This window comes from Quercus robur, chromosome 2 (assembly GCF_932294415.1).
Source record: "Quercus robur chromosome 2, dhQueRobu3.1, whole genome shotgun sequence".
NCBI lineage: Eukaryota > Viridiplantae > Streptophyta > Magnoliopsida > Fagales > Fagaceae > Quercus > Quercus robur.
In genome coordinates this window covers 49,059,038-49,131,126 of record NC_065535.1, presented here as the reverse complement: position 1 = coordinate 49,131,126, position 72,089 = coordinate 49,059,038, and the positions used below count along the sequence as shown (strand labels likewise).

The 72,089-nt window shown below is 36.4% G+C and overlaps 4 protein-coding genes across 7 annotated transcripts; 2 read left to right on the top strand and 2 right to left on the bottom strand.

Annotated features, from left to right (window-relative positions):
• The first annotated feature begins 11,013 nt into the window (after positions 1 to 11,013).
• LOC126713843 (putative lipid phosphate phosphatase 3, chloroplastic) lies at positions 11,014 to 20,195 on the top strand. 4 transcript variants are annotated; one of them, XM_050413731.1, is made up of 9 exons: positions 11,136 to 11,399; positions 14,080 to 14,172; positions 16,167 to 16,388; positions 16,501 to 16,588; positions 16,681 to 16,790; positions 17,174 to 17,264; positions 17,582 to 17,770; positions 18,009 to 18,068; positions 19,758 to 20,195. In XM_050413731.1, exons 1-9 carry the CDS (start codon positions 11,352 to 11,354, stop codon positions 19,967 to 19,969), a joined length of 1,113 nt encoding a protein of 370 aa, XP_050269688.1. In that variant the 5' UTR covers positions 11,136 to 11,351; the 3' UTR covers positions 19,970 to 20,195. The 4 variants fall into 4 exon arrangements, with proteins under 4 accessions (XP_050269691.1, XP_050269688.1, XP_050269690.1 ...); XM_050413733.1 differs by having other exon boundaries at positions 14,057 to 14,172; XM_050413734.1 differs by lacking the exons at positions 11,136 to 11,399; positions 14,080 to 14,172 and adding an exon at positions 11,014 to 11,129.
• Positions 20,196 to 43,640: 23,445 nt separating this feature from the next.
• Positions 43,641 to 45,122, bottom strand: LOC126699902 (uncharacterized). Its single transcript, XM_050397873.1, has 2 exons — positions 44,318 to 45,122; positions 43,641 to 44,200 (listed from the first exon to the last, which is right to left on the bottom strand). The coding sequence occupies exons 1-2, from the start codon at positions 45,120 to 45,122 to the stop codon at positions 43,641 to 43,643; spliced, it is 1,365 nt and encodes a 454-aa protein (XP_050253830.1).
• A 5,159-nt stretch (positions 45,123 to 50,281) lies between these two features.
• Positions 50,282 to 50,692, top strand: LOC126699890 (uncharacterized). The gene has a single exon (XM_050397862.1). It carries the CDS (start codon positions 50,282 to 50,284, stop codon positions 50,690 to 50,692), a length of 411 nt encoding a protein of 136 aa, XP_050253819.1.
• Positions 50,693 to 55,781: 5,089 nt separating this feature from the next.
• LOC126699881 (zinc finger BED domain-containing protein DAYSLEEPER-like) lies at positions 55,782 to 56,336 on the bottom strand. Its single transcript, XM_050397850.1, has one exon. It carries the CDS (start codon positions 56,334 to 56,336, stop codon positions 55,782 to 55,784), a length of 555 nt encoding a protein of 184 aa, XP_050253807.1.
• Positions 56,337 to 72,089: the final 15,753 nt, after the last annotated feature.

Below are 72,089 nucleotides of genomic sequence, written 5' to 3'. Positions count from 1 at the left end.
GTATCCAACTCCTAACAAGGGTGTTGGAATCATAGACGTGGCAAGGGAGATTTGAGAAGAACTCTCTAATCAGGGCGGTTGGGGGTGGATGATCTACCTCCAACAAAGACAACCAACCTCTACTCTTAAAATTTGCCCTAATGGTAGGATCAACCTCATCTAACACAACAGAACGCTCAGCCCAAATCTTTCTCTTATAGTTCAGTTTCTCATAAACTTCTCTGCTTTTGTCATTCCTAAACAACTCACTCCTAGAAGGAGACTCAGAGGAAGTGGAGGGTGTCCTATGGGCTCTAGTCTTCCTAGGCATAGTGCTAGGATAAGGACAAAGACACAAAGCAGAACAAAAGAAAAAACCAAGGGCAGACTAGAAGTTAGCACAAAAAAAATATAGAACAAAAAATCTATATGATGAATGAACAGTTAAATGTCATAATGCATGCTTTAATGTAGTGAAATTAAGTTCAAAATAAGTTCAAATTCACAAAATTGGCTTGAGCATAGAGTTTCTAACAAAAACTCCAAAAATTTGAAAAATCACTTGTTCAATTTGTAAAAAATTGACCAATTGATCATCACACAAGGTAGAATACATAAAATAGTGATCAATTACATCAATTCAACAAGCCAATTTCATCAATTGAACTCAATTTAAACAAAATCCCCAAATTCGGATAAATACAAACCCTAGAATTTTCAATTTTTCACAAAGCACCAAATTGATCAAATTAAACATCATATATCATGTTTATAACCTTGTAGGAACAAAACCCAATGATCAATTTCAGAAAAAAGTGGCTTGAATCATCAAAAACCCCAAAATTGAAAAGTTTCGAAAAACCTAATGAAATGCATGAAAGCATGAAAATAAATTCAAAAGGAAGGGTATAATGGACTTACCGGCTTATAGAGAGGAAAACCTTGCAAAAAGACCAGAGGAAAACTACAAAAAATTTGATGGTGAGCTTTGTCCAATTCGGAGAGAGAGAAAAGTTTGAAAAACTTTTTGAAAAGTAAGTTTGAACAAGTCAAACTCAGATTTTAAAAAAACCTGTTTCACGATTTTCGATTGATCGAAAATCAATTTCGATTGATTGAAACAAACAGAGGCTTCCTTAAAAATTTTAAAACAATTTTGATTGATCGAAAAACAGATTGGATCAATTGAAACAGACAGAGGCTCACTAAATTTTTTGAGAAAAAAAACACAGTTTTTGAAAAAAACAAAACACATTTTAGAAACACCTCAAAGTAGTGAGATTGATGAACAAAATGTATGAGTATGTGATGAAATGTTTTTCAAAAACAACAGTTTTAAACCCAGTTTTCCCAAAATTAAGATCATCAAACGTTCTCCATAAACTCTTAAGCATCAAATCTGTTTTGCATAAAAACTCAAAGTATTTGCAAACTTGGTTGGCTAGACCAAAGACACACACAATAACATGTACAATGTTTAGCATAGAGTAACTTGTGTAGTGTGTGCAACTAGAAAAAACTTGAGATACATGTGAGGTGATATGTAAATAGAAATCAATCACAAAATCTACAAAATTAATCACATAGGATTTGAAAGAGACTATCACCAAAAGAGTTACATCATATAACTCCCACATCTCCTAGATCATAAGCTTGCAATCATGTAAGTTTCTTGATTTTGCCTCATATTGTACACACAAATTTTAATTATTCAGAAACTTATTAAAATAGCCGGGATAATATACATACCAATTTTAGCAATTATTTGATTTAGCTTTAAGTCCAATAATGTACACACCAATTTTAGCATTTAAACCGAGGCTACACCTTATGATCTTTTTGTGCATGTATTACACTTTCTCGAGCACAAAATCTTACAATATGCACTAAGGTGTTCATGATTGGCTAGTGAACAATGGTGAGATAATTATTTATGCATTTCTCCAAAGGTTCAAGTCCAACAGTCAAAGACATGTGACTTCAAGATCAAGACAAAGTGATCAAAACCATAAACATCTTTTCCACACAACATGCACTACAAAGTTTCAACTAGTAAAGTGCAATAAGTAAGCTCATTAAAGCTAAACAAGGTACAAAAGACATGTTATGTGAAAATAAATTGACCAACCTTGTTTTCAAAAACCAAGAAAATAGTGCAAAACACAATTTGCTTCCTTTTTCTCCTTTTTTTTTTATTTATTTTTTTAATTTTTGGAAAAAAAAAAAAAAAAAAAAAAAAAACAACCTAGAATGAAATGCATAAATGTTATGCAATGCATATCCTAGAAACAAAGAAAACAAAAACCAAAGAACAATGGTCACAAAGAATAACAATGAAACACAAGGACCATGTCAGAAGGACTCAATTAGATTAAGCCTTTTGCATCCAAAACTTTTTAGATGCACCACGAGCATTGGAGTTCTTATTCACATGTGAATGATTTCCAACTCCAGGATTGGAATAAAGGTTTAGAGCCTTTACCAATTCACCAATGAGTACCATAGGATCTTGTGCTTGAGGCACAAGTACTTTTGGTTTGTTTGCTCTCTTAGCAGCTTGCAGCTTGTAACAGTTTGGATGAATGTGTCCAGACTTTCCACAAAAATGACAAACCCATGCAGGCTTATCATGTGACTTGTCCTTAAAAAGGGTAGACTGCTTAGGTTTGAACTCTTTAAGATCAACCATAATCTTCCTAGGAGGTGTAACTTCTAAGAGTTTGACAACCTTACTCACAACCTCACTCATAGGGGGTTCAAAAGAAGATGAAAGAACAAAGATAGTGGAATTAGGTGCAGACACATTGATGCTTTCTACAAAACCTAACCCAGTTTTTTCAGAAGGAGACTTTTGAACACTAAGCATACGATCAAGTTTGGAACTAGCAGACCTATTAGATTGTTCTCTAGCAACAAAAAGCTCATGTTCCGAATTCTTAACTTTATCAAGCAAAAGCATGTTCTCAGTCTTCACATTATTCAAAAGTTCAGTAGCATCAAACAATTTAACAAGCAAATTTTTTTTATCAAGCTCAAGAGATGCAATTTTCTTCAAGCCTAATTCAACATTCATAGCATCCTTTGTAGCAACTTTGCAAAATTTATTATAGGCTTCTTGAAGATCTACATCCTCAGAGAGTTCCCCATCAAAAGGGTTCTCTTCAGCAAATACACTTTCATTTACTAAAGCAGTAGAAGTGAAAGTAATGAAGTTTCCATCCTCGTCACAGCCAGACTCATCATTAAAAACTTCACCATCACTAAGGGTTACAGCCATAGCCTTACCCTTAGACTTCAAGTAAGTAGGACATTCAGATTTCATGTGATCATACCATTGACATCCAAAACACTGAGGACCCATAGAATTATTTGAAGATTGACCTATTTTTTCTCTAGGTTTATCAGTGTTGTTAACCTTAGTGGGATCATTCTTCCTAAAGTTTCTAGGTTCAACAATGTTCTTATCTCTTGCCCTTCTATTGTTGTTTCTAAGAAAATTCCTAAAGTTCTTGGCAAGGTAAGCAATCTCCGTAATAGAGAGCTCATAATCAAATCCACCAACATCAACATCATCAACTAACTTAAGAGCCATTGATTTGGATTTACTAGTCTTAGGTAGGTCCAACTCATAGGATTGAAGAGATCCTACAAGTTTATCAACAAGGATGAAGTCCACATCCTTCTCTTAGTGATGGCAGTCACTTTGGGTTTAAAATCTTCAGTCAAAGATCTAAGAATCTTCCTAACAATTTTAGGTTGATCATAGATTTCACCCAAGTTATATGCAGAATTAGCAATATCATTAAGTTTAGTATAAAATTCTTCAAAAGATTCATCATCAGACTTCCTAATGCTTTCAAATTTAGAAGTTAATTGCTGAAAATTTATTGATTTTAACTACCTTTGTGCCTTCATGCATAGTCTGGAGGATATTCCAAGCAGTATGAGCAACCTCAACATTAGAGATTTTCTTAAATTCCTCCATAGAAACAGCGTTAAAGATAACATTCATAACTTTGCTATTGAACGCAGTTGCTTCTTTTTGAGAAGTTTGCCGCTCACTAACAGGAGTAGTGGGCTTTTCCCATCCGTATTTGACGGAGTTCCAGACTCTCTCATCAATTGATTTCAGGAATGTTTTCATCCTTACTTTCCAATAAGCATAATTATTCCCATCAAAGTGAGGAGGAATAACAAGAGAATGTTTGTGTTCCATGACAACAGGGGTCAAGGATCAGCTCAGAGATCAAAAGATCAACAACAAGAGAGCAACCTGCTCTGATACCACTTGATGGTTTTTAGATCCCTTAAAAACACAATTGGATTAACCTAGTTAATTAGTCAAGTTATTACTTAGTCTAAATTCACAAAACTAGGTTATCACAATCAAACAATCATATCATGCAAAGCAGCGGAAAAATAAATAACACAATGATATGATCACCTAGGAAACCAAACTGGTAAAAACCTAGAAAGGATTTAACCTAGTTATCCTCAAGGTAAACTTGAATCCACTATGAAAGAATCGAAGTTTTACAATAGGACTTAGACCACTAACATCCTATTATTATCCATCAGTAGAAACTTACTGACATGACCACGTGCAAACTCCGAGATCACGGACTCCTTCTTTCTTGGATTCTCCAGCAAGTACAAGTACAAGCACATCCGCTTGTGTTTCTTTAAGCTTCTATGGCAGCAACTGAATGATCATCAAGTTCTTGAACGAATCTCCTCTTGATAATCCTAAGTTTGTGTAAAGCAAAGCTCCTCATAGATCTCACAAGAGATTTACATAAACAGCAATATGAGCAACCACTAAAACGTGACTAGGGTTTGTCTTATATACCTAGGGCAAAAACATAAAACCCTAAACGTTTTAAATGAACTAGGGTTAAGTTGGAATTCTGCAGAAAAACTCATTCTGCCCGAATTTCGATTGATCAAGCCTAAGCTTCGATCGATCGAACCAGGCCGAATTGCTCTAATAAATCTGCATCAGCTTGAATCCAACTTTACATAAAATACACAACTTTGAGCAAGTCTAAACAAGACTAAACAACTTGTTTTGATCATGGTTTGCCAACAATATACATTAGAGTTCTAAATACATTAGTTCCTAAGTCTTTAGAACCTAACAACGTTTACTCCATGATTACTGCTTTTTATCATTAGGTCAAGACACCAATTATTTTATTTATTTATTATTATTTTTTTTATGCAAATAGAGTTTGAACCACAAATCTTTTATTCAACGACAAGAGATTTTATCAAGTTAAGCTAATTGGAACTCAGATGATGGTGTGAGTGATGATGTTGTGCTATTTGTTTGTAAGTTTTTTTGTTTGTTTATATATATATATATATATATATATATATATATATATATATTGAATTTCAACCTATTGAAATCACTCCATAATGATTACTTTTTTATCGTTATGCTAAGACACTAATCAATTTGTGGTGTAGGTGTGGTTAAAATCCTAGATCTTTTATTCGACAATAATAGATAAACCAGTTGACGTAACTGAAACCCATGATATTATATTGTCAACAGAGGTAGGCTATGGCGTGGTTATAATAAATGACTTTAAGGAGACACAATAATTATTAAACATGGACCAGATGGCAACCTAGTTTAGGAACTTGATCACTAGGCTGCTACTGGTTCAACTAATGGGCCATTGGTCAAACTGTAGAATAAGATAAAGTATAAAAATAAGTTTGAAAAATCTCAAAAATAAATATTTAAATTGAAAAAAATAAGCATACTTGAATTATTAATAAAACTAAGTCTGAAGACTTTGAAGTCTAAACATCTAGTCTAGCGATATATAAAATATATTTTATGTCATACAATTCTAAGAACAAAAGTATATCTCAATCTCCAAAGTCACATTTTATGTATATTTTGCATATTACACTACCTGTTCTAATCCAATAAATGAAGATCTGAGCTACTGTAAGTTCTATATATCTTCACTGAAAATTCCAAACTCCAGCATCAATTTCATTTTAAAATTTTTGTATTTCTACTACGTTCTTAAATCAGAAGAAAGTATTATGATGGACCTATACAGGTATTGAATGCAAAACCAATTGGGTGAAAACAATCAGTCTAAGTTGCACGAGTTACAAAAAACTCATTAGATATTATTGGCTTTTACTAGTTCAATGGCATAAGTGGTCCAATTAAACAATTGAGTCGACTTAGGTATTGGTTCACTTGGTTACTAGTTCCACCAGTTAGACCAGTTCAGTTTTAATAACTGTGGAATAAACAATAGTGATGGTGGTAATAATGTGAAAGGTAGTAATAGTCACGCATGAGAATAATAGGTTGATCAAATTTGTGATGACAATGTATGGCGTAAATTGAAATGATATTTACGTGAACGACATTTCACTCTATATTATTCAAACCTTGTGAAGTATTTAAATTATAAATGCAAAACAATTAAAAATTTATTTATTATTATAGTGATGCAATATTTAATAATATTTATTTTAAGATCAATTTATAAAATTTTTATAATATAATTGATAATAATTTTATCATTAATTTTTTTAGGAACTTATTAATATATATATATATTTTTAATAGATACAATTGTATTCAGCCTATGGCTATAATCATCAGACTCATTAGTCTAGATGGCACCTTCCTATTCACTAAGTGTATGGGGGGACCTGGTTAAAGCCTCGGGAGGGTTGGGTTTTATATATATATATATATATATATATAGTTAAAAAAAACCTGTGGGTATATATACATATATATATATATATATATATATATATAATAAAAAAAAATTGCTTACCTTTCTTTGGTTTATTTCTGTTTTCTAAAAATTGAGACATTTTTCAAAAAGTATTTTTTTGGAAAACTATCTCATTTTTCTATGATCAATAACCTCAAAATGATATAAAATTGTTTTCAGTAGTTTCATATTATCTCTAAACTTCCTTTATCTAGTGTGGTGTGAGATAGAATTGGTTTTCGAATAAATTTTTTTTAAAAATAATTAAGTCATATTTTTAATAGGATTTTTGGTTGACCAAAGATTGTTTTTTCTTTAATATTTTTACTAGCCTCATCAAACACGCTCCGCATGTGTGATGAGACTCTTTTTTTTTTTTTTTTTTTTTTTTTTTTTTTTTTTTTTGAGTTTAATGTAATTTTTCAAATTTATCTATTTTTAGTAAATTAACTTACATAGGAAAGGATTTTTAAGAAACTAAAATTTAGGATTTCAAAATGAGTAAACTACTACGTTTAGTATGTGCTAGTTTTTAAGAAAAAATGTATCAAATGAGCATAAAATATCTATACTATTTATAAGAAGATTCTCCTCTTTGAACTAGATTTTTATGTGATTCAAAAATAGCTCTAAACCTTACGTTTAACAGGGAAAAAACTTGAGGACAACCAGGTAAAAATATATCTCTAACTCCACTTAAAATGCTTACAAAATAGGACACTTTCCTGCTAATCCATATCTTCAAAATAAACTTATCCAAATTTTTTTATAAAAATTATGACACTAGACCAAGAAAAAAAGCTTCATCGCACAAGCAAAGCTCGTGTGATGGAGAAAGAGCGTGTGCTAATTTTTAGGAAAATAATTTTTCTAGTATTTTTTTTTTTTTGAATTTGTTGAATTACAATTTTAACCATATATATATATATATATATATATATATATTTTAAGAATAATGATTATCTAATTAGATTATGGGTATTTTTGACATTCTCTGAAATCATAACTAATTTTCTGAATCCTCTTAATATATAAAGAAAATACTATTAAACATAAAAAATAAAAAAAATAAAAAAGCAAAAATGATTTTTTAAAATAAGTTTTTTGGTCGAAATAAAAGAAGTATATCTCTTGTGACTATTATTGACTAGTCTTCTTTTATTTATTTATTTATATTTTAGTTCTTAGGATACTAGTCTAATAGTAATGGGAAAGAATCAGTGATGTTGTGAATTGTTATCCGACTTTAACCGTCATATCGTGTACTTGTTGTGTGGCTATCAATCTTCAAACGTGTCGAATAATCTGTTTAACTCAATAGAAATGTGATGATGACGATATTTTCACAATTAATATATTTTTTTGTTAAAGTTTATTATTAGCTGTTATGGGTGGACAAAACAATAATTTAATTTATGAATCTATATTCTATATATTTGGTCTTCAATAATTCCTCCAAAAATTAAATCATTTATTTGGAGAGCTTGCAATGATAGCCTTTCCACTCGGACAAAGCTTTTTGATAGGAAGATCTCTAACTCTTTCTCATGTGCCCTCTACAATGATGAAGATGAGACAAATAGCCACCTGTCTTTGGAATGCTCTTTTGCACAATCTGTTTGGATGCAAACTCATTTCTGGAATGGTCTTCGGCTACGCAACAAATCAGTTTTATTGATGCAATGGAGGCTGCCTTAAACAATTTGAATTCTTTGGATTTTGACACTCTTTGTATCGCATGATGGATGATTTGGAACTGCAGAAACAAGCTGATATTTGAGAATAAAACTCCTTCATCCAAAGATTTATGGGCTCAGGTTGAACTTTACAGGTTAGAATTTATGGAATTGCAACAAAAGCATAATCGGGTTGCTGAAGTGCATAAAATGAAGTGGCAGCACCCAATTTTTGATTCAATCCATAAATTCAATCTAGCAATTTCCCAATTGAAGAAGAACACCTTTGTGGGTTTTGGTTTTCTTATAAGGAACAATAAAGGTGAAGTTTTAGTGACATCATGTCATTGTTTGTAGAAGAATTTAAACCCCCTCTGTATAGTAGCTACAGTGATGAGACTGGCTCTTTTGTTTTGTCAAAATACCAGTTTTGATAAGTTGATGGTGGAATGCAATTTTGCAGAACTTGTGAACCTCTTGAATTCGGATAAAATCTTATGTTTAGAAGCTGCTTGGATCATTGAAGACATTGGTTTAATTAGAGATAGTTTTTCTTTTATTTCTTTTCATAATATACCTTTATGATGTAATCGTGCTGCATTAGCTTTAGCTAGTGCTGCAAAAGAGAATGAGGAGGTCATGGTTTGGTTAGAAGAATGCCTCTCTTTCCTCTTCCCCATTGTACAAAGTGATTTACTTGAATAAAGTCTACTATCGTTTTCTTTCAAAAAAAAAAAAAAATTAGAATTTAGAAAGTTAGTTACTTTTCAAAAAAAAGAAGAAGTTAGTTATGGTTTCAAAAAATGTCAAAAATATCCCTAAACTAATTAGATAATCATTATTCTTAAAAAATAAAAAAATAGGGTTAAAATTGTAACTCAACAAAATTCAAAAAAAAAAAAAAAAAACTATCAGAAAAACTTTTTTCCTAAAAATTAGCACACTCTCTATTTATATATATCTCACGCATGTTTGATACATTTTTTCCTAAAAATTAGAACACTTAACTCAACAGTCTATTCATTTTCAAATCCTAAATTTTAGTTTTTTAAAATTATCTTCTTGTGTAATCTCACTAACAATAGATGAATTCAAATTAAAAAATTATATTAAACTTAAAAAAAAAAAAAAAAAAAAGGCATCATCGCATGTGCAGAGTGTGTGTGATGAGACTAATATATATTGGTCAAGTTAAGAGAAAATCTAATTAAATTTTAAATTGAAATTCAATTAAAGTCGTATTTTGCACCACGTGTCACATCTAATCTAAGTTTTTAAATTTTTGTGTAAAGTGAGTTAATTCAGTGTAAAAATTGGATTTCAATTAGAGTTTAATTTTGTATTACATGTCCCATCTAATTTAAGTTTTTTAATTTTTATGCCAAATGAGTTAATTTAGTATAGAAAACGAGGAGTCCAATATAAATAAATCATAAAAAACCTAATCATATATTTAACTCTATATATAAAATTAGAGAAAAAGATAGTTTGAATGATTTTATATTTATGAACAATTTTTTTTTTTTTTTTTTTTTTTTTTTTTTTTTATAACTACAAACAATACAAATATATAAGTCATTTATATGATATATCATGACTATATACGGTCCATTACTAACTAGGTAATATATATATATATATAGAGAGAGAGAGAGAGAGAGAGAGAGAGAGAGAGAGAGAGAGAGAGAGAGAGAGAGAGAGAGAGAGAGAGAGAGAGAGAGAGTTCAATTAGAATCAATATTGAATTTTGCTTTTATTAGTTTTCCATACAAATTAAATTATTTAGATTTTTGCTGTTATTTTTTCTCTGAACTAATAAGCATACATTTTATACTATTTTTATTTGTATGTGAAGATATTGAATGTAACAAACTATAATTAAGTTATACGATCTCATGCACCTATCTACATTCAATTTAGGAGATACTATTTAACCAATTTATTATATTATTTTGTGTTATATTTAGTAGAATTTCACAGACAATAATTGTGAATTGATATTTTGTATTCTCAAAATAAAAAACAGTGGGTTAATCCCACATTGAAATTTTTATTATTATTTATTATTTATTTATTTATTTTTTATAAAGAGTTTCAACTTATGACGTCCGCTCTTGATAATAGCTCTTTATCATCAAACCAAGACACCAATCAATTTTTGGTGTAGGTAGAGATTGAACCCCAGATCTCTTATACAACCATCAAAGACTTTACCAGTTGATTTGGATATCTAAGAGTTAAACCCTTTTGGATATACAACACTATTAATTTGTTTAAGACTTTTTCCCCTCTCTCCTTTATAGTAATAGGAATGCAATAATAAAAACAATAGGTTAATTTGAAAACTATTTTTTTCAAAGAATTTGAGTTAAAAAAAAAGGTGGTAAATTGATATATTTCAAAATATTTTGCATTAGACCTATTTGGTTGTCTGGTTCAAACACACATTTCAACACAGATGCCATAAATTAAAACTCTCTAAAAAAAATACATTTTTTCACCAAAACATTCAAACAACATTACTCAAACTCCTCTACCAAATATGTATTGAGGTCGGTCAAATTAGAGGTCGGCCATTTTGGCCGCGGAACACAGGTCAATATCTCTCGCTCTCAGTCAATTGAAAAACAATAATAAACTGGACCTGGGTCCCAGTACAAAGTATTCTCATTAATTCCAGTTCACAGTGTAACTCTGAGCTTTCATTCAGGTAATGAAGCTCTTTGGTTTTCGTTAATTCTTTGTATGTTTGTCTTTATCTTCTTTATATTTTGGCGTCACACAAGTTGTTTATCCTACTTCTCCACTTGTGGAATTTATACGAAGCTTCCTATGATATTTCCACCACCCTGTACATATATATCTGATACCCAGTAGCCAACAAGCTCAATTACCAACTGAGTTATTGTATGGTTTTGGTTTGCTTCACACAATGCCTTGGTGGGATTTGAGATCTCTTTCTCGTTTTTGGGTCGCTCAGGTTAGTGGGGTTTTGTGAAATTGATGTTTGAACTTATTTTAATGAATTTTGTAAATAAGATGCTTTTTGGGCTTTTTATTTATTTTTTATATAGTTGCCATTTTTCTTATTCTAGTAGCAATTGGAGATGGATTCAATAAGATTAATAGAGTGCTAGAATAATATCAAGTTGTTCGTAGCAGTATTTTGGATTTGGGTTTGATATCCTGAATAATATCAAGTTGTTAATAGTATTTTTGGCTTTAGATTTGATATCCTGGATAAGAGTAGCTGTTCATAAATAAAATAGACGATGGTGTCATGGTTGGTGTTTGGGTTTATATATTGGAAGTTGAATTTCTTATGCACTTGATACTTGATAGTTAATTAGGAAATAAATTTTTTCTAGGGCCAAGAGTGAACTTTAATAGAGAAGTTAACTTTTACTTCAATGTGATTTTTTCACAGCACATTCAAATCTATTAACGTGAATGCATTATCTACATTTTACGATTAATTGTCTAATATGCTTGCCGAAATTGATGCTTTACATGATGTTTTTCTCATGATTAAAGGGTATCTCATATTGAACTCAGCGAAGCCTACTCGGACCAATTACTTTGAGTTGGGTAGTTGATTCCCTTTTCATCATTAAGTCTTATCTAGAGCTGTAGATGCGTTCCTTTGTATTAATGGGGATCCCATATCATACTTGGCAAAGTCCTACTTCCAGTTACTTTGGGTTGAGTAGCTGAATCCCTTGTCATCATTAAGTGTTATCTAGAGCCATAGAAGCCTTCCTTTGTATTCAGATGCATTTGATTTATATCTTCATAGTTATTGATGTAGAACAATTTTGGAGTATCTCGTTATGGTTTAGGCTATTTGCTTGTTTGATTAATTTAGTTGATCATGGAGGGTGGTTACTTGTTCATTGTAAATTAATTTTCGTGCAGATACTACTTTCATATGTTGATTATGTTAATGATTCATATGTAAGTTTATTCACTCTGTATTTTTTTTTTGTTAAAAAAATACTAATAAAACTATAGAAACTGATTTTAATTGGATTGGTATGTTATCTTTATAATGATTTTCTAATACGGGGCTTGCAGATGTAAATCAGTTGTATCAATTAACCATGGTGCATATTGTGCCGTAAAACCTTTCAAAAGTAGTTTCTTGCTGTCTATTATTTCCTGCTGAATTTGATATCTGTTTTATGTTTCATCATTGTATGTTGCTGGGTTCATGCCATATTGGGGTTTAATTTCAGAGCTGTACAAATAAGGTGCTTGAAAATCCCTGTAGAAGCAAATATAAATCCTAGGCCTGCTTCATAGGTATATTATAGATCCAAGTATCAACTGTTTGCAGTTTTAAGTTTCTGTATATGAAGTAAATCAGTTTCGAGGTAAGTTGCATGTGCAATCATTGAGTTTTCCCTCTACAACCTCAGCCACTTGTTTGATTCGGTTTTTTGGTTGAGACACAATTATTTGCTAAGGAAGATATATTTGCAACTTTCTGAATTGCCATTTAAAAAATGACTTACGTTACAAGCCCAAAATTTCATTTAAAGTCATATTAAGTTATTTATGTATGGTGTGGTTTAGAGTGCTGAATGTCAGTGGTGGAGCTACGTTGATGGGTCCCAAAATTTTTAAGTTTTCTTAATCAATACTTCTATTAAAGTTTTTTGGGGTTTGGTTGAAAAAAGAAAAAAAAAGGTAGAGCTGGCCCCAATAGGGAAGGGTAGCCCCCAAGGTCCCAACAAATCTTAAGGGATTTAAAAAAAAAAAAAAGTTAGAATGTAAGTTATGCTCTCACAGAAAAAAGAGGTGCAATACTCTCTATTGCCCACTTTTTCATATTGAATTACTGAATGTCTGTGGATTCAAATAGTGAAATAAGTTTTGACTGACAATTTTGTAATGTATATTGAAATATAAATGGTTAAGACTTTCACTAGATGATAATAGATAAATTTTATTCAATTAAATTTCATTGTTGTGCATAACTTTGAAGAAGATGCTAAGTTCTCTTTGGATATGTTTTTTGAACACGTTTATTGCCAAATACATACACATATATATACATACACACACACTCATAAGAATTTAGGAAGATAGATTAGTCACTATTTTGTGTATACAATGTCTTAGTCATGATACTTCGGCTTCATAAACATGCTGATGACACAACCATGGCATGGTTAAAGAAAGAATATCCTTTTTATATTTTATTTAGTTATTCTAGAGTAAAGGGTATTTAAGTAATTATATAATTTTCGGGTATGAGCCATAAGTCATGGATTTTCTATCATTAATGAGTAAGTCTTACGTTGGTAGGGATTTTTTTGGGTACTGTTCACAGCGCTGCACTGTTCACGTAATTTTTTTTATTCTTTTGAACCCTAATTCATCTTCTAAAAAATGGTTTTAAACCCCAAAATCCACAAATCTTCTTAAACCTAAACCCCACCACAACCACACATAAGCAAATTTCTCTGTGGTTCTCTTTGAATTTTTCTTGACTAATATATCAATACCATAATTTGGCCTCCTCAAACAAAAATTCCTGGCTCCGCTCAAATGAATTTAGAATTTAGAATTTAGAGTTTTCTTCCAAAAATGAAATCAAATGAATTTAGAATTCTCATGAAATTTATTCTGAAGGTTGACTTGTTGGGATTATCTAGGATGTGTCAAGAAAGAGGTTGGAGACTTCTACAGTTACCAGTGATTGGGTTTCTCCCATTGAGTGTCCATTGATAAAATACAAGAACAAAGAGGTACTCTTATCTCTTTCATAAATATTTGTTTTTAATAAGCATGGGTGACTCTTGGCTAACAGAACTCTAATCTGCCTTTGCATGGTGGAATTATTCAAGAACTAGTGGAACTTTTAGTTCCCTGATTAAAATATGGTTTAAGTGATATGGGATTCTGGACTAATTCAAGAAGTAGTGGAACTTTTAGTGATATAGGATTCTTTAATCATCTGAATAATTTTAAACTCTTGACACTTCACTACATCTATGAGGCTATGGAATGGCTTCTTCTTCCATCATTGAAGACTTTTCTAGGTATTGTAGTACTGCTGTGTACGCAAAATGTTTATATTGGCCCTGCAGACGTGAGCCATCCAAAAGGAATCATCTTCCTATCCAATGACTACATGATGAAATGTATAACATTATCGTCATCTCTTTCTTGTTAATCATCTTGATTATCTTTCTGGTGCCGCTCATTTGTCTATGCAGAGGGAGTATTAAGTTTCCTACAAATCTTGCATTCAATAATTTTTTTTTTTAGCAGCAGGTGTTAATTCATCATATGGCTCATCATCTTAGACACAGAATTTTGCATCAAAGATTTTTTATTTTTTGCATTTAATGTTTATATAAATGATGATACTTAACCATAGTAACATATGCATTGCTCAATTTTTTTACTATATTTTTAGATACTTAAATTACCTAAAACGTTGATCAGTGTGGTGCATTACATGGAACAAGAATAGGCACATGGTACACCACTTAGCCCACAGTATGGAAAGATGGAAATAGGCTTGTTCATTGCTTCATTAGGAGTTAGAATGTGATAGGGAAGTCATAATTAAAAAATAAAAAATAAAAAAAATAAAAAGTCATATTTTGGCTAAAAACTTCAAAACTTATACAAGATTTTTATACTATTTATTATTAGCCTCTAAAAAGGGCAAATATTGAGATAAATAAAGGGATATTTCCGGAGCAACAAAGGATTTGAACTAAACAAAAGCGTACCATGTTTTGTATAGATGGATCCTAGGATGGTAGTTTGCTAGCAGTGGAAGGTGGAACTATTTTCTTGTATATAGGCCCCGTTTGGTATATCTACTCAAACACATGTTTTCAGTTTTTAAACAACATTACACATATTTTCACACATTTTTTTACTCACATGTATTTCCACACATGTTTTCAAACACAAGTTTTCAGTTTTTAAGTGCATGTACCAGACACCCCCTTAATGATCAAAGGATACTCATTATCTGGATTTTATATTCATGTTAAATTTGGAAAGGGTTTGATCAAATATGAGGCATCAATATGGATCTCTAGTTCATGTAGATAATTGACTAAGGTTCCATTTTATAAGCATGTATTTTCCATCTATCAAATTCTTACCTACCCTACATCTGTTTAACTTATCCTACTGTGTGTATAAAAATTACAATTTTATGATCTTCTAGAATATTTTATTTTATTTATAATCAATTCCTTAAATTTGTGCTGCTAATTTGCAGTATGGCTTTATACTATTTCCAGTAGTCACTCCAGTTTTTTTATAACAGTTGTTTCTTATAGTTTTTCATCTTTAGTGCCATAGAGATATAACCTAGGTGCTTCTTGAGGTGATTTTCTTTTTAATTATGGACATCCATATTTGTATTATGATAATTGATAGCTACAATGTTCTATGCGCAGCCTTTTACAGAAGTCAAATCATATTGTTTTGGACTGCAGACTATTCTGTCTTTCTTTTGAAATACTAATCTTGTATATGTACATGCAGGATACATGTATGATGTGTATGATAAATTTTCCTGGTAACCATTGATGTACAAGAATATGTTATAGAAATATGTCCAACAGCATTTGATTAAGATATTGCCTCTTGTTTGGTGCTGTAGTCATTTTCTTCCTAGAGACCTTACGTATCATCAGTTGTATCCTAGCAAGAGATCTAACAATCTGATATCCAAGAACTCAAAATTCTCATTGTAGTTTGTGTCTAACAGGAAAGAATGAGGGAAGTCCAGCTTGGTGCACATACTGTAAGGTCCCACGGAATTACGGTTGCAAGGACACACATGCATGACTGGCTGATACTCATGCTTCTTTTGCTGATTGAGGCCTTCTTATATGAAATCCATCCATTTTATCGCTTTGTTGGGAAGGATATGATGTCTGACCTCAAATATCCCCTGAAAAGTAACACAGTACCTGTTTGGGCTGTTCCTGTGAGTTTTCCTTTGTGATTATAACCTAGATGAAACCTTAGTAATGTAAATATGTTAGTGGAGTGGTGACACTAATTATGGATTTTTGTGTTCCTGTTTTTTGGATGATTAGATTTATTCAGTTCTGTTGCCCATTGCAATTTTTCTCATTGTTTATTTCCGTAGGAGAGATGTCTATGATCTTCATCATGCCATACTAGGTAATAAGATCTTATATCCCTATATTGGTTTGTCTAGTAAGAATATTCATGTTATGTTTAGCTTGATGATTGGAGATTGCTTCTTAGCGCAGGTCTCTTATTCTCTGTTCTAGTCACAGCGGTTATTACAGATGCTATAAAAGATGCAGTTGGTCGACCTCGGCCTGATTTCTTTTGGCGGTGTTTTCCTGATGGAAAGGATGTATGTCCAGTGATTAAATTCATTATTTCCTAACAGTTTAAGTTTTTGGGATAATCAGTAATTTAACATGGTATCAGAGCAGGAGATTCTGAGTTCGATCCCTGACTTTACTCTATCTCCCATTTAAAATATTAAATTCCCATTTGTTGGGCCCTCACTTATTAAGGGGGAAGTTTAGGCCCACAAGTGAAGGGGAGTGTTAGACTTATGGTTAAGTGATTAAATTCACCATTTCCTAACAGCTTAAGCTTTTGAGATAATCAGTAATTTAACATCCAGAATTGCAGTTTTTGTATATTGCTTTTACGAGTACATAGAGTGTGTGTGCAGTGCATTTATATCTTCTCATTACTAATGGTACTTGATGATTGATTACTTCTCAGGTTTATGATACATTGGGAAATGTTGTATGTCATGGAGACAAGATTGTCATAAAGGAAGGACATAAGAGTTTTCCTAGTGGCCATACTTCATGTAAGCTGCACTGTGCTTCATCTATGCTTCTACATGGCCACTTTTTTTATTTATTTTTATTTTTATTTTTATGAATAAAAGTAAATTTATTGGAAAATGCTTCTACATGGCCACTTGATGACTATACTTGTTGATCAATAAATAAGTAAAAATAAATAAAAAAGAAGGAAAAAGAAAGAAGGAATCTATTATGAAATAAGAGCATTTCAAAAGTAGAAAATACATAATAAAATTAAGTCAAACACATGATAGCAGAGCTATGTTTACCAAATCTTTTCAGATTGTTTGATTTAAGGAAATCTGGATTTACTTTGCAGGGTCTTTTGCTGGTCTAGGCTTTCTATCGCTGTACTTATCTGGAAAAATAAAAGTATTTGACCGTAGAGGCCATGTTGCAAAATTGTGCCTTGTTTTCCTTCCTTTACTTGTTGCATCACTTGTTGGTGTTTCTCGGGTGGATGACTACTGGCACCACTGGCAAGATGTGTTTGCAGGAGGCCTCCTAGGTTTGTGCTACTATAGTTTGTCACTTAAGTGTTTGTTTGGCAATGTCTTTTTCTTTTAGCATTTTACTTATTTGCTTATGTAAAACTTTTTAAAGCACCATTTTTTTAGGTACAACTATACTTTAACCAATTTCCTGCAAATATGCTTTCGGCAAAAAATTACTTCCAAACACATAAACGACTTTGCAATCTATTTGATGCTTGACTTCCTTGACTAATGGAAGAGCATTTTTTGCAGGGCTCACAGTGGCAACATTTTGCTATTTACAGTTCTTCCCTCCCCCATATCATGCTGAAGGTATGCTCCTAAGCTTATCATATGAGGCTATTTTTGGTGTTTGAGATTATTACTTTCTAAAATGGTATTGGAAGGCCCCATTGCTATTTTACTTGATAATTATACTTATTGATTAGCCAACTCCAACTACCGTCCTTATACAATCTATGCTAGATTTGACCCACTGCCCATCCTACCTCCTTTATATTCTTGACAACCCATTTTTGTCTTGGTAAATTGTTTAGCGGCATGTTTCAGAACCTTTTTTAAGATTTATTACCGAGTAATGGAAAAACATGTAATGGAGGGGAAAATTATTGAGCAAATAGAACTTCTTCAATCAATTTTCAAATAAATACATAAAAATAAAAACATTTCTTTAAAATGATTTAAGGTGATGATTCTTCAATAATACGATTGTCGGCATTACATTTACAACGTAATTAGCTTTCTCCCGCCTAATTTGTTCTTCATATTTTCTCTATTGAAACAAAACAAAGTCAATATGTAATCTTGCTTATTTATATTATAAATGAGGGAGAAAAACTGTAATAGTGATGCTATTTTAATGGTCTTTATTTAAGAGCTAATAAAAGCATTGCTTGTCTACATACACGGATGATGATTCATGACACAGATTTTAATAGAAAACAATTGATAGAGTGGGACAAGAATTTCTGCTTATATATATATATATATATATTATATCCCTTCTTCCTTTCCTCACCCCCTAACAGACTCTTGTTTGATTTTAGTTATTATAATATGTTTGTAATATTTCTATGTTTTTTTATCTTTATTTCCTATACAGCAGTATCCTATTTACAAAATTTGTGAAGTCCCTTTCTGATTTCTGTCCACTTAAACCGTCCACATGCAAATTAGAAACGAAAAAAATATGATTTATGTTTTTGTGTATTTCCAGCATATGCAACAAATGATAGAGGTTGAAGGGAAATTTTAATGTGTACATGGACTTGGCCTTGAATCACAGTTTTGAAATTTGGTTTTGATTAGAAAAAATTTCTTTAAGGCAGCACGTGTGCTCTAGCTTTATGGTTGGCATGGTGATTGATTTATCATATAAAACAAACCCATTGAACATGATATCCTCTTGGAGTGCTTCTACTGCTTAATATGAAAAGATGTTGGGGGTTGCCCTTGAGAACTTGGTGTTTCTTTTTTAAGAGAGATTTACCCTTAGATCTTAGTTGGGTATACCACTGAATAATTTTTTCAAAATCTTGTAGTAAGAAAGACGCATTCATGCAATAATCAAGATGACCTATATGACTTTAAGCACCTTGAATTACCTATCCTCTTATCACTAAAATTGAGTAAGAAAAGCTTATAGAAGATTCTGATGAGCCATAAAGTATGTTTTTTTTTTTTTTTTTCTCTGTTGGACAACTGTTTAATAGTTATATAAAGCTGGCATGTCTGGTCCATATTTCATATTATGCCGACATGGCCACTAGGGTGATCTTGAAATTTATTTGCATCATAAGTTTTTAATGTGTATTTCTGCACATTGCACGTGTCTTCTAAATTTACTCAAAAAAACGAGTCTTCTAAATTCATAGCAAATGATTGGTGGTGGTTGAAATAGCCAGTTGAAAGATGGCTTTCAATTGTATTTATATTTGTGGTACGTTTGCTTCTTGATTGTAAGTTTTATAATCATTGAGCTTCTGTACATACTGTTTATAGGTTGGGGGCCTTATGCTTACTTTCGGGAGTTGGAGTCACGTTCAAGTACACAAGCAGTCAATGCTGTGAATGGGTGCAATGTGCAGGTCATGGAGGCTCAGCCTCAGCTTGACAATGCACATGATGAAAGAAGCATCCATGGATGTATGGGGTTAACTCTAGCACGTAATTCAAATACAACATTGGAAGAAATAGAATCTGGGAGAAGATAATTTTGTACATGCCTTGCAAGGCGGTCCAATTTCTTACCGTTTAGTTTATTTACATTAGGCATGTGTATATCAATATGTGCAGAATTTCCCTATGCTGCCCCTTTTTGAAGTAAATTTTGGAGCTTCCTCGAATGCAATTTTGAATCTTAGGTAATGTACATTGTAACGCGAAACTGCAACTTGGAAATGTACATTTCCCTATGCATACTTTTATCTGTTCTTCAAAGCTTGATTTCATGATTCAAGATTTCTAGAGGTTTTGTGATGCTGGGGGATATGTGTTTAGGCTTGGGTTTTGGGTTTTAGCAAGAAGTGAGAGTTGATTAGAGTGGCTTTATAGGTGGACACACCTATGTGTTGGGTTAAAATGAATTGACCCATTGCAATTAATTAATTAATTACTCAAGTTAATTAATTAAGTTCAATTACATGCAATAGCATGGCAGCACAAACAAATTACCAACTAAACTAAATGTAGCGGAAATTAAATTAACATGGTGGTTTGTTTACGAATGGGGAAAATCTCCAAAGCAAAAATTTCATTGGGTGATTTTCGGGTCACCACTCAAGAATTTACTATTATCAATCACAAGCGGTTACAAGTATAAGAAATCTTATCAGACCCTTTTGCCTGTCCCAAAATACTGACCTACAATTGAATCCTTACCCCAATACCCAATTGGACTTGTATTATAGCGGCAATCTTTCCGTTTAATACACGAATCTTAGCATGTGACTAACTAATGATGTATGGATCTCAATACGTGATTAATTCATTTGCACGAATTTCAGTACGTAACTAACTCCATAGCAACTCTTTGATTGATATAGTTGATTTGCAACAACTTCACATAGAAACATTAATAAGATCTTTAATGATGGCGTGAGAGATTTTGCTTGGTTATAGAACCCAAAGGCGTACAAGAAACACAACAAGAATTCTTTCTTCTGTAGGAGGAGGCTAGGGTTTCAAAAAAGAAAATCTTATGAAGCTCTCTAGGGTTAGGTTTTTCTTTTTTCATCTCCTTATTTAAATAAGAGTTCAATGGGCTCTTCTATTCCAAATAGGTATACACAAACCTTGGGTTTTCCTAGTCCAATAAGAATTATACAAATCCATAAACAAATAGTCTTTTAGAATAAAAATGTTACTGGCTATAACCTAAATCTCGTAAACTCGATAGATCGAGACATGTGTCGAGCTTTAATGAATCTCGATGGATTGAGCTTCTGTCGAGGAGGTATCGAGACTAGCAGATTGCACTTTTCTTGAACAGCTCTTGAGTAATCTTCATGTCTTCAATGTAATCACTTGTAATGATTATCTTGAACTTACTTAAATTTATCCAAATACAAGTAAAGTGTGTTTTGTCAAAAGATATGTCAATTACATAAAAATATGTCCCTTACACTCTGCACAGAGTATTTATTGAAATTTAGCATTCAAAGCTAAGTAGAATTCTTATTCATCAAAATCTGATTTTACAATCACTACCAATGGTACTTGTGGTAGTCTGTTCCTAACTGCCTTGAGCTTTTGGACCTGAACTCCTAATTTACTTATACTCTGGGTTGGGCTTATCCCACGATAGGAGGTCCAAGAGGTGTTTCTTCAGGTAACTAATGAAGACTTAACGTTACTTTCATACCCAACTCTTTGGTTTTTAACTTAGTCGTGGTGACTACTAGGCAGCCGAGCTTCTACCTAGAAATCCGAGCTAGATTTCCTTCTTCCCGAGATATACTTTTCCTCACTACTCTCGTGTCTCACTTCTCAAAAATTTTCAACCCCCATTCCTACCTCTCATTCCTGATTTATATCCTCCCCTTAGTAAGGTTATCATGATGAGGGGATCTTCCCCATGTCAATAGGTCCCTTCATATCATATTGCTGACCAGAAGGGACCTACCTCTTTTTGCTAATATGACTTCCTAGTAACTTGTGTCTGACGTCGGTTATTGCTCAACGGGCGGATTCTCCAAGACATTATCTCTTGATCATGGCATATCTTGGGGTACTTAGTTTGAATGTTTGGCCAAACCCATCTCAGTTCGGTTAAGTGGGCAGAGATGGGTCGAGACTATTCAATGAGTGGGCCTGAAGCTCGGGGCTAGGCTGGTACTCTTAGTCTGTACAGTACCAATGGTTATTTATACTACTAACTACTCAAATAACAAAGCCTTACTAGGTAGTTTTGCTGTAACTAGCTGCAGTAATAGAATTAGGTACAATTACAACTAGTTCAAGCTTAGCTATTTCTAACTAACTATTTAACAACTCATTTATGCATCCATATGCAACTAACTATTACAATCAACTACAATTCTTGACTTACAATTAGAATTTCATGTTGGAAATGCTCCTGCATCTTTGTGTCTAATTTGTACTATATTCCTTGAAGGTTGGATAGAATTTGGATATTATCCAAAATTTTCGGGTAGGGTTTGGATATTACCCATTTACCCCTTATTATCCATTTAACTAATTAAATCTAACCCAAACCCAACTTAAACAAGTTATTATGGGTAGACTCCAACTCACCCAATAATCAAAACAATGAAATTGCCCCTAAAACTTGAAAATGACCAAAGGACTCCTAAAATCCTCCAAAATTGCTAAAATGCAACCTAAACCTAAAAATTGACCGAAATACCCCGTAAACCTAAAAAATGACCCAAACCCCCCTAGAAACCTAAAAATTACCAAAATGCCTCTTTAAACCTAAAAATGACCGAAATACCCCCCGAAACATAAAATTACCAAAATACCCCTGAAACCTATAAAATAACCAAAATACCCCCAAAAACTTAAAATTACCAAAATTTCCCCTAAACTAACAAAATTACCAAAATACCCCCTAAACTAAGAAAATTACCAAAATACACCTAAAACCTAAAAAATGACCAAAATGCTCCTGAAAACTAAAAATTACTAAAATACCCCCTAAACCTAAAAAATAACCGAAATACTCCAGAAACCTAAAAAACGATTGAAATGCTCTCGAAACCTAATAATTATCAAAATAACCCCTAAACCTAAAAAATGACCAAAATACCTTCGAAACTTATAAAATAATTGAAACACCCCCTAAAACCTAAAAAATGAATGAAATACCCCTCGAAACCTATAAAATGACCAAAATACTCCCCAAACCTAAAAAATGACTGAAATAGCCTTGAAACCTAAAAAAATGACCAAAAGACCCCGAAACCTAAAAAATGACCGAAATACCCTCAAAACTTAAAAAATAACTGAAAATACCCCCAAAACCTAAAAAATGACCAAAATACCCCAAAACCTAAAAAATTACCAAGGTACCCCCAAAATCTTAAAATTACCAAAATACCTCCGAAACCTAGAAAATTACTGTAATAGCCCCCAAAATCTAAAAATTGCCGAAATACCCCTAAAACCAAAAAAATGACAAAAATGCTCCTTAACCTAAAAAATGACCGAAATACCCTTAGAATCTAAAAAAGGGGGTTAGATGAAACACAAAAAAAAAGCCAAGTGGAAAGGACAGATGGAAAGTCGACGGGCAGTATTACCTAAGCGATTGCAAAATGTCCCATCTCCCCCATTGCTTCCGTGGAGTGATTGGCTAAGTCCTCATAATCCTTCGACGTTATGATGGATGAAAGTTGCTCCAAGGCATATTTGGAGTCTTTGCAGAGGAGGAAGGGTGGCTTCTCCTGACTAGTGGACAGAGCCTTTATAGGGCCTTTGCTAGCCCCATGCTTCTCTGCGGTGACCGTTTTTGCACCCTCAACCATTAGTCCTACAACAGGTTCCAAAGGGACCTTGGGTTTCTTGGGAGGACGGTTCCCTTTGGACGGCTGCTTACTTTTTGTGGACGGGTTGCTTGAGCCCATCCCCTTGGGATCCACATCGCCGGTCTCCTTTTTCTTGGCAGCCTGTGCCTTAATCATTGCCCTCCTCTTAGTGCCGTCCATTTCTGTAGAGGTGGACGGATGAAGTTAGTTATTAAGATAAAAAATCAAAACCATTCAAACAGAATGAGGACGACGGACTTACGTTGGCGAATTCTAGCGTTGTATTTGACGATTGTTGGCGTTGGTTCAAGTCCGTCACAATATCAATGGATGGTATCAAGTGTGACTAGTTTGGCCTAAGTCCTTTCCTCCGGCTTGGTCTTGGCAAAAATTCTCTCAAGAAAGTTGAACTCCTTAAGTACAACTTGTGGACGCCGACGAACTACAAAGAAGAAGACGGTTAAAACTGTTGAAGAAATTATAATAAACTGAATGGTTATGTAAAGAGTTCACACACTAGGACGGGTGCATACTGGATGGAGGCAATATGCCCCAAGTCGTGTCTATGGGCATGTGTTCTGTGTCCCCTGGATGACACATCCACTCATCACCCTCTAGGAAGAAATAATGGCTCTTCCAGTCCCTATTGGAGTCTGGGGTTTCAAATATAACCTTCAACAACGGACTCCTAGGCACAAAACTGTATATCCCCCTTGATTTGTCTATTTCATCTGGACGGTAGTAGTGAAGGAATTCCCATACCGTTAGCCTCCTAGCACCATTTGACATAACACCGTACATGACCTTCATTGCTATGAAGACCCTCTAGGCGTTTGGGGATACTTGGTTGACGGATAGGCCTAGGTATTTAAGAAGCTCACGGTGAAGGGAGCTTAGTGGAAACCGAAGTCCTGCCTTCAGCATCTGTCCGTACACCCCGACACCTTTTACCCCTTCATAGTAGCATTTCTCTGACTTATAGGGTAAACAGATGGGGATGTTATCTGGAATTCGGTAATTGGCCCTAAGAGTGTTGAAGTGTTTCTCCTCGATGGTGGACCTAAAATCATTCAGCATCCACTCCAGTAGCATGATGAACTCCCTAAGTCCATTAGCACCCACGACGGACTTTATTGGTTGTTCCTCGCTGTCATCAGAAACCTCCTCTGGGTCAGCCATCTCCATATCCTCATTTGTTGAGGACGAGGGAGAGGCGGATGGACTCCTCTCTTCGCTTGGACTCTCTTGGTCTTTGTGACCTGACGGGTATACTTCCTTGTAATCTGCCTCGTCATGGACAACTGACTGGTTACTTGATGCACTAGGCATTGCCTACATGTGACGACAAAACCTAAGACTTTGATGGGTCTAGAAGGGGTGACGGGTGTATAAAGTCTAAGAAAATAAAAAGAGTATCTGGTGGTAAAAGAGACTTGTGAAAAAGAGAGTACTTACTAAGTTAGTGAGTGAACGGAAGAAGGGCGTTGATGACGGATACAGCAACTGAACGGAGTGGTCTCTGACAAGGATGACAGAAGCGCTCTGACAGTGTGTTTTAGCGGAAAGTAGAGAAATGAGAAAAGAAGAGTGTGATATTTATAGAGGAAGTGCATGGAAGATGAAGCGACGCTTTGAACCGAGATAATATCCAATGAAAGAGCGACATGTGTCATGCGTCATAAATGGCTTCCAAACAACTTGTCAGGGGTGGGTACAGTTCACGACATCCGTATCGAAACCGTCGACCCATAAGCCTTTGAACTGTCATCCCCTGAACCTTGAACCGTCACCCTACGGGTCCTTTCGCTCAAAGATGACGGACCCATGGGGTGAGGGGGCAATTGAAGAGGGCAAAAATCTAGGTTGACGGATTTCCATGAAATGGGCTTGACGGTTCCACATCCGTGGGCCAATAGAGGACAGGCCAAACTTGTGCAAAGTCTGTTATGGACGAATCATGCATAAACGGATGCAACAGGGACAGATCGAGCACCCACGTGGTAGCCAGAAACCCTAATTGGAAATACTTGCGACACACTTAGCCACCATAGAATCCCAAGGTAAATGGAATCCTAGCACAAAGAGGATTTCGGAAGGTACGCGCATTAATGAAGACAATTAATGAATCACTGGTGATTTTTACGACATCATCAAATAATCTAATAAATGTTGTGATGTAAGTTTGTTTTTGTTTTTGGTTTTTTTTTTTTTTTTTTTTTTTTTTTTTGAGAATACCAAGTATTTTAACACACACACACGGGGAGAGGGGAGAAAGTTTTAAAGAAACTGATCGCAGTGTATATTCAAAATAGTCTAACTCTTTTTTTTTTTAGAACCAATGGCCTAACTCTTGAATACATAGCACAATAGTCATATAACCAATAGTTATATATATTACTTATATATGACTATTATTAAGCCAAATGATATAGTTTAATGAATTTTATTTATTACAATGTTTCAAAAAAGAAAATCATAATAAAGTGATCAGGAGTGGTTATTGAGAAAAAAATAATTCACATTTGGGTTTTCTTGGTATATTTATAATTTTATACGTCATGAAGCTTCTCCACTCCCAAGTCCAGCCACCTACCCACATGATACCACATTCCAATGCTTTTGCCTTTTTATATTTCCAAGTCTCATTTAGTCATCTCACTATACCAGTTTGAAAACTCTACAGACTTACAAAGTACAAATGCAAGCCTTGAAGAACCAAGAGGAATGCTTCTTCGTCCATCCCAAACCACAGCTAAATTCTTTCTTCTTCTTCTTCTTCTACTTTTTTTTTCCTCTCACAAATCATTTAGTTGCAAATTTGAAGTTTTATGTTTGATCATTGATGTGAGGAAAAATAAACACGGAATGAAATTAAGAACACTGATTTGAAAACACGGAGTGTCTCGCCATTGCCACTGCGGCATCAAGGTAGAATTGGGGAAGAAGGAGACCATAAAGTTTGTGGAGAAAAGGAGTTGGATTTTCTTTTTAAAAAAAATTGAAGGAAGCTGATGTGGAGAATGGCGTTTGGGGGAAGAGAAAGGTAGAGAAGAGAGAGTAGAGAAGATTTTCAAAGTTAGGAGGTTACGGGTTTGATTTTCAGAATTGTGGAAAAATTTTGGGTTTTAGATTTTGTTTTTTTAATCTGAAAATTTTGGGTTAGAAATAGTTGTTTTTTTTTTCATTTTTATTTATTTATTTTTTTAATAATGCCGATGTGTAAAAACGTGGGAGTTCTAAAAAAAGTCAAAACTAAGTTAAGGGCTTCGGTTTTGTGTATATATATATATATATATAGATTAACATTAATTTTTTTTATTTTTTTATTTTTAAAGTCGGTAGGGTAATGGATATATAGGGCCTAATTAATATCAACCTAAATAGTAGAAATAAGCTCAATATTGACTAACTCACTTTGAGAATAAGCCTCTCTAAGAGATTCAAGCCTCGGACCACAAACTAGGCATAGAGCCATCTTAGATCCAAATGTCGAGGACCCCATTCGAGGTCTAATCGAGCTTTAGAGGCAGAATTCTAGAAAGCATGAGGTTCTCCAAGGAAGCTTTTTGAAGCTTCCTAATGATTCTACAGTAACTTCCGTGTTAATGAAGGTCACCTGCTTGACACCATTACATTTAATGTAGAATGATAAGCTTGAATAGTAAAAGAAGCCCCAATAGTCTCCTTTCATGATGAAAAAGTGAGAAAAGAAGAGCCCGATGGGACAGGAAGTTATCCAGTGGACAAGGACAACACATTCTAGAGAAGAAGATAGAGTTAATGTAAGGAAGGATAAGTGCCAAGAAAAAGACACAGAATACATAAGAGAAAGAGAGAATTACAATAGGAGAGTATCTTTGTTCTTGAGAGAAGCCCTTGTAACACAATCCATGATATGCAATGGTAAGAATTGAGTTTTACATGATTTTTACGTAGCTATTTCTTGTTCTCATTCAAATCTCCCATTGTGGATTAATATTAGCCCATAATACAAATTAGTTGTGATCCTAACCTTGCTCAATTACCACCATATCCATAATTGAGTTTTTGGGACGAACAAAGCCCTAACATTTTATTCAAACACAAAGTTTGCAATTACCATTGTGTTTCCATTTAAAGTTTACTCTTTTCCTTTTATTTTTTTAAAAATAATGATAACCTTATATTTGACTCTTAAATTTTTTTTCTTTGGTTGACGTATCCACAATTTTGTTGGATTGTATAGAGGTTAGGGCATATTGGAATATTGGATAAGTTTGGGTGAGAGACTTTACAAAAATAATTGTATGATTCAAGCCTCACATGAAGTGGTTGTTATCTAAGAAATTGTTGTTAAAGATCTATTTTGTAAAAGAAACTATATATATATATATATATCATTTGTGTAATTCTATGTGAGATTCAATTTATTGTTTTTCTTAATATAATTACTAATTTACTATCACATAAAAAATGTTATTGTTTTTTTTATAAAAATTTTAAATGCAGTTGTTAAATCTTGAATTTAAGCTATTTTTAACTTTTGTTAAGAATGTGTAGTAAGAGCATTTGCAACAAAGGTGGTATAATTGCTATAATGCTATTTTAGCAACTAAAACACCAAAATGCAGGCTACAACAAAGGTGCTATACTTTAAAAAAATAGCAATGGAACTACAATAAGTTGTTATCTTTGACATCTTAATTTAGCTACAAACTTATAATAAAAACTAATATTTTATTTCTCCTCTCTCTTCTTTTCCTTAAAAAAATATTTTTCTTTTCTCTCTCTTTCTTCTCTATTAAGTGTCGTTTCTCTCTTTCTCTCATCTAAGCTGTTTTCTCTCTCTCTCTCTCTCTCTTTTTCCTCTCTCTCTCTCTCTCTTCTCTCTGGTTCTCTCTCCTTCTCACTGGTGGATCGTGGTTGAAATTTGGTCTGATTTTTTGTTGGATCGTGAATGGTTGGTCAAATCTAATAGTAGCGGCGCGGCTGCGGTGGGTTGGCTCTCTTTCCCTGTCGTTTTCTCTCTCTAGATCGAATCCAAGCTCAAATGATCTAATGATTTTTGGTTTTAGTTGATTTGGTGGGTTTGGTTGTGACGGCGCGACGGCAGGGGGTTAGCCATGGTGTGTTTACCCTCTATTTCTCTCTCTCTCTCTCTCTCTCTCTCTCTCTCTCTCTCTCTCTCTCTCTCTCTCTCTCTCTCTCTCTCTCTCTCTCTCTCTCTCTCTCTCTCTCTCTAGTAGGAGCTTAGCAACATGTCTTCATTATTATGATTTTCTTTTTTGAAACATTTTAATAAATAAAATTCATTAAACTATATCATTTGGTGATGTGGCTCAGCAGGAGCTTAACAACAATAAATGCTACGTTTCAGCTTTTAGATATATATATAGAAGACATGGGGAGAAGAAGAGTCAAAATATAAGAAAGAGAAAATGATGAGTGAAGTGTAACAGTAAAGTAGAGAGTATTGGGGAGATAAAGAGGTAAAGTAGAGAATAGTGGGAAAATAAAGAAGTAAAGAGGGAGGAGAAATGTTAAAGGAAGTGTAACAGTAAATGTGAACAAATAGGGAGAATAAGAGTTATTTTTTATTTTATATTTTTTTTAAGAATAGAGAGAATAGAAGTTTAGAAAGAAAAAAAATAAGAGATAGAAAATAAGTGTACGATGTGGCTTAAAATTTTGTGCTTGTTTAGTCATAATTTCATTTTGTGCTTTCTTAGATATTTTATGCATGTTTTGGAGGCAAAATTTGTTGGAAGTTATGGGTATCTGCTGAAGTTGTTTCCCTATTCTGACTGTGTTTGACCTAAATAACTAGCCTTGTATTATATCCCTAAATTCATGACATAGTTCATCTAATGGTGACTTTAATGCAATCAACTTCCTATGATCTGACCTAGTCATCTCATCAAGTGGATATTAATTAAAGTAGAAGAAATTGAACTATCCTTTATTTTTTCAAAGTAATTTTGACAGAAAACCACGGTATAGGTCACAACTCCATTGTTGAAATTTATTGCTGAGTTGGTGCTGAATAAATCTGAGAGATTGGCTTTTGATTCATTATCTCCTAATGGCATACTGCTTTTTCGAGAAGTCAGCAAACTGATTGTAGCGTATGGATCAAGGATTTTTCCCCTTTGCAATGCAGAAGATATGTACACTTCCAAATAGAAGGGAATATGGATTTGTTTGACCATTCTTAGAAGAGGTATGAGGATTATTTCTTCTGTCTCTAGGTCTTGTAGACCGGGAGAAGCAAGTTTTTGAAAGTTGCTATATACTTGCATGCCCAACTTGAACTGGTTTCCTAACAACCGAAGTTGTTTTCGTCTCTTATTTCTGAGAGAGTATCCTATGGGACACTCTTTCCATGTAAGCAACTTGTTTGGTGAGCCTTTCCAGCCAAAATAGGACATGTGTAACACCTTAAAGTCACAATACCCTCACAAATTTCAATACCCCGGCCAGCTCCTCTAAGTTTTATTTATCTGAGTTTTTCAAAAGGGGGGAGCTTGTGTCCAGTGGCCAGTGCTACTGGACACGTTGCGAGGCGGACACATGTTCACTCTTGGACACGTTTTCGTATCCTAATGTGTCTAGTGGCAACTGGCCACTGGACACAAGCCATTCCCTTTTCAAAATTCAAATTTCACTCTCTTCTCTCTCTCTCTCTCTTCCAGTTCCAGCTGATGGTCTCTGTCTCTTCCAGTTCTAACCAATGGTAATCCACCAGATGGCGACAATCCGACGACCGCTCCACCCTGACGACGACACCGCGAAAAGAACCTATATGATCTTCTCCACTTATACTCTACCATCTTGCAAAAACCATAGTTTTCCAACAAGTTTTTTCCTAGATTTCCTCACCTAAAGGTAATCTGATCCCATCTCTTTTTCAATTCGCTTCATTTCGTGATTTTGATTAAAGTATTGTTGAAAATTTTAAGATTTTTGATAATGGGTATGAAACCCAAGTTGGGTGTGCATGTGTCGATGACCAAGGACAGGCGGGTTGTTGGAGGCAACTCTTTCTTCTTCTTCTTCTTTTTTTTTTTTTTTTTGGATTTTGTGAGTTTGGGTTGGTGAATGCCGGAGGCAGTGACTAGTGGGTGTTTGATGTTATTTGGGTTACAATATTATGTCTGGCTTTTGCTATGTCATAAGATTTAAGGGAAGCACAAAGTTGTTGTTTTACTTACAAATTCATTCAAATTTCACATTCATAATAAAGAGAAATGGAATAAGGTATAAAATTTGATTCTGTATTCTCTTGCTTGAATTCCGCTTTTGGACCCCTTGTCACACTTGGTGAAAATGATTGCTTCCTTGGTTTTGGACTGGGTTTTGGATTTTGTTGAACTAGATTATTATTATGAATTTCCCTTTGGTTTGTGAATTTTGATAGAGTGGTAGTTGCATTTGTTTGCTTATTACTACTAATATTGGTGGCTAGTCTTTGGTTTACAATTAGTGTTACTTTGGTGGTTTTTGTTGATTGAGTTGATGAAATAGTTGGTCTTTGACTTAGGGTAGCAGATCTTAGAGGGGCTTTTGGATTTGGACATGTAGGATTTGATTTGGTTTTCCATTGCTTGTGATTGGTGCCTCTGAATTGCCACCTTTTTTTTATGGACTGAAAAGGTAGAATTGCCACGTTCAAACTTATTGGTTATATACATATATATCACCCTTTAATCCTAAACTATAGACATAAATATCACCTTTAATTTCTTCCTTCAATTTTGGGTTGAACTAGTGTGTACTCTCTTGAGCTTAATAGAAAGAACTTAATCTTGGAATCATGCTTGAAGTTTAGCATAATTTGTTTTTGCTCAAAACTGACCTCACTAAAGTCTTTTCTTTTCCCAATCTTTAAAGTTTTGAATTTTTGGATTCTAAAAATTTCTCTGTTTTGGTTTCTAAACTTTTGATGTTGTCTACTATTGTGTAGGATACTTGCAAGATTGGCGTCCAACTTCAAACATGGATCTGTATGCTGTGACAACACTATTGGCAAAACTACAATTTTATGGACTAAGGCTAAAGCTCTAGTTGCTCAGAAGCTATCATTGTTTTTTAGTCTATTTGTTTAACATAGCTTGAAGACATTAAGAAGGAAATTGTTAGGAAAAATTTTCCCTTTTAGATTTGTTAGAGCAAATCTTTTGTAAATGATTTTTCTTTTTCTTTTTTTGAGCTAGTAAATGATTTGTTATTATAGCATAGAATGATTATTCATGTATAGACTTGTGCAATGGCTTCTCATATGTAATACATCCTGTTGAATGGATTTTGTAATGAATAAATTTAACAGCTTTTGGGCAATATCACTTGAAATGTCTATACTTTAAATGTTCTAACTTCTTATACTGGATTTCTATAATGTCCAATGAATTGTGGCCTTTGTCCTTATCACTTTTCACCTCTTTATTTTTTAAAGAGGCATATGAATATAATTGACACTAATATATTTGTGTAAGGATGTAAATCTGACCATATTAAAATGTTGACAATGACAGTGAAGATAAAAACATGAATTGAAAAATGATCTTAAAGCTAGAATGTAGTTATAACTAAAATTCTTTTGTTCATAAATCCTATTTTGGTAGCCAATAAGTATTAGTATTCAAGGGAATGTTAAATAAATTTTTGAGAATGATTTATTATAACCAAAACTTGTGAACTTTGATTGCTAAACCTTTAAGCTATTTGAATAGTTCACAAGTCCATTACAAATAGTCAAATACTACTTGAAAAACTGCTACAATCAAATTACACATGAAGGAAAAGAAAGTGGGAAATAAAACCATAAAGACTGTAGTGAAAGAAATATTCATTATCACATATATGATAAAGTGTATAGTTAGCAATTATAAGTTGGAATAGTTTCATAAGTCAGCTACAAATATTGTCCAAAAAGCTATTACAAATTGTGCATAATTCTATCTAAATAAGGTGGCTAGAAGTTGTGCATAAAGCTATCCAAAAAGCGGCTACACGCTATGCATAAAGCCATCTAAAAAGTGGGTAGAAGCTATGCATAAAACTATCCAAAAAGCAGCTACAAACTGTGCATAAAGTCATCCAAAAAGCGGTTACAAGCTGTGCATAAAGCCATCCAAAAAGCGGCTACAAGTTGTTCAAATATCCATCCAAAAATTTGTTTGTCTAGAAAAAAAATTATCCAACATGCTTCACAAAAAATTGTTCAAAAAGTTGTCATAAAAGTTATCCAAGATTCTTCAAAGTCTTGTGTCATCCTTTGACGTGTTAGAGCTATACATAAAAAATATCATAATTAAAAAAAATAATAAATAAAAGAATGTGATGAACTTCAGGTATAGAAATTAGAAAGTACTTGATTTAATTGTGGCAAAAAGAAACTTTCTTGAAACATTCTTGTAGAGCTAATCATAGGTAATCACAACACATCTCAGGTGGAAAAAACATGGCTGTAGATTCTCCTAGACAAAGAGGAATAGAAACAAAATTAAAATTAATTGATAAAACTAAGGAAAAAAAATATATGAATTAATAGGACTAAAATTACCATGCATCATAGAACTAGCTTTTGGAACTCGAGAAGTGGTTGCACCTCCAATTAAAAACAAAGGTCTTGCATAAAAAATGAAATTTGTCAAAATGAATAAAAAATGGAATAGCCACTTAACAAACTTACTATTGGTTCAATAAGGCCCTAATTAGAAATGAAGGAACTGTGTTCCTTTTAGGAGGTCATTTGACAAACTGAAAAAAAAAAAAAAAAAATAGTTCTACAAATAAAAGAAATGATACAACGCAATAACAAAAAAACCAAAAATATGACTTCAAAATATCCTCACATATCTAATCACATTTTTTTCGGGTGGATTTTGAAATAGAGGTGAGGTGGGTGGTTGAAACAGTCAGTCCGTTGCCATTCAATCGCAAAAACCTCTACTCTGGTGTTTTGAGGTGTTTCCATCATGCTGGAGAAGTTGTTGGAACTTTTCTTGGTAGAGTGAGATTGTTGGCAACGACATATGTGATTTTCCGTTGGCTAGAAGTGATAGAGAGTGTATTTCTTGTTTCTGAGAGAGTTGTGTTTCTGAATAATGAAAAAAAGAAAAGCGTTTGGTCAGTTTTAGTGACAAAAATTTGGGAAAAATGGGCGGCTTATTGAAAATTTTAAAGGTATTATGATATTTTTATTTTGCTACACGTGTCCAATTTTTAGTGGGTAGTCTCACCAAACAAGTTGCTGACATGGAGAGAGTGTCCCATAAGATACTTTCTCCTTATTTCTTTGTCATTTGAAGTTTTTTAACAAGGTTTTTAAAATAATTGGAGGTCTTATGTCTTAAGGATGTCATGTATCCAAGCAACACGAGACATAGGAGAATATTGAAAACTGACTAAAGAAACAGTTCTACTCAATATGTATATTTATATTGCTAAAGATGGTTCCATATCTGCTGACTATTATATATTTATATGTCGTTCATTTCTGTATGGCAGCACTCGCTGGGAATCATATGATCTTTGGATTGTTTGGAATTTACGGTGATAGATCACTTGCTGGTGCACATGATCAAGACACTTATCATTGTTTAAGATTGCCACCTAGCTGTTTGGAGGAACTTTCTCTAAACCCATTTGTATAGAAACTTTATCCTTGTACCTAGATTATAATCTACCAACTAGACTGAAATTTGTGCTTATGCATGCAAACATTTAACAATATTGATAATGACGTGGTTATTTTAGTTTTCATGTTAAGTATTATGAATGGATCACTCGATATCAATTTTTTTTAAAAATATTTAAATATATGGCACAAAATTAATCAACAATTAAAAACTAATTTATATTCAATTTAGATTCTAATTGTGATTCAGTGTTAATATAACATATAATATATGATTAGTTGGGCCATTATGTTCCAGCCCTATTGTGGGTATGTGTTGAATTTGTGTGAGCACAAATTATCCGATTATTGATTTCAGGCTTTTCAGCTAGCATATTGAAATCTATGAACCAGTGGTGCGCTCAGACTGCCCAAGGGTAGCTGTAGGGCCAGTACTCACAATCCTACTTTGAATAACCTTTGGTAGTAAAAATTAAATAATTCAACAAACATAAAGATTTGAACAACAATTGGAAATGTTAGATGAAAACTTGCTCAATGCTCTTCATATCTCAATTACAACTCTCTTCTTTGAATCTGAAGAGCTCTGCTTAGACAAGTATGACTCTAAGGACTCCAAACTAAAGCCATATCCAATCCCTTGCCCATATCCGAACCCAACACCAACACCACAACCAATTCCAACCCCAATAACCAGCTGCAAATGGTTCCAGGGCCAGCCACCATAGCCAACCCCCCCAACCAATCCAAAGCCCAATCCAACACCACACCCAATCCCAACACCACCTCCTGGGCCCAACACTATTTCCTCTGCCTTCTTGGGGTTGTTGTGGAGAAATTTACTAACTGGGAAATGCTTCTTCTTCTTCTTCTTCTCATTCTTTTTCTTGTTGCTACTGTTTTCATTCCAAATATTCTAAAAGGAATCAGAATCAGTTTTGATGCGTTTGGAGTTTGCTAACATGGTGTGAGAAGGAGTGGGTAAAGATGATAGGTGGGTATTTGTTGGTCCTATTGTTTGGGTTGAATCCTTATCAGTTACATTGATATGTGAGTCAGGGACGGACATCTTGTTCCTTCCCCCTTTTTGTCTGCTTTTGAAGGAATTATTGAGTGCCTTATTTTGTGATGGAGGGTTTGGCTTGCCTCTATTACCCCTATGCATTAGAGGGGACATGGATATATATTGACACATGTTCTAAGTAGTCAATTTTCGACTTTGTATACCGTCTAAATGGAAGCCTTAGCATCGGATAGAATACCTACGATAGGATGAGATGTATTGAATCAAAAGTGTGATAGAAATTATAGGACTTGATCAGGGTAGATGAGATATCATCTCAATAATTATCTCTATTTAGGTTTGAATTTTAAATTATTGTCAAAAGTCATATCAATCAAATTTCATTTCAACGATGAAATTTCATTTCAGTGATGTTACTCCTATATGAATATGATATCAAAGTAAGTTGATTAACACTCATAGACAATGTTTCTTGGTGCCTGTTTGTTTCATCTTTTAGGAGCTGAAACGCATGTTTTGAAGAAAGTTGAAGTCTAAAATGCGTTTGGTTCAGCTCAAAACGCAACTTTTTGAAAAAAGTTGCGTTTTGTGCCAAGACTGAGAACGCGCAAAACAATATGGAGCTTGAGAGGTCCATAAAACAAAAAGTTCATGCGCGTTTTGAACTATCCGTTGGGCTCTTCCTTCAATTACCAAATTACCCTTTTCTCTTCTCCCTCATATTTTTGCTCCTCTATTACAGACCAACACCGGTCAAGAAAGTATCAACCAAATACAAACACAGCACCACCCAACAATCACCGGTCTACCACCACAACTCATTTCAACATTTGATAATCCAAACACAAAATCAACAAAATCAAACCGATTTTACACAATTTTACAAAGGAACCCAATAATGAAATCAGAACCAAAAAAAAAAAAAAACCGAGCTGACCCATTTCCGCCGCATGTCGTTGGCAGTGGGGAAGAGATCAAGTAACAGTGGAGAGGAAGACAGGCAGTGGTGAAGGCAGAGATCAAGCATCGATCTGACCCATTCCTCCCTTTTGGATTTCCCCTCTATCTTCGTTTGATGAGAATCAAATGGTGTGGTGTGTGTGACCTTTAAGTTTGTGTGTTTTGATGGGATAGAGGGAAAGAATCTTGCAGACGAAGAGCTAAGAAAAAAAAAAAAAAAAGAGGAAGAAGGAGAGCTCTGTGGGACGTTCTGGAGCTTGGAGGAAGTGATATGGAAAAAGAAAGGAAAGAAGGAAAAAAAGGAAAAGAGTGGGTACGTGTGTGGACTGGAAAAAAAGAGGGAAAAAAAAAAAGAAAAAAAAAGAAGGAAATGCGGTAAGTGAGTGGAGGAGAAAAAAAAAGGAAAAAGAAGGTAATGTTATCACAATATTTTCACAATAAATGTTAAGTAGTAGGTTATTATTAGCTAATACTTGTGAGAAAAAAATAATTTTTTTAGAAAAGAAAAAAATAATTTTAATAGTACGTTCAAATTAAAATTAGTATCAATTTTTATCACAATATTTTCACAATACTTTTACAATAAATCTTAAGTGATAGGTTATTATTAGCTAATATTGGTGAGAAACAAATATTTTTTTTAGAAAGAGAAAAAAATAATTTTAATAGTACGTTCAAATTAAAATCAGTATCAATTTTTATTACAATATTTTCACAACACTTTTATAATAAATCTTAAGTGGTAAGTTATTATTTAGTTAATATTGGTGAGAAAAAAATAATTTGTTTAGAAAGAGAAAAAAATAATTGTAATAGTACGTATAAATTATCAAAATACTCTCATAATAAATTTTAAGTGGTAGGTTATTATTAGCTAATATTGGTGAGAAAAAAATAATTTCACAATATTGATTTAAGTATGAAATAAACTTCCTTGTATATACATTGTCATTTTTGGTAATTTATCCCTCAAACTGCCACTTTTATAAGTGTTAGCCAAACACTTAACTTTTTCAAAAAACACTTTTTAACAGCTTTTACCAAACACTCAGCTTTTTGAATATGCACTTTTTCATTATGCACTTTTTGAAAACTTCACTTTTTCATTATGCACTTTTACAAAAAGCTGAACCAAACTCACCCTTAACTTCTATACGTGGAGTCTATTTTTATGTGAGGGAAATGTGTACCATATGGGATAATCGAATAATTTCACCTAGGAAATTTGCTTCTAGGACAGCCTTATGCTACTAGTTTAGTGAAATCTCTCTCTCTCTCTCTCTCTCTCTCTCTATATATATATATATATAAAAGTCTTATATATAGGCACGCTGACTTGATTTGGGGGAAACTTTTTTGTTTTATTATACCCAACTTTTCCTCTAATAGGTGTTTTCATCATGATTTATGACAAAGCTATTTGTATTACTACGACTTTTGAGGTTGTTGTTGCTATAATTTATTGTAACTTGTTTCATAATTTATCTAAGAGCCTGAAGCAAGTTGGGTAAGTACTGCTAATTGGGTACAATATTGAATAAAGGTGATTCTTAAAAAAAAAAAAGCTAAAGAAATTGAATAGAGGTAAATAATACTCTATCATTTATGGTCATCACTGTATTGAACAATTATGATCTTGGGTAGGCCATTTATATACTAAAGAGAGTATTTATAGACCATATATCTTCATATTAAAAGACAATTGTTTCTTATCTTGTTAACAATTTTATTTATTCCTCGAATAAAATTTCCACCATGAAACATCCAAGTTTTGTTTTAAATGATGAAGATAATCAATCTTCAAATTCCTCACACGCAACCAACGTGTTGAGTGAAAGTGAGAGTGAGTGAAAATGAAGAAGAAAAATAAAACATTTCTTCACGAAAAAGAAAAATAGATGAACCACTAGATCTACAAGAATTTGGATCATGGGGTACTAGTGAATTTAATACTAGAAATATTAATAGAAATTATTTCACTTGATGGCATGAATAGCCTAGGAGATAACAAAATCCCTTAGTTATTTTATTGAATAGAAGATATAATGATTCTTCAAGAAAAAGTTGACTATAATAGATTAGGTTAGATATACAAAAGATTTGTTAGAAAACGTGGCCTTAAGGAAAAATCTTGATGTGCCATATTGACAAAAGTCATAGCTCTATCACTCCTATTTTTTCGCTAAAAATAGATAATAAAGAATATCATAACCTTATCAATCAGATATAGGCAAAAGGTTTAGATACACAACAAGCTTGGTGGTCTTTTACACAAATATACATAATTATAAGAATATTATACAGTCAAAAAGTTAGTTAAAAAGATGCTTGTATAGTAGCACTTAGTTATACTCATTATTGTACTTTTAGTAGATAAACATTTAGCATGAAGGACATGTATTGTCCTATTGATGGAAAGATTTATTTTGCATTCAGTTCTATTGCATCTCCTTTTTCAATGTAAGAGATGCCTTTTAGTTGTAAAAAACAACGAATAATAGAACAAGTTCATATTTCCATACTCCATAGCTCCTCATGATTTATCAAAACTATCCATGAATTAACAAAATTACCTCAAACAACTACAAAATATATAGAAAAGAATGATTTATATTTGTGGTGTCCAAAGTTAGATCCTCCAATTGGGAAGGGATTGAGAAAATTCCAACTAAAAAAATTTGTAAGCTCCAAGGACGGACTTGATGGGCCAAACCACTATTTGGGCTCACAATCTATTTATTTGGTGGGTCTGAGTATCCTACCTTGGGTTGTCCTAGGCTAAGGGACCCAATGCAAACACTTTTCTCCCTTTTTCTCAACGTTAACTCCTCTCTTTTTCTCTCTTTCTTACTCTCTTCTTTCCTTCAGAATTGCATCCCCCAACTATCCATTCATTTCTCCTATTTACAGCCTTTGTTAATGGGGTGATCATCATCATCTTCTCCCTTAGTGCAAAGAAGGGTCCAATGTCAATGGGCTTAAGTGGGTTTTTAGGTACGAGTGGCCTTGGAAATGGTTCTTACTTCAGTTAATGTATTCGGCAGCGGAGTTTCCTAAGGTTTTGCCGGGCACGTAAACGGTGATGTGTCCAGGCGATGTGACCGAGCATGTTCATAGTTACCGGGAATGGTTTCCCGAGCATCCTGTGAGCAAGGCGTATGCGATCTGCTTTCTAAGTGTCCTGACAATACTCAGTCCATGTTGGTGGCTATTCGTGGGTCTGGGCCAGGGCCCTTATTGATGTGAAGATTAGATCCTTGGCCTATATCATTGATTCATGGTCCAAGGCCCAATATGAACTTGGGCGTTTAGGTGCCGTACAATAGCTCCCCCTTGATTCGTCCTCGGGCCCCGGGGACGAATCAAGGAGTCAGAGAAGCAGTGTTTTGCCCGAGAAGCCTAACGGACATGCTTGGGGGTTACAGCGGTCCATAAATGCGCTTCTCAAAAGACGCGTCGCTTCAGATCCTGCGGCTCTGCAGTCATTATTTCCTGATAGTTCACAAACCGAGGCGTGCATGTGGACTGCTCTGGGCATTTTTAAGGTCACCCCCTTTCTACTTCATCATTGCTAATCAATGTTACTCATTGCACACCAACTGATGCTTTCCTTGGCTCTTATAAATAACCCATCTTAATTCGTTTTTTCACTTTTCACTCTTTGTCACTTCGAAACTTTTCTCTGTTGAGCATTCCCCTGTGCTCTAGTCCACAAAGCCAGAATCCTCCTCTCCCTTAGAGCCAGAAGTAAGTTTTCTTCCCCTTTCCTTTATTTTCATTTCCTTCCCCAGAGCCTCTTTTTAATTTCTAGTCATAGAATGGGTTTTGCTCACCTTTTGAACGTTGGAGCTCCCTTAGCCGCTTTTAGGCAAGCCTTTAGCATCCCTAATGATGTGGAGTTGGCTTATTGTCACGAAAGTGAAATAGCTCTCCATAGAGGGGCAGACACTTCCTTTTTCCCACTGTTGTTCGTCTTAGAAGGCAGGGTCAGGTTTCCCATAGACCCCCTCCTACTTAACACCCTTAGATACTACGAGTTGAGTTCCGACCAACTTCCCCCTAACTTTTACCAGGTAGTGAGTTGTGTGGCCAAGCTGAACCAAACGTTCGGCTTGCAGTTAGACCACCACGACATAAACCACATGTACAGCCTCTGTGGAAAGAAGAAATCAAACTATTACTTAAAGACTAGAGATAACAGGGTACGACTGATTTCTTGTTTGTCGGACTCTAATAGGAATTCCACCGAGGAATTTGTCCGGGTGCGTGACAATTAGTTTGCCGGTGACATCCTTCCCCCTTTGTCATGGCGTGAAGTTGGTTCGTCCTAACCTTTAATTTCTCATGTTTCCCAAAATTGTAAATACATTATTTACTCTAACTTTGATCCGTTTTCTTTTTGCTGCAGACGGTTTAGTGTTCACTCAGGAAGTCAGAACAGTCCATGTCCGAGACCTAAATTTTGTGTTAAGGTCTGAAATCTTCGTTCACCGGGACGGGCAACTTCGTGCTTCCCACCTCATTCTTGGCGTAGACCCGGTATACTCCACTTGGCAACCTTTCAGCCAAGCCCTCCTTGTAGATAGCCCACTCCTCTCTTACATAGATGTTCGGCATGCGAACTTCCTCCCCCCCAACATCACTGTAGGGGAAGCCCGTGACCTCGGCCCACAGTATACCTGTTCGGATGAACTTGCGTCTATAAGGGACGAATCGGCCGAAGTAGCATCCAGGCATCTTCAGGAACGCGCTCACGAGGCCGTTCAACGTGAAGCCATACAAGCTGAACTTGTGAACCCAATTCAAGTAGCCGCGCAAGAAGCCGCGGAGTCCAGTGACTCTTCCAGGACCTACTCTGTTCCTAAAGACATGGTGACCAAAAGGACTTTGACCGTCAGCCGTTTCATCCCTGGGGCAAGCCAGGCCATTCAGCAGCAGTAGCCTTCACTTCAAGGGCGCGTCCCGGCTCCTCCTGCTCATCCTTCTCCTCCCTCTGCTCCCGGGCGGCAACACAAGAGGCAAAGGCTTGTCGATCAATCTTCCACCAGCTCGGGAGAGGGCCAAGTCCAATCTCCACTTCAACTTTCCCGAGGTATCACCATCCGGGAGCCGCCAACCCAGGTTGGAACAAATGTGGCCTCATCCTTCAGACTGGCGCCTTTGTGGCATCCAACATACGAGCTGGACGGCACGCCTTTTCCGGCTAACGCAAGCGTTCGGGGTTGGGAGAAGGGTGAAGGGGGCCATGTTGCCCAAAGCTTAGCTCACGGCCTCCTCCTGCCCGCAGATGTAAGTGCATTTGCAGATGCGACTGATGAGTCCATGGGAAGAAGGCTCCAATGGCACACCATCGCGGTTAGTCCTCTTCCTTCGCACTCTCATTATTATCATTTTCCTTCCGTGCACGTCCTTATATTATTATTATTATTTATTTTTTTTTTTTTTGTGTTCGGTGTAACTTTGAATTGTCGTGTGTTAATAACATTGTCTTTAACAGGCCACCCAGCTAGCCTATATACTAAATGAAAGGGTGAAGGATCTTTCCGAGGAGGTCGGTCGGGAGAGAGTCGGTAAGGAAAAGGCTATGGAATCGGCAAAGGAGAAAATGAAAATTGCCGAATCTGCTGAGAAGAGGGCTGCTGCTGTGGAGAAATCCCGAGCTTCGGCAGAGAAGAAATCAGCGGAACTGGTGGTGCAGCAGAATGAGACAGAGATGAAGCTGGCCAAAACATCAAGCCTGAACTCCATTCTATCTGAAGAGGTTGCTGATCTGCGGGCGGCTCTTGAAGCATGTGAGAATAAGTGGTACGATGAGGGGTTTACTGACACCGAGAAAAGCGTGTAGCTGGTGGTTATGTAAGCTCGGCAGCTATCTTTCCGGGAGGGCTGGATGGCTGCTCTACAGGCCCTAAGGGTGCCCAAGGACTCCTCTCTTAGGGACCCTGATTAGATCCTCGTTCCAGTCTTTGTCCCTGCCGCCCAAAACCCAGCCGGTCCAAACGAAGAGGAGGAGACAGATAGCCTGAGGGAGCTGGTGGAGCAAATTGATGCCCATGTAGAGATGATTGGGGTCGAAGTAAGCAGCAACCCTCCCACTGAAGGCCCTCAAGGTGAAGATGCCCATTCCTAGCCCCCCGTGCCCGAGCGCCACACCGCCGAGATCGCCTCCGAGACACAGCCCGTGGAGCTTTCTTCCTAATTGTCGAACCTGCTTTACATTTCTTTTACTTGCTTTTATTATTTAATTTCGAGTTGGTTTGCCCAGCCGCCGGGCTGTGGCGACTAGACAATTATTTCCCGTTTTAAACAGTTTGCTTGATCTTTGAATCTTGATATCATCGGGTTTTGGTGATGACAAAATTTATTTATCATGCTTAATTTCAAATTTGTGTTATTTGTCGATCAATTGTGATGATGCATGTATATTTTCTATCTCTTGTGTTTGTTTTAAAGTTCCTGCAAATGTTTGCGCGGCTTTCCCTTGTTGGTTGGTTGGGTTTGAACCGGGAAGTCAGGTTATGCTTTCCGGAGTTCTGAGTAAGTTTTTCACCTGCTCGGTGATAGGACTTGAACCGAGAAGCAAGCTTCTGTCCTTAGACATGTTTTAGCAAGGTTTCCACCTGCTCGGTGATAGGAATTGAACCAAGAAGCAGGGTTCTGTCCTTAGAAATATTTTAGCAAGGTTTTCGCCTGCTCGGTGATAGGAATCGAACCGAAAAGCAGGCTTTTGTCCTTAGAAATATTTTTGCAAGGTTTCCGCCTGCTCGGTGATAGGAATCGAATCGAGAAGCAGGTTTCTATCCTTAGAAATATTTTTGCAAGGTTTTCGCCTGCTCGGTGATAGGAATTGAACTGAGAAGTAGGCTTCTGTCCTTAGAAATATTTTAGGGCTACTTGAATCTCCTTAGCTTCTTACTTATCCATCAACCAGACACAGTTAACAAAGATAATCTACCTGGCAAGAACGAGTTAGTTGCATTTTTACCATGAGTCAGTACAATACATATATATATATATATATATATATATATATTTCTAAGCATGATCGGTCAATGATAAAACTTCTTTAGATTATAAGCATTTCAAGGTCGGGACAATGGTACTTTGTTCAAGTCTTCAAGATAATACGCCGACACGCTTGCAATAGCTGTAACCCTGTACGGTCCTTCCCAAGTTTGGGCAACCTTCCCGGCATTTGTATCTTGCATGCTTCCTACTGCCTTTCTTAGTACCAGGTCTCCGGCGCTGAATTCTCTCACCCTTACTCCTTGATCGTAGCACCGGGCAAGCTTTTGTTAATACTCTGCTAGTCTTATGGTTGCTGCCTCTCGGTGTTCTTCAAGTAAATCTAGGCACCCCGTCAGCTGACCTTCGTTTTGTTTCGTATCGAATTCTGAGACCCGTGCCCTGCATAGGTTGATCTTAGCTGGTATCACGGCTTTAGCTCCGTAAGTGAGAGAGAATGGGGTTTTGCCTGTGGATCTTTGAGGAGTTGTCCGGTATGCCCATAAAACACTTGGTAGTTCTTCAGCCCAGTTGCCCTTCGCTCCTTCCAGCTTTCGCTTCAAGTCATTCACGATCACCTTGTTCACGGCCTCAGCTTGGCCATTGCCTTGAGGATACGCCGGGGTAGAGTACCTGTTCCTGATCCCGAGATTGCTGCAAAATTCGCGAAAACTTCGACTTTCAAACTGCAGCTCGTTGTCCGATATAAGGGAGTTCGGGACTCCGAACCTGGTGATTATGTTCTTCCATATGAACTTCTTCACATCTACATCCCAGATATTGGCCAAAGCTTTTGCCTCTGCCCATTTGGTGAAGTAATCAACAGCCACCAACACGAATCTTCGATTGCCTGCTGCTCGGGGAAATGGCTCGAGTATGTCCAGCCCCCATTGCGCAAAGGGTTAAGGACTACTAATCGGGTTCAAATGCCCGGCTGGTTGGTGTATCTGAGGGGCGTTCTTCTGACACTGTTCACACTTCCGAACATATTCCACAACGTCCTTTTGCATCCAGGGCCACCAGAATCCCTGAGTCATTGCCCAGTGCGCCAGTGATCGTCCCCCTACATGGCTGCCGCATATCTCTTTGTGCAACTCGGCCAAGAGCTGGCCTACTTTCTCCGGGTGCAAGCATGACAGATATGGCCCTCCGAATGACCTACGATAGAGTTTCCGGTCTCCAGACAACCAATACCAGGCTACCACCCTGTGGACTTTGTTAGCCTCTTTCTCATCATCCGGAATCAGATCATCGGCCAAGAAATCCACGATGGGGTCCATCCAGCTCGGACCAAGTGTTGCGACTGCTGTGACTTCGACTCTTTCAGCCCTCTCACTTCCTGCCACCTTAATGCTGGGCTCGAGGACGAGTTCCACTCTGATAAGCTGGGGAATATCCTTGGCAATTGACGAGGCTAGAGTGGCGAGAGAGTCGGCATGTCTATTCTGTGCTCGGGCCACTTGAATCACCTTCACCGTACAAAAGCCGTCCATGACCTGCCTCACCAAGTCCAAGTAGGCTTTCATCCGAGGATCTCGAGCCTCAAAATTCCCCTGTACCTGGTTGACAATGAGTCTTGAATCCGAATAGATCTCCACGTCCCGGGCCTCTAACCATGAAATGGCCCTCAGTCCGGCAAGCAATGCTTCATACTCTGCCTCATTGTTGGAGGCATTAAACCCCAGCCTGAACGAATGTTCCAAGAGAATTCCTTTCGGGGTGATTATGACTACCCTAGCTCCGGCCCCTTTGGCGCTGGAAGCCCCATCCATATGTACCTTCCACGGGCGATGCTCCACCTGACAGACCATTTCCCCCTTGGGAGAGAATTCTGCTACAAAATCTGCTAACACTTATCCCTTTACTGCACCTCTCGGCTTATACCTCACGTTGAATGCCCCGAGCCGTGTCCCCCATTTAGCTATTCGCCTCGTAAGATAAGATCTTTTCAATAATGACTGTAAGGGATGTTCGGTCAGCACATATACGGTATGAGCCTGGAAGTACTGAGGCAATTTCCTGGTAGCATGTACTAGGGCCAACACCAACTTCTCCAAGGGAAAGTACCTGGTCTCAGCATCAACTAGAGTCTTGCTGATATAATACACTGGCTGTTGTACTCCTTGGTCCCTTAAAAGCACAGCACTTACAGCATGTTCGGATATCGAGAGGTACATGAATAATTCCTCTTCAGGCTCTGGTGCACTCAACATCGGTGCTTGCACTAAGTACTCCTTAAGGTCCTGGAAAGATTTTTCACATTCATCATCCCACCGAAACCCCTTCCACTTCTTTAAAAGCTGATAAAAAGGCCGGTAGCAATCCGAAAATTTTGAGATGAACCGGGTGAGAGCGTCCAGCATCCTGGTTAATACTTGTACTTCTTTCGGGTTGCTCGGCGATCGGAGTCGCTTCACGACTTCAATCTGGTCAGGATTTACTTCTATCCCCTTGTTGGTGATCAAGTACCCCAAAAATTTGCCAGCCCCTACTCCAAAGGCGCATTTTTCTGCGTTAAGACGTAATCTGTGCTTTCACAACACCTCGAACACTCCCTGGAGATCCTCTACATGCCGGGCCTCTTGCTTGTTTTTTACCACCATATCGTCGATATACACTTCGACAGTATGCCCAATTTTATGCTGAAACATCCTCGTCATCATCCGTTGGTATGTCGCCCCGACATTCTTTAGCCCAAAAGGCATCACGGTGTAATGATAATTGGCATTGGGGGATATGAACACCGTTTTCTCCTGGTCTTCATCGGCCAGGGCAATCTGATGGTACCCTTGGAAGGCATCCAGGAAGCTCATCCTCAGGTGCCCATAAGTGGCGTCCACTAATTGGTCAATCTTTGGCATGGGGAACGGGTCCTTTGGGCATGCTCGGTTCAGATCCTTGAAATCCACACAAACCCTCCATTTGCCGTTCTTCTTCCAGACAACAACGGTATTTGCCAGCCATTCCGGAAAAAAGGTTTCCCTTATGGTCCCTGCCTCCTTCAGCTTCTCCACCTCCTGTCTTACCACCTCAACGTGGTCTTTGGCCGACCTTCTCAGCTTCTGCTTCTTCGGGGGATATGAGGGGTCTAAATTGAGTTTGTGGACGATAAATTCGGGATCAACCCCAGGAACTTCATAGGGATCCCAAGCGAAAACATCTAAGTTTTGAACCAGAAATAGTAATACTTGGACTCTTTCCTCGCGACTCATGCTTACTCCGACCTGAAAATGTTTATTGGTGTTCGGAAATATTTTTACCTTTACTAACTCCTCAGCACACCCAGCCCCCATCCCTTCTCGGGGATCCTTTAATTGCTATAACGGGTTTTTCTGGGACACATCTTCCTGTTCAACGCGCCCCTATTCGGGCCGCCCAGCCTCTATGTCTCCACTCAGTTGCCTGGTGATTTCTCCCTGACTGATCTGATTCCCCTGCTTCCAGTTTACTACGGCAGTAAGGCATTGTTTGGCCGCTTGCTAGTCTCCTTTTATTACAATAACACCCCGCTCGGTTGGGAATTTAATCTTTACATGCAATATTGATAGGACGACCCTCATTGAGTGGATCCATGGTCTTCCCAGGATGGCAATATACAGGGAAAATGAGCTTACTATTGTGAACGTTACAGATACCTCCTTCCCTCCCATAATCACGGGGAGAGAGATTTGCCCTTCAGGAATCACTACTTTGCCATCAAATCTAACCAAAGATGAAGTGTGCTTCATGAGGTCCTCCTTCTTCAGACTGAGTCCCTTGAACAGATCGGGGTACATCATGTTGGCCCTGCTTCCCTGGTCTATCATCACCCTTTTTACTAAGAAGCCATTTATCCGGGCCGTGACCACTAACGCGTCATCATGTGGCTGAATTGTCCCCTCTAGATCACCATCGTCAAACGAGACAGGCTCCCGTGCAAACTTCATCTTCTTACCTGACGACTGTAGACCCGAGTTACCTTTTACCAGTACTACTGTCAACACTCCTTTCCTTCTTCCTACAATGAGCTTCTCCAGCGCAACATGAATTACTTCAATTATCCCCACAGGGGGCGGGAGAGGGTTTCCCCTTTGTCGGATATCTTGCCCTACGACTCTGTCCCCCGAGTCTAGCATGGAATCCTTTAAGTGCCTGGCCTTGACTAGCTGCCCGAGGTGGTCTTTTAATACCCGACATTGTTTGGTGGTGTGACCCCTATCTCGGTGATAAGTGCAGTATAGACTTTGATTCCTTCTGGATGGATCCCCGCCCATCTTGTTCAGCCATCAAAAATACGGCTCATGTTTGATCCGGTCAAGAATCCTGTGTACCGGTTCCTTAAACATCATGTTCACTTCTCCCATTTGTGTGGCCAGTTCTTGAATCGCCAGACCCCCACGAGGGCTGAATGAGAAACCTGCCTGTCGGGGACGAGTCATCATTGGCGCTTTGCCTTTGCTCTGTAGCTAGTCATCTTCTAATCGTTTGTATTCCTCGATGCGTCTCATAAGCTGCCACATGCCTTTGGGCGGTTTTTGGTCAATGACTCTCATAGCCCTGAATCCTCGGGCAACCCCATTCTAAATGTGCTTGCCGCCACCCTTTCGTTATCCCCGCTGATCTCGTTGTATAGCTCCCAATACCGGCTGGCGTAACTACTAAGGGTCTCTCCCGCCCTCATTTTCATTGACAGGAGCGCATCTACTGGCTAAGGTACTCGGCTGCACGTCACAAACTGGACTCCGAACTCTTGAATCAACTTGGAGAAACTTCGTATGGATCCTTTCCGTAACCCATTAAACCATCTTAATGCAGTCGGTCCCAAACTCGAGGGAAATACCTTGCACATGACCGCATCATTATGAGTATGCAAAGACATCATCTGAATATAATGATTGACGTGCTCTACCGGATCAGTCTTCCCATCATAGCAGTTGAACGGTGGGCGGGCAAACCTGTCCGACATTTCGGCTTGCTCAATTTCGCTCGAAAACGAGGATTGAGCTGCTTTTCGCAGAGCGCGGCTCATGGCGTCCATGGCAGCATTCCGGGGTCGCCCTTCTTTCAGGGAGAGCGAATCCTTTACTTGATTTTCCTGAGAATGTGAACGGTCTCGACGTTGCCCCGTTTCCCGGGAGGGAGACCGGTTCCTATTTCGTCGAAACCCTCTCGAGTGCGAACGGTCTCGGTACCGACATGATTCCCAGGAATGTGAACGACTCCGTTGCAGTCGAGGTCTAGATTGATTGGATCCCTCTTCATATCTATTTCCCCAAATCCCGTCCTCCTGTTGCCAGTCATTTCTGTCTCCTCCCCGGCGCCTACCTCTCACCTCCAGCTCCAAACCCCTGACTAGTCTGCGGAGCCGTTCGACTTCTTCATCCCGTTCCTCCCTCTGCTTACGTCCCGTGGCGCCAGAAACCGTCCGTCGAGTTTGGTACGACCCCTCTCCCGTGCCGGACATCACTTCTAGTTGGTCATGCCTCCTATCTTCTCGTTCTTTTTGTCTGCGCTCTCGCCAACTTGACCCTCGAGAAGACCCTTCGAATCCGGTTCCCGCACGGTCCCTCGAATGCCTTTCAGACATTGTCTCTGAGTTTGAGTCCCTCTAGAACTACAGCGTCGTAGGAGAGCCCCACGGTGGGGGCCAATTGTAAGCTCCACGGACGGACTTGATGGGCCAAACCACTATTTGGGCTCACAATCTATTTATTTGGTGGGTCTGAGTATCCTACCTTGGGTTGTCCTAGGCTAAGGGACCCAATGTAAACACTTTTCTCCCTCTTTCTCAACGTTAACTCCTCTCTTTCTCTCTCTTTCTTACTCTCTTCTTTCCCTCAGAATTGCATCCCCCAACTATCCATTCATTTCTCCTATTTATAGCCTTTGTTAATGGGGTGATCATCATCATCTTCTCCCTTAGTGCAAAGAAGGGTCCAATGTCAATGGGCTTAAGTGGGTTTTTAGGTACGAGTGGCCTTGGAAATGGTTTCCACTTCAGTTAATGTGTTTGGCAGTGGAGTTTCCTAAGGTTTTGCTGAGCACGTAAACGGTAATGTGTCCGGGCGATGTGACCGAGCATGTGCATAGTTACCGGGAATGGTTTTCCGAGTATCTTGTGAGTAGGGCGTATACAATCCGCTTTCTAAATGTCCTGACAATACTCAGTCCACGTTGGTGGCTATTCGTGGGTCTGGGCCGGGGCCCTTGTCGATGTGAAGATTAGATTCTTGGCTCATATCATTGATTTATGGTCTAAGGCCCAATATGAACTTGGCCGTTTAGGTGCCGTACAAAATTAATTGGTTGCTGCAGCTTAATTATAGAGGCAATACCGCAACCACCAAGCATTTCATGAGTGAGGCACAACCACAACCACGACCAGTCAACCTCGAAAATTAATGCAAAACGGTCCTACCATAGCCATCTTTATAGTAATAGATGTCAATGCAAATAAGTTTTGATGTGTCAATTCAGAAGGCATCTTTGATTTTTTTCTAGGCAAGTACATGTTAGGATCAGGAACCCAACAGTGTCCACATAATAATATTAAACGTTTTGACCTTAATGCTGCTCTGTGGTCAAATATGTAGAATTTTAGATGATTGCCCTCATCTGTGTCTCTGTTAAACCGAAATACATTAAGGCCTAGTAATCAAAATAAAAATGATAGGATATTTAGTTGAATATTTAGGCTCATTATTAAAAAACAAGAAGAGGGTAGGCGAATGCCCCCAAAAGTAAAATACTTGTCAAACCGGCTTTCTTGACCTAATTCAGCACTTTCACATCCTCAAGCAGTCGTGGGAGTTGTGGGTTCCTTTTCGTCAAAACAATACGTTAGCACATATGAACATGAATTTGCCACGATATCTATTCTCTCCCACATATAAAAGACTTTTTATGCACACAACCTTCGACATATTCAAACCTCTCTCTTTCTCTCACAAAAATGGAGTTGATTCCAAAACCAGTTCAAGGTACCTTGAAGAGATACTGGCGAAGACAAAGATACCAACGACTCCATGGTTCCAAACCAGTCCGAAAGAACGTAAAGATTACGAGGTTCGGAGGCAGCCCACGAAGAAGAGTGTGGAGGATCAGAGCTGTTCCAAAGTTGCGCTTAAAGAATTTCTCACCTTCGAAGCTTTGGACCAAGATAAAGAATGCTTATATGAACATGATGGTTAGCTTGGCTGGCAACGTGGGTAGCTTGAATACTAGCAATGTTTTCGGAGATAAACGGATCCCAAAGGAACGCCAAGTTTCTCATGTAGTTTATTCGACTGAAGAAGTTGAGAATAGGCTGATTTTAGAGATTTATAAGGCCTTGCTAGCTTCTCGTGAATTAAGTACCAAATAGACCAAATATCATGGTCTTGTACGTTATTTTTCTATTTTCGTTTGTTTGTTTGTTTTTTTTTTCTTCTAAGGAAGCTTTGTATCCCATAGAAAGTGGAATATCTTCTTTTTTTTTTTTATAATTTTTTTTTTTATAAATATTATTCTATTGTAAGTTTTTTCTTTCTTTTTTAAGTTTTATACGAAGAAACTTAATGGCCAAGAAGCCTTAATACTATAGCTCACATCACATGTTAATTAGTTTACATACGCCTAAAGAAGATAAAATCGTCCTCCTTTTAGCACAAAAAGAGAAGTTTGCCTTTTGTGTTTTGTAAAAACTTACTGAGTTGTAATTAAGAACGTGCTTTAATCTCCACCGGGAGCGTTCGCCTGAGAAAAAAGGTTCTATGTATCGATTGCATGCAGCGAGACATTGAGCATGTGTTGCCCAGCCCAGCCAAGCCCAGCAGACTCATAATATTATATACCTCGGGACTTAAAATAGTTTACGCCGATTAGGTTTAGTGGGTGATAAGTCCCGGGATCAAATCCCAAAATGGAAATTGCTTAGAATAGTTTTTATGTCAATGGTCCAATGTCTACTAGTGTCTTAAATGGTATTTGGTTAAGCTATGTCTCAAACGAATTCCCTTACTTTGAAAACTTGTTTTTATTGGTTAAAGAGCATTTATATATAGTTACGTTCAAGTAGGGAAACTGTATTCAATTGTCCCTTTCTACTGATTTTTGCAATAAGAAAGAGGTGAGATTGTAGGCATGACCTCATGTCCTCGTTTCAAGGTCCAATTACAAATGGTGAAAACCTGTGTTTAGTTAAGCTTATTTTTATAGATTATTATTATTATTATTATTTTTTTTTTTTAAATAAACTACAATAGAATTGGAAGGCGCTTGAAGATCATAATCCAGACAAAGCCTCATCAACTGAGATTTTCCTGGGTTTACCCGTTTATGAGAAGCAAAAGAGGAGAGTTCTCTTGGTCCTTTGACTATTATTATTATTTTTTCAATTTCATTGTTGTATGCTCTATTTATTTTTTTCTTCTTCTTACCTTTCTATTTACTTCCTTCTTCTTTTTTCTTTGATTTACTATTTATTAAACTAACCCAAAAATCAAGATTGTAAGTGCAATTATTGAGTAAAAAAGATTATAAAAAAGCTTTTAATAACAAGCTAAGGTGGTTATATAATGCTATGTTAGTACAATACTTTTGGAGATGGAGAATGAGTGTAATTCTCTCTGGCTAGAGTTTCCGATTCTTGTGGATGTATGGAAGGGTATTTATCTCTGACAGAAATATTATGCTCGCCAAGGCAAATTGTTTGTTGGGAGAAATATTTCAAATGATGTCCATTTTACGGTCAAGATTTTTTCTTTTTCTTCTAAACCTAACAATGTATAAACTATCAATTTGTTTCTTTCAGCCTCTTTCACTTTGAACAAATAAGAAAATAAATAAAAACCTTATTCAAATGCACCAATCAGGACGATTTGCTGCTTAGAACCGGAACGCTGTCTGTTGCAGGAGCAGTGTTGTAAAAGGTAAATAACTTTCTACCACGTATTTATTTCTGTCTTAGTTATCAATGGGCGGCAAATGGGTGGATTTGGGTGGGCATAATTGGATTGGGCATATAAAACTTATTTACCCATTTAAAATCCATTTAACTAATTGCTTCTAACCTAAATCCAACCTAACCTAATTATTATGGGTAAACCCAACCCACCCAATTACCCAATTATCAAAATTACCAAAATGACACTAAAGTGAAAATGACCAAACTACTCTAAAATCTTCAAAAATGACCAAAATACCCAAAAAAACCTAAAAATGACCAAAATACCTCCAAAACCAAAAAAATGACCAAAATACCTCCGAAACCCAAAAAATGACCAAAATACTCCTGAAACCAAAACAATAATCAAAATACCACCGAAACTCAAAAATGACCAAAATACCCCCTGAAACCAAAAAAATGATCAAAATACCCCTGAAACCCAAAAAATACCAAAATACCTCCGAAACCCAAAAATTACCAAAATACCCCCAAAATCCAAAAAATGACAAAAATACCCCCGAAACACAAAAATACCCCCGAAGCCCAAAAATGACCAAAATACTCCCGAAACCCATAAAATGACATACCAAATCCAATTAAGCCTTTTGTTTGGAAGCTCATAAAACACACTGTGAGTCTTAGAACCTAAGTCGAAGTACAAACACTTTCCCAGTTCAAGATATGAACTACGAATACCTGCAAAGGAATATTTTAATGACAAACTTCAAATTCATAAGCAAGATATAAGGAAAAAAATAAAGAAGCAAATTTTCATTATTTTATTTTATTTTTTTATAGTTAGAAACCTCAATTTAAGGCCAGGAAGAAAACCCTGGCGGATAGAAGAGAGGCTCCCATCTGCTGCAACAAGTAAATTACCCACTATTTCGATTTCCTCATCAGTTTCTAGAACCTTAGCCTTAATCTTGACAGATGTCTTGTCCTCAGAAATGCAGAAAGAGAGAAAAAGGTGACCCCATAAAAGTATGTTTGGGGGCAATGCATTGTAAAGAAGACCATGGAGATCAGCCCAATGAGCTGCTCTGAAATTGAAGTTGTCATCTCTTGTCAATGTCCAGCTGACCTTCTTCTCACTATCTGTTGCTTGGTTCTGTTTGCAAACAAAAATCCGTAAGGTTAGTTGTCTGTAATTTTTCAAGTGAGAACATTCTTATATCAAACCTTATTACATGGTTTATTCTAAAGCGAAGCGAAAGAATCGAAAGGTGGCAGGAGAATTAACTGTTTGTGATCATGGTAGTTCAAAAAACAATAACAAAAGTAATAAGATTTTTTTATTTTTTTATTTTTTTTTTGTTGACGGAAAAAATTATCAGAATATTGCCTCAAGTCAAAATGGATGCAACTGCAGAAATAAAAAAGAAAACCTGAGATTGCCTCAAAGTCAGGATCAAACTATTGTTCCAAGGGAAATTTTATTATTAATTAATCAAAGTTTGTACTTAGTAAAGTTGATTCATATAAATGAAATTCTGCGAGTTATCTGAAACAAGAATGGGAATCATGTATTGATTTTTCTTTTCCTTTGTAAAGAGCTTTCAAGCTCGTCTCCAACAATGTGGAACCCATAATCCACCGTGTAGGAATCCACTTTGTAATTTTTATGATGAATAATCTATAAGTTAATATTTCCTTCTAATCAAAAAAATTTGATGTGACATTTCCTCAATAAGGCAGCTAAGTGGGAGCCATGAAGATTTGGACTCAACACTTCCAATCAGGAACCAACATCTATTTGCTATTAAAAAGGTCACCCATTAAAATAAAACATGGATCTTGTTTATTCAAAAAGGTAAAAATAAAGTCTGCCTCCTCTAAGGTTAATCATCTTCTTCTTTCTCAACTAGTATCCTCTTGCAGTATTGGAGATTGCACCAACTACTGATCCAATTAAAATTTAACACCACCAACAACTAAAAGTAAAAACTTAAAACCCAGTACATTAAAATAGAAGACGAAAAAATAACCTATCCAACAATGTAGCACTTAATAAGCAACAAAAACCTAACTTTAAAGCTTCCTTTCACCTAATCCTCATCAACATATGAACTAGATTGAGATATGCACAAGTTGTCAAAATCCTCCACAAGGCTTTCTTCCTCAAAATCATGTACATCTGAAAAAGGAAAGCAAAGCATTTATTAGTACATCAAATACAGATTAATGAATATTGTGAGCACATAAGTGATAAAAAATATGATATACCTGATACTCCATATAGCCAATCACGAGCACATAACAAAGCTTCTGCAGTTTGTGACAAAAGAGAACTGCGAAACTTATCAAGAATGCGGCCACTAATACTGAATGCAGACTCCGAGGCAACAGTAGTAATGGGAATGCTCAAAATATCACGTGCCATCAAGGAAAGTTCTAGGAAACGATTACTATGAGACTTCCAATACCCTATAACATTCAAATCCTCGTGCAACTTATGGTCAAATTGAGCCTCTTCCAAGTATAAATCCAATTGTGACTTGCTTGAATTTGAACCAATAAGTTGACTCTTATATGTCTCAAAACCAGAGAAATCATCATGCCTAACATAACGACCATGCACTCCACCACTACTGGATGCTACTTCAACCATATTACAAATATCACTAGTAGAATTCTTATATTCCTCAAAGATGCCATACAATGTATCATGAAGATTCGCTGCCATAGATATTGCTTCCTGCTTATACAACTTGCTATAACAAAATTCTACACATTGCAACTTGTATCTAGGATCCAAAATGACAGCAAATGATAGCACAGGACTGTAATACTCCCAATATTTATCAAAATTTTCTTTCATTTCTTTTGCCATTGCTCTAATTATCGCATCATCATCTTCCAACTGTTCCATAATACGCAACTAAATCTTCCAAACACAATGGAAATACAAGTTGGCTGTGGGGTAGTTTGTCCTAGAGAAAAGCTTGGTGATATCATAAAATGGTTCCAAAACCCTTGCTATCTTCTCCACCCTTTCCCATTCCTCCTCTGAAGGGCAATTGAGAAAGTATTTAGCAATCCTACTCAAGTGAGAAAATGCATCTCGATACTTAAGACAAGTCTCAATCATCAAGTATTTTGAGTTCCATCTTGTTGGGACATCTTGGCGTACTTTCTTACTCGTCAAAAAAGGAAGCTCTGAAAGATATTGAGCAAACCTCAACTTCCTATGATCTGAACCTCTTACATATTTAACACTTTCACGTAAATTATACACAACCTCATTTATGACTTTTAATCCATCTTGTATGATAAGATTTAATATGTGTGCACCACAACACATGTGAAAGAACTCACCACCATAAGGTAAATAAGGTCTAAAAGAAGGGTGTCTCTTTAAATGACTCACCAAAGTATCATTATATGAAACATTATCTAAAGTAATGGTGAATACCCTCTTCTCAATGCCCCACTCTTTCAACAAACCTAACAACCTCTCTGCTAATATAACACCACCATGTGGAGGTGGCACATGACAAAAACTCAAAACTTTCTTCTGCAACACCTAGCGTTCATCAACATAATGTGCTGTAAAAACCATGTACTCATCAGTGTTAGGTGAAGACCATAAATTTGATGTTAAGCAAAACCTCCTAGTAATTGACTTTAAATCATGCTTAAGAATTTCCTTTTCTGTCCTATATATTTTTATCACATCCGATTTTGCAGTGTTCCTACATATAGTCTTAACATCAGGATTCAAATAACAATGAAGCAACCTATTGGTCTCATGTTCTGCAAATGAGAATGGATAGTTGTGCCTAATGATTGCCAATGCAACCATTTCCCTATACGTAGCTTGATCTAAAGGCTGACGAGACACACTTTGATTGTCAACCTCAAGGCATTTTTCTCTGTGACGCAACAAAGAAGTAGTGTCACTAGAACTGGCAACAAAAGAATTTTGACATTTTTTACACTTTGCTCTCTCTTTCCCATCAGAACCTTTAGGTAATATTTCAAAATTCGACCATACAGAAGAAGTCCTACATCTCATTCTTTTTGGAGCACTTGAAACAGTATCACCATACTCATCATTTTCTTCATTCATTGAATCCATATCTAAAATGTAAAGGAAAAAAAAAAAAAAAAAAACCTTAGCATTTTGAACCATTCTAAAACCTGACCACTCAAATAAACACTATACTAGGATGTCTTGGAGATCCTGTTTGTGCATCTTCATTCATAGAATTTCTAAATATAGGATTTATAATAGAGTGTCCGAAATTTATGCCAATTATTAAAAATGTATGACAACTTGATAAAGTAAGAGCACCATGAGACAAGGTAACCTTGGTTGGTTTTTGAGCATTGTAACATAAAAGGAGGAGGAGAAATCTAATACCACAAAAAATTTAAGTACAAATATAGCAACTCCCCCAAGTCATCAACATTGAACAAAGCAAAATTATCTAGCACCCAGACAAATCATCCAACGTAAAATGCAATTTCAGAGGCATATCAGAATTGTAAAAGTTTTAATAATAACAATAACAATAAACAAAAAGAAAAAAAAAATTTGTTTTAGAATTCCATGATCCAACCATGTAAGAACTAGCAATCAAATGAGCAGAAGTAATTAATTGTTCAAAGAAGCAAAACCCATTAAGTTTTGAGGTGACCCAGTTCTACAATTACAAAGAACAACACAATTTTGAGCATAGTTATTCTGGCTAATCTAGAAATGATATAAAAATTGAGCAGAAGTAATCAAATTTGATCAAAGAAGCCAAACCCTTAAAATTCTGAGTTGACCCATTTCCACAATTACAAAGAACAACATAATTCTGAGCATAAAATTCTTCTGGGTAATCCAAAAATGACATCAAAATTGAAACTTTCAAAAAAAAAAAAAAACTTACTAGACCTCGAGAAAATCAAGATTGATTGCCGAGTTGATTGTAGAGAGAGAGAGAGAGAGAGAGAGAGAGAGCAAAGCTGGCATCTAATAATAGAACAATGCAAAGTCTTTCAGAGATTTAATACAAATTTGCTTGCAATATAAACAATGTGCTTAGCCAAAGTAACACACTAAAGAGACAGTAAAAGTATTGTGACTCTGCTTGGGAGCAAAGAAAACAATGGAAAATTTCGAAACTTGAAAAACCTAATAATTAGAAAACAAGGTTGGTACCGGAAATTGCAGTTTAGAGTGGCGAATCGATCATCGAGGACGAGAATTTGAGAGAGAGAGAGAGAGTTAGGGTTTATGAAAAGCTAGGGGGTGAAGAAATTGAGGTTTGAATTAGCGGGATTGAACTTTCCATGTTGAAGTAGTAAATTTCAATTTTGGGGGTTTGGGTTTTGAGAATTTCAACGCTGAAGCTATTGGGTTTTCAACTAAAACGTGATTGGAGGCCGAGAAAACAAGGGAAAGTTCTGGAGATGAACAGGGAAAGTTCTGGAAACTGACCAACGTGATTAAAACCCTGAAATGTCTAAGGCTGGGTTTTTTTTTTTTTTGGTGGGAAGGGCTGGGTTGATTTTGGGTATATTGTTTTTGGGTTAAATGGGGTTCAATGGGCTTTTAGTTAAAACCCAATAATTATTGAGTCTAATTGGGTTGATGCCCATTTAACCCAACTAATAATTGGGTGGGTTTGGGTTTAATTAGAGTGGGCGGGTTTGGGTAGGCAAATGAGTTTGGGCTTATTTTGCCACCCCTAGTTATCATTAGGAGCAGGCGTAATTACTATTTTTATAAAATTTATAGAAAACCAATTTATTTTGAAAGAGTTTCAATTTATGGCCCACTGCCTTCAAGTCTGAAAAAACTGCCCCATCCACATTCACCTTGTATACCAACCCTTGTGGAGGGACCCACAATATCTGTTGAGGCCTTGGCATACATGCACTGGTGTTAGTATCCATTACAGCATAATATTCCTCCAAATATTGTACTGCCCTTTGTACGAAAGTCAACCCGGACTTACGCTTACCATCCAATCTAACTTCATTTCGATTACCCCATAACGCCCAAGCATAGGTCTCTACCTTCACTGCCTTCTCCGGTGTACTATCCTCCTCCATAAGCAAGCCCCACATTAAGTCCTTGAAACTATAGTCTCGGTCTGGTTCGAAAGGCAACGCGCTAGCTTTGAACTCTCCCACATCTCGTGTGCAAACTTACAGGACCAGAAACAGTGATTTGAATTTTCAGAGGCCAACTTACACCCATTACACACATCTTCCATCAACACCCGTCACCTAACTAAATTTGCTTTTGTAGGGAGGATATCACGGCATGCCTTCCAGGTGAAGTGTCTAATTTTCTGTGGTGTAGCAAGCTCCCAAATCTTTCTCCAAAATCTTCTATTCTGCCTAACATTTGAGCACGAACCTTTCCTCTTCCCCTTTGACATTTCCACTACCACCCAATAGGCACTCCGTACCATGAAAACACCTTTGTTTGAGCTTGCAAAAACATTCTAGGAGAGGTGACTTTGTAAGTGGAGGGCGTTGGCAACCATTTGTCTCCCCAAACTCGTACATGCTCCCCATTTCCAATCCTTTACTGCAGTCCATGTTTCCCCATCACATGTGTTGCCATGATACTACGCCACGTGTAGGATGGATTACTCCCCAGAGAGGCTTGAGAAAACTCATAGTGAGGAAAATACTTGGCTTTGAGCACTCGATGCACAAGAGTGTCATGTCGATGTTGAAGCTGCCATCCCTGTTTCACTAATAGAGCTAGATTAAATTCTTTTAATTTCTTAAAACCCATTCCCCCATTAGCCTTAGGAGAGCACAGTTTATCCCAATTCAGCCATGCCATCTTCTTCTCATCCTGCTTTTGGCCCCACCAAAAATTCCGGATCATACCTGTTAGCTCCACATAGAGAGAACCCAGTACTTTAAAACAACTCATAGTATAGGTTGGGATTTCTTTGGCCATAGCTTCGATTAACCCCTCTTTTCCAGCCTTAGACAGCAACTTTTCTTTCCACTCAGTTAACTTTTTCTTCGATTTCTCTTTAATATCACTGAAAGTGTTCCTTTTATTCCTACCCACCAAAGATGGCAACCCTAGGTATTTTTCGTGGGAGCTAGTTTAGGTTAGATTATACCGAATTTGTGGCAAATTTTTTGTTTTTTTGTTTTCTTATGTGATTAGGAAGTTGATTCACAAAATTGGCGGTATTTCATTGGTTGAGAGAACCATTTCAGGAATCCTCTCAATAGACCTAATAATTCCTCAAGATTTTGAGCTCATGTCCAACTCCATTGTGTAAATAACTTATTGAAAAGCCAGGGTATTAGATCACAAAATGACATTTAAGCTAAAAAAAAATAAAGGATAAATTGCAAATTGCACCCATAAAATTTGGAGATGATTGGATTTTACACCTTGAAATTTCAAAATTTGGATTTTACCCCCTAAAGTTTGGGGTGTTTGGATTTTACATCCTAACATTTCAGAACTTGAATTTTACCCTTCTGAAGACTTGAACCCCGGCTCTTACCCCTGTCGGGGGCTTTTTTGCGCGTAGCCACGTGTCTCTTGTTGGAAGTGTGACTTTGCTAAGCCTGGATTTATTTTAGGGAGTTCAACCCGGAATTCGACATTGGGCCGCATAGACTAATGGCTTCTGGTTTATTTTTTAAGCCTACAAAATAGATGATGCCCAAAGTCTTAGAATCATGATAATGGTTGAAATAAATAAATAATATGCTTAGCATGATAGCTTTGATTAAATGGTGAGTTGATACGTTATTATTATGTATATTAAGTGATGTTTGATATTAGAAAATAATTAATTAGGTATCAAATGTCCAATAATGGGATGAGTCTAATAGTCCATATCTAATTGCGGTTTAGGGTTCATGTTCAACATAATGAGGTATGTCTAGTAATGGTCCATGTCCAAATAATATATGTCCAATGGTAGTTAATTTTCAAAAAAATATGTGTCCAGTGGTGGTTCTTGTCCAAACAATATATGTGCAACGGTGGTAGATCAATTTATTAATATGTATGTTCACTAATGAAGTATTAGTGAGATCATGTTTATTAAATAGTGAGATGATATTAAAGTAACTTGCATCCAGCGGTAAAATAATAATGAGTTAACATATACTTAATAATGTAATTTCAAAGATGGAGAAAGTATTGACTTATCTATCGATTTATTAATATGTATGCTCATTAATGAAGTATTAGTGAGATCATGTATATTAAATAGTGAGATGATATTAAAGTAACTTGCATCTAGTGGTAAAATAATAATGAGTTAACATATACTTAATAATGTAACTTTAAAGATGGAGAAAGCATTGACTTATCTTCACAGTTTGTAGCTCCAACCGTATAGCAGCAATGAACTTGTAATATTTCAACAACATGATGAAATGAGTCCAGCGGTGCTGTAGGATATTATGAGTCTTTTCAATGGTGACTTCATGATTGAAAGGGAAAAATGGGTGCAATTGGAAGGAGAGAGAATATGTCCAACTGTGCACATAGGTTGGTTAAGTTTATCCCTTTTATGCACTTAAATGATTTACCCCATGTAATGCTCTTTTAGTTTTTAGTCAAGTATGAGTGATATTGTCTTTCATAAGAATGGCTTTTAATTTCATAAGTTTGTGCCTTCATAAGAATAGTTTTAAGTATTAGAAATGTATGTCTTCAATGAGAATGACTTTAATATGAAGTCTTTGTGCCTTTTAAGAGAAGGGCCTTAGTATTGATGTTCATATGCCTTCCATGAGAAAAGGGCTTTTGTAATGTGTTCTTGGAAGAGTGTTTGGTATCTTGTTTTGTGAGATATGGTGTTTGCAAGATAGATTAGAAATATATGTAAGAAGTATGTATGGAAAGTTTGTGAGGAATGTGTTTGTATAATATATGGGAGTATGAGATAGATAATATGAAGGTTAGATATAGTAAATACATGAGCTTATAGTTGTTGTTGGAGTGGTTTTTTGTGTTACGTCATGGGTTATGTTGCTTTCTAAGAAGAGAGGTATTGTAAGAGAAATAGAGAAAGAGATGGAGATGTATTTATGAGCAGCAAAATGATGATATTTCAGAATAATGGAGTGTGGGAAAGATGGTAATGGATAATGGTGTGTTGTAATATGTGTGTTGTGTTGTTATCTATGAAAAGGAATTTTGTAAGAGAGATGGAGAAGTATGAAAATGTGTATGTGGCAGCAAAATGAATGAAGTTTCAGAATAATGGGGATGAGAGAGGGATGGATGGTGTCCCCCCCCCCCTAGTGTGTAGCTTGGTCCTCTTTATATAGAGCCAAGTATGTAACTAGATTAGAATTAGTTGAAGGGAAATTTAGCAAATAAGGAATTTTTTTTGACAAAGTAAGTGGTTTCATTAGTGGGTTTTTGTTTTTTAACCAAAGGAAGAAAATTTGAGACTTTAATGCTGCTATCACAGCTGGATGATATCATTTGAATGACATCTTTGGCATTAAATTCATGGTTTGGCTAAAGATGGTAAGATAATCTTTATGAGATCCTTCTATTTCTGGTACTACAGCTGGAGGCTAAGGATCTTAGCTTAAAAAGGTTGGATTTCTTTGACGGGATCCTTACTTCTTTGGGTATGACAGCAAGCTGTTGGGATTGGGCATTTATGGGCAAGTGATGTCATTTTAGGACATGTGTCAACCTACTGGATCTACTACAACTTCTACTTTGCAGTTTCTACAGAAGCTGTTGCAACTTTTACTAGAGCTGTTGCAGCTTCTGTTGAAGCTGTTGTTGATATTTTTGGCTAAATTTCATCTTTTGGAAAATTATATGTTTAGTCCGTATATAATTTTGGTAAGTAATAGACTAGTTGGTTGATATTTGATGAGGTTTTAGAGATGTAATTATGGTCTTTTTGTATTTTAACCAAATCTAGGAAAGGAGAGCATTTAATGCTAGATATGAGATATTAATATATGTTTAGCCATGTGCTTGGAATTGATTTAGATCATAATAATATAATTTATATGAAATACTATAATTACATTTTTAAACTTATATTATATGATGAACATTAATTTTTTTATGTAAAGAGCATGGGGAGTTTTATCATTTTAAGTGTTATGTGATATGAAAGACTTATCAAATGTTACCTATTGCTCACCGACTCGTCAGAGTTCAGGGAATTGGGGAAGACATGCTAAGCAACATGCTTTCCTTTATCAACTTTGAACCACTGGAACTTTATTGAACATACTTCTTGGTCCTCCAAATCACGACTCCCAAAATTCCCCCAATGAGACATATGAGCTTGGATCATGAGTTGAAAATGAGATGTTGTGCCATGAGCTCGAACTATGGGCTTTGCTAAGGTTATATCGCCATGAGTTTTAGACTATGGGCTTCAATGTCATTTTGTGAATATGGACTCTTTTGGGCTTTAAAAGACATTTTCCCAAAATCCATTTAGTGTTGACGTGGTGCGGGTCGCCTATGAAATGAAGCCATGTGGTGTGTGTTAGATTCTAAAGTTTAGGATTTTATGTATTTAGAACTCTAATGTGTATTGTTGGTAAACCATGATCAAAACAATGTGTGTTAGAAGTGTTTTAAGCTAGCTCAAAGTTGTGTGTCAATGTAAAGTTGGAATCGAGTTAAAGTAGGAGGCATTGTGCCTTTCGGCCTGGCTCGATCGATCAAAGTTTAGGCTCGACCGATCAAAGCTCGGGCAGAATGCTTTTCTGCAGATTCGTCCAACTCAGCCCTATTTGTTTTAAAACGTTTTTAGAGTTTCTTATTTCTCCTAAGTATAAAAGGCAAACCCTAGCCACGTTTTAGTGTTGCTCATTTTTGCGGTTTGTGTAAATCTCTTGTGAGATCTAGAGGAGTTTTCCTTTACACAAGCTTAGGGTTTTCAAGGAGAAGATTTATCTACACCTTGATGATCAATTCAGTTGCTGCCATTAAAGCTTAAAGAATACACAAGCGGGTGTGCTTGTAGCTGGTGGGAATCCAAGAAAGAAGGAGTCCGTGGATTCGAAGCTTGCACGTGGTCGTGTCAGTAAGTTCTAGTGGTTGGTAGCAATAAGAAGTCGAGCGTGGGGGCTTGTAAGTTTTATTGTATGAACTTCGATTCTTTCAAGATAGTGGATTCAAGTTTACCTTGAGGATAGCTAGGTCAAATCCTCCCCAGGTTTTTACCGGTTTGGTTTCCTGGGTGATCATATCTTGTGTTATTTATTTTCCGCTGCTTTGCTTGATTTGATCTTTTATTTTGTGTTAACCTAGACTTGTTTAATTGGACTAAGTAACAACTTGGCTAATTACCTAGGTTTAATCAATTGTTTAAGGGGTCTAAAAACTATCAAGTGGTATCAGAGCAGGTTGCTCTTTTGTTGTTGATCCTTTGATCACTGAGCTGATCCTTGACCCTTGTTGTCATGGAACACGGACACTCTCTAGTTATTCCTCCTCACTTTGATGGGAATAATTATGCTTACTGGAAAGTAAGGATGAAAACTTTCGTGAAATCCATTGATGAGAGGGTGTAGAACTCCGTTGAATACGGATGGGAGAAGCTCACTACTCCTGTTAGTGAGTGGGAAATTTCTCAGAAAGAAGCAGCTTCGTTTAATAGCAAGGCTATGAATGCGATTTTTAACGCTGTTTCTATGGAGGAATTTAAGAGAATCTCGAATGTTGAGATTGCTCATACTGCTTGGAATATCCTCCAGACTGTGCATGAAGGCACAAAGGCTGTCAAAATAAACAAATTGCAGCAATTGACTTCTAGATTTGAAAGCATTAGGATGTCTGATGATGAATCTTTTGATGAATTCTATGCTAAACTGAATGATATTGTTAATTCTGCTTTTAACTTGGGTGAAATCTATGATCAACCTAAAATTGTTAGGAATATTTTTAGATCTTTGGCTGAAGACTTTAGACCCAAGGTGACTGCCATTACTTAAAGTAAGGATATGGACTCCATCCCTGTTGATGAGCTTGTAGGATCTCTTCAATCCTATAAGTTGGATCTACCCAAAACTACCAAATCCAAATCAATGGCTCTTAAGTCAGTTGATGATGTTGAAAGTGGTGGATTTGATGATGAGCTCTCTGCTACAGAGATTGCCTATCTTGCCAAGAACTTTAGAAACTTTCTCAGGAATAGCAATAGAAAGGTAAGAGGCACAAACACTGCTGAACCTAGAAATTTTAGGAAGCATGATCCCACTAAGATTAATAACAATGATAAACCTAGAGAAAGAGTAGGTCAATCTTCAAATAATTCCTTGGGCTCTCAGTGTTTTGGATGTCAAGGGTATGGACACATGAAATCTGAATGTCCAACCTATTTGAAGTCTAAGGGTAAGGCTATGGCTGTAACCTTTAGTGATGGTGAAGTTTTTGATCATGAGTCTGATTGTGATGAGGATGGAAACTTCATTGCTTTCACTGCTACTGCTGTAGTTGATGAGAGCATATCTGTTGAAGATAACCCTTCTGATGGGGAACTCTCTGAAAATGCAGATCTTCAAGAGGCCTATAACAAACTTTGTAAAGTTGCTACAAAGGATGCTATGAATGTTGAACTTGGCCTGAAGAAAATTGAATCTCTTGAGCTTGAAAAGAAAATTTTGCTTGTTAAATTGTTTGATGCTAATGATCTTTTGAACAATGTGAAAACTGAAAACATGCTTTTGCTTGATAAAGTTAAATCTTTGGAACTTGATTTATCTGTTGCTAGATCTGATAGTTCTAAACTTGATCAAATGTTGAGTGTTCAAAAGTCGTCTTCTGAAAAAACTGGTTTAGGCTATGTTGATAGCATCTGTGTGTTCGCTCCCCATTCCACTAAGTTTGTTTCTTTATCTTCTTCTTCTGAACCTTCAGTAAGTGAGATAGTGAGTGAAACTGTCAAACCCTCTGTGAGTGAGGTTGCTAAACCCTTAGAAGGTTCATCATCTAGGAAGATTAGGGTTGATCTGAAAGAATCTAAGCCTAAGAAGCCTACCCTATCTAAGGACAAGACATATGATAAACCTGCATGGGTTTGTCACTTTTGTGGAAAGACTGGACACATCCGTCCAAATTGCTACAAGCTGCAAGCTGCAAGCTGCTAAGAAAGCAAACAAACCAAAAGTACCTGTGCCTCAAGCACTTGATCCTATGGTACTTATTGGTGATTTGGTAAAGGCTTTAAACCTTTATTCCAATTCTGGAGTTGGTAATCATTCTCAAGTGAATAAGAACTCCAATGCTCGTGGTGCATCTAAAAGATTTTGGATGCAAAAGACTCGATCTAACTGAGTCTTTCTGACATGGTCCTTGTGCTTCATTACTCTACCCTTTGTGACCATTGTTCTTTAGTTTTTGTTTTTTTTTTGTTTCTAGGATTTGCATAGCATAACATTCATGCATTTCATTTTAGGTGTTTTTTTTTTTTTTTTTTTTTTTTTTTTTTTTTTTAATTAAAATAAAAAAATAAAAAATAAAAAAAAGGAAGAAAAAGGAAGCACATTTTGTTTTGCACTATTCTTTTTGGTTTTTGAGAACAAGGTTGGTTAATTTATTTTCACATAACATGTCCTTTGTATCTTGTTTAGCTTTGATGAGCTTATTTATTGCACTTTACTAGTTGAAGATTTGTAGTGCATGTTGTGTGGGAAAGATGTGTATGGTTTTTGATTACTATGTCTTAATCTTGAAGTCACATGTTTTTAAAAGTTGGACTTGAACTTTTAGAGAAAGGCATAAATAACCATCTCATCACTGTTCACTAGTCAATCATGAACACCTTAGTGCATATCATAAGATTTTGTGCTCGAGAAAGTGTAGCACATGCACAAAAAGAACATAAGGTGAAGTCTCGGTTAAAGTGCTTAATTCCTAAAATCTAATTGGTGTGTACTATTAGGCTTGATGCCAAACTCACATAACTTAAAATTGGAATGTATATTATGAGGCATAAATACAAGAAACTTACATGATTGCAAACTTCTGATCTAGGAGATGTGGGAGTTATATGATGTAACTCTTTAGGTGATAGTCTCTTTTAAATTCTTTGTGATGAATTTTGTAGACTTTGTGATTGATTGCTATTCACATATCACCTCACATGTATCTCAAGTCTTTGTTAGTCGCACATACTACACAAGTTACTCTTTGCTAAACATTGTACATGTTATTGTGTGTGTTTATGGTCTGACCAACCAAGTTATTGCAATTACTTTGAATTATGTGCAAACTAAATTTGTTGCTTGAAAATTTGTGGAGAATACAAGAAATTTTGTTTTTGGGAATTTTGGGCTTAAAATTCTTGATTGGAAAATCATATCATCTCATACTCATGCATTTTTGTTCTTAAATTTCAATACTTTGAGTTAAAGCATCTTGTTTTTCCTCAAAAATATGGTGAGCCTCTGCCTGATTCGATCGGTCCATTCTGTTTTTCGACCGATCAAAATTTTTTAAATTTTTAAAATTTGAGAGAGGGAGTCTCTGTCTGTTTCGACCGGTCGAGGCTGATTTTAGATCGATCGAAACTCGTGAATCAGGTTTTTAAAAAAAACAGAATTAGACTTTTTCAAAGGCACTTTTCAAATAGTTCTTTGCTTTTCTCTCTCTCCGCGTTGGCTCTAGGCTTCACCATCCATTTTTTTTGTCGTTTTCCTTCAAGATTTTTGCAAGGTTTTTGTCCTTAGAAGCCGGTAAGTCCCTTTTGCCCTTCTTTTTCAAGTTTATTTCTTGATTTCATGCATTATCATGGGTATTTTCGGCACTTTCAAACATATTGGGGTTTTTGATGATTCGAACCTATTCTTGTGTAATTGATCAATGGGTTTTTGTGCTATGATGTTATAATGATGTTCCCTATAGTTTAATTTGATCAATTTTGTGGTTTTTGAAAAATTGAAAATTCTAGGATTTTGAATTTGATCCGAATTGGGGATTTTGTCAAATTGGCTTATTCAATTGATGTATTTGGTCATTATTTTTGTTATTATATCCTGTGTAATGATCAATTCGTCAATATTTTTCAAATTAATCAAGAGGTTTTTCAAATTGTGGGGTTTTTGTGTTAAAAACCTTAATGTTCAAGCCAATTTTGTAATTTGAACCTTTTGGACTTAATTCATTGCATTAGAACGTGCATCATGACATTTAAACTTGTTCATGCATCATATAGATTTTTATTCTATATTTTGTTTTTGTGCTAACTTGCAGTCTGCCCTTGGTTTTGGTTTTGTGGTTTTGTTCTTTCGCTTTGTGTTTTGATCCTTATCTTAGCACCATGCCTAGGAAAACTAGAGCCCATAGGACCACTTCTACTTCCTCTGAGTCTCCCACTAGAGTTGAGCTGTTTAAGAATGATAAGTGTAGAGAAGCCTTTGACACTTTGAACTGTAAGCGTAAGATCTGGTTTGAGCGAGCTGTTGTGTTAGATGCGCTTGATCCGGCCATTAGGGCCAATTTTGAGTCTAGAGGTTGGTTGCCTCTCGTAGAGATAGATCATCCACCCCCGACCGCCCTGATTAGAGAGTTCTACTCGAACCTCTCTTGCCACATCTATGATTCCAACACCCTAGTTAGGAGTTGGATACGAGGTGTAGAGTTCACCATTACCCCTCGGGTAGTGGCTGAGGCTTTTGGGGTGCCGGTTGTTCGGGATGCTGACTATCCCTATGATGAGTCACCCTTATTAGACGTTGTCATATCTTACATCACTGGGTCATCTATCCAGTGGAGTTTTGATCCTCGGATCACGTCCGTTGAGCTTACTGAGACGGCCTATCTCTTCTTTAGGATTGCGTGTCATTCCTTGTGGCTTATCTCTCACTTCCACACCATCCCTTTAGAGCGATGTGTGTTTTTATACGCCTTTACTTCTGGAACGTCTATCAGTTTTCCTCACTTGTTCCTTCGTTCTTTGAACGAGGTTCATAGGAGTTCTGCCGTAAGGCATGCACTGATTCATCCTATTTTCATTCATAGGATTTTGCTCTACTTAGGTCTAAATGGTTTTCCGTCTGGTGAGCCTGTTCATGTGATTGCTCCCATAGGTGCCACCTTTCTTCGTCAGAGGACTGCTCAGTTGAGAGTTGCTCCTTCTCGTCCTAGAGGTGCGTCATCTAGTGGTGTTCCCCCTCTTCCCTCTTCTACAGGTACGGCTACTGCTGAGACTTCAGGTGCTGCTGTTGATGCTGATGTTCCTCCACCGACTACTTCAGATGATTCAGACATTCGTCGCACGTTGGATCATGTCTTTATCGTTCAGGTGGCTCAAGGACAGATTTTGGTAGACGTGCTTGATGAGATCCGTGCCTTGCGTGCAGAGTTGGCGCAGTTTAGACCACCTCTCTTTTGATGATGGACATCATGTTTGCCCTTTGGCATTCCGTCACAAAAAGGGGGAGTACTTTGTAGAGTTTTTGTTTTCAGGGGGAGTTTATTTGTTTTTGGTGGGAACTTGTGGAGTTTAGATTGTATCTAGGTGCTTCACTTTGTACTTATGCATTTTTAGCTCTTACCTTGTTTTTGATGGGATATTCTTTTTAGGGGGAGTTTTATGTTTTGTTGGTACTTTATTTGTTTCTTGTTTCAAACTGCTTATTGATTTATATTTATGAGTTATTCATTGATATATGTCTTTATTTGTGTGTTGTTTGAAATCAAGAAGTTATTTTATTTACTTGTATTGTTTCCACACATGTGGTTATGCATTTTGTTTAGTGTTTCAGGAAATATACAGGTTGATTCAATTGAGCTGCTGTCTACACTTGCAACTGATGGATAGTAGTTAGGATTGAATTTGGTTTATGAGCATTATTTTGTAAAGGGCTTTTCATTTTGTAAACTTTGAGCTTCTAAGTTATGTTTTGTCATGGATTGCCAAAGGGGGAGTTTGTTAGGTTCTAAAGTTTAGGATTTTATGTATTTAGAACTCTAATGTGTATTGTTGACAAACCATGATCAAAACAATGTGTTTAGAAGTGTTTTAAGCTAGCTCAATGTTGTGTGTCAATGTAAAGTTGGAATCGAGTTAAAGCATGAGGCATTGTGCCTTTCGGCTTGGCTCAATCGATCGAAATTTAGGCTCGACTGATCGAAACTTGGGCAGAATGCTTTTCTGCAGATTTGTCCAACTCAGCCCTATTTGTTTTAAAACGTTTTTAGGGTTTCTTATTTGTCCTAAGTATAAAAGGCAAACCCTAGCCACGTTTTAGTGTTGCTCATTTTTGCGATTTGTGTAAATCTCTTGTGAGATCTAGAGGAGCTTTCCTTTACACAAGCTTAGGGTTTTCAAGGAGAAAATTTATCTACACCTTGATGATCAATTCAGTTGCTGCCTTTAAAGCTTAAAGAATACACAAGCGAGTGTGCTTGTAGCTGGTGGGAATCCAAGAAAGAAGGAGTCCGTGGATTCGAAGCTTGCACGTGGTCGTGTCAGTAAGTTCTACTGGTTGGTAGCAATAAGAAGTCAAGCGTGGGGGCTTGTAAGTCTTATTGTATGAACTTTGATTCTTTCAAGATAGTGGATTCAAGTTTACCTTGAGGATAGCTAGGTCAAATCCTCCTCAGATTTTTACCGGTTTGGTTTCCTGGGTGATCATATCTTGTGTTATTTATTTTCCGCTGCTTTGCTTGAATTGATATTTTATTTTGTGTTAACCTAGACTTGTTTAATTGGACTAAGTAACAACTTGACTAATTACCTAGGTTTAATCAATTGTTTAAGGGGTCTAAAAACTAACAGTGTGAAAATTTTTTCCTCAACAACCCCCCACACTCTACAAGCATTTACACTTGTAGAGTAACCATCACACCAAGGGTGCGCAGTGGTAGTTACCAAACATTTTGAGTTTTATTCTCAGTTAACTTATAAAGTCATATTACGTAATTCTCGGGCCTATTGGTAGGCATTCTTACCATACCATTTTTATATTAAACAGGTAACATGAGAAGCACTGTTATGCTATATTTTTTTTGCTATGTGCGCTATGTGTATTGGACCTTTTTTATTTTTTATTTTTTATGGGACTATGTGTATTGGCTTTGAGCCAATTGTTAACTATTAGTATATGCCAAGAGTTTAAATTGTTCATAGTTTGTCAGATTCTATGAAAATGTAAGAACTGGTTCACAATTTGATAACTCTGTATTATGTGTACGCATGTTTCTAACTATGAAGAAAACACAATTACGAATTCGATAAACTGTATATAAACCAAAACCAAAATCAATTCAACACTAAACAAACTTTTCTTATAGAAATTGTACTCATGCAGTTCTGAGCAGAATCTGTGGCTTACAAACATCTTTAGCAAATAATAAACATTTTCTTCTAGGTTCCTGTCAAGTAATTTGTGTACAGAACAAAAAGACCAACGGATGCACGAAAACGGAAAAAAGGGATGAAACAAGGTCAAAGGTGATAATAAAAAATAAATTTGGGTTATCGACCTCGGTGACTGGCATGACCTCATTTCCAATAAACACTTTATTAATTTATTTATTTTTTTAATAACCCCAATGAACACGCTTTAAGATTGTTAGAGTATTAGCATCCTAGGATGTTGAATAGTGTCTATTTTACTTCCTCAAAACCTACTTTATCTATTTTACCATTTTATTTTACAACTGACCCCACATCTCAGTTTCTATTTTTTCATACAACTCATTAAAATAATATAAACTATATCAAAAAATAAAATAAAAAATTTAGTTTCTCTTTCTACTCTTTTCTCTCTATCTTTCTGTCTCTCTCTCCAATAAACCCACACAACACCTTCCACCAAAACTCAATCTCTCTCCAACAAACCCACACAACAACTTCCACCAAAACTCAACCACACTCAGCCACCCAAATGCCACCAAATCTGATCCAAACCACCCAAATCCGACCCAAATGCCCATTGACCTCAAATCTAACCCAAACCATAGCCACCTCCACCACAACGAACTCATCCCTACCACCACCATCAAACCCACACATCCCACAACCCATGCCCATCAAACCCATTAAACTCACACTACCATCGATGCCTCCATCACCAAAACACTACTTCACAATAGACCCACCCATCATTGCAACACCACAATCGGCACCACCACCACAATCCTACCCAACAAAACTAGTCACAAATCCAGCAACCATCGTGACCCACTACCTCTACGGCTCCACCACAAATATCGATGTCCACTACTCCACGCCGATCCCTCTACCATGGGACCGAGACAGCCACTACTCCATGCCGATACCTCCACCACTAGGGCGAGGCAAAGAAAGGAGAGAACAAAACGGAGTTGAGAGAGAGGATGAGATGAAAGGAGAGAGAAAGGGAGGCTGAGATAGAGAAAAGAATATGGGAAAGAGAGAATGGGCCTGGAGAAGAATAAAATATAATAATATGATTTTGCAACCAGCTATAGTGAGGTTGGGAATGTACCAACCCACTGTAGTAGGGTTGCAAATTTTTTTCCATATGGCAACCCGGATGTAGCATCTTTTTATGGGTTTGGTGGGCAAAATAGCAACTAGGGGGTTTTTACACCCCCCCCCCCTAATGCTAGTGCTCTTAGGATGATATTTTTCATGTGTTGGCATATATTTTACCAAAATGCACTGTAATTGGGTAGATTTAAGACGTGTTTAGAATATCATGAAGTATGTTGAGTAATCAAAACAAGTGATATCAATGAAGACATGAAGATTGAATCAAGAAACAAGTGAAGAAAAGCTGAAATAGTGAACCTCGACATTAATCTCTACACTAGCATCTATCCAGATTAATTAAAGGACCTTGACACTAGCTCGACACCTCCTAATCTATCAAGCTACGCAAATCCATAATTCTCAGATTTGAATTTCGACGC

Bases quoted from the DNA above. Each gene is read 5' to 3' on its own strand.
- LOC126713843 (XM_050413731.1), top strand. From the start codon at position 11,352: ATGCCTTGGTGGGATTTGAGATCTCTTTCTCGTTTTTGGGTCGCTCAG. The intron at 16,589-16,680 runs GTAATAAGATCT...TTCTTAGCGCAG, and splicing joins TCTTCATCATGCCATACTAG to GTCTCTTATTCTCTGTTCTA. The intron at 17,265-17,581 runs GTAAGCTGCACT...TTTACTTTGCAG, and splicing joins TCCTAGTGGCCATACTTCAT to GGTCTTTTGCTGGTCTAGGC.
- LOC126699902 (XM_050397873.1), bottom strand. From the start codon at position 45,122: ATGGATGGGGCTTCCAGCGCCAAAGGGGCCGGAGCTAGGGTAGTCATA. The intron at 44,201-44,317 runs GTCAGAAGAACG...CCCGAGCAGCAG, and splicing joins TGTTCGGAAGTGTGAACAGT to GCAATCGAAGATTCGTGTTG.
- LOC126699890 (XM_050397862.1), top strand. From the start codon at position 50,282: ATGGAGTTGATTCCAAAACCAGTTCAAGGTACCTTGAAGAGATACTGG.
- LOC126699881 (XM_050397850.1), bottom strand. From the start codon at position 56,336: ATGGATTCAATGAATGAAGAAAATGATGAGTATGGTGATACTGTTTCA.